This window comes from Hyla sarda, chromosome 5, assembly GCF_029499605.1.
Source record: "Hyla sarda isolate aHylSar1 chromosome 5, aHylSar1.hap1, whole genome shotgun sequence".
NCBI lineage: Eukaryota > Metazoa > Chordata > Amphibia > Anura > Hylidae > Hyla > Hyla sarda.
Window position 1 is genome coordinate 324,468,354 of NC_079193.1, and position 72,089 is coordinate 324,540,442.

Genomic DNA, 72,089 nt, shown 5'->3' on the forward strand with positions numbered 1-72,089 from the left:
TCCTGCCACGGGGCGGTGTGGTACCAGGGAGCAAGTCAATAGGACAATCGTAGGGCCTATGTGGTGGTAAGGCCTCTGCGTGTTTCTTGCAAAAGACGTCAGAAAAGTCCTGATAGGTCTTAGGAAGGCCGAGCAATGGAGAAGCGATGGAGACTTGGCAAGTAGGTACCGACTTAAGGCAGCGTGTGTGGCAGGAAGAGCCCAGGATTTAATGTCCCCAGTGGTCTAGTCGAGGGTAGGAGAGTGACGCTGGAGCCAGGGTAAGCCTAGAAGGATGTCAGAGGTGCAGTTTGGCAGAACAAAAAATTCAATAGTTTCTTGATGGAGAACCCCCACGGTCATGTGCACGGGTTCTGTGCGGTAGCGCACGGTGCAATTCAGTTTTTCTCCGTTAACCGAAGAAATGAAGAAGGGTTTAACGAGACGGATAACAGGGATGTTAAACCGGTTGATGAAGGAGGCTTTAATGAAGTTTCCTGCTGAACCAGAGTCCAAGAAAGCCTCCGCAGAGAAAGAAGCTTTAGTGGCAGGAGAAATCCGCACTGGAATAGTCAGGCGTGGAGAGGAAGAATTTACACCAAGTGATGCCTCTCCCACGTTCACTTGGTGAGAGCGTTTCCCGGATGCTGAGGACGAAGAGGACAGTCCTTTAGGAAATGTTGAGAGCTCGCACAGTATAAGCATAAGTTCTCGTTCCTCCGGTGAATCCTCTCTTGCTGGGTCAGGCGAGACCGGTCCACTTGCATGGCCTCCTCAGCTGGAGGCACAGTAACAGGCTGCAAAGGATGCTGGAAGAGAGGAGCCAGGCGTGGGTATCGCCTGGTGCGAACAAGATCTTTCTCCTGGCGGAGCTCCTGACGTCTTTCAATGTAGTGCATATCAATGCGGGTAGCCAAGTGGATAAGTTCAGTCAGAGTGGAGGGTATCTCTTGTGCGGCCAGACAATCCTTAATGTGGCTGGATAAACCTTTTTTAAAGGTCGCGCAGAGAGCCTCGTTGTTCCAGGCCAGCTCAGAGGCCAAAGTACGGAATTTTATGTTATATTCGCCCACTGTAGAATCTCCTTGGACAAGGTTCAGCAAGGCTGTTTCCGCGGATGAGGCACGGGCAGGTTCCTAAAGACACTGCGGACTTCAGAAAAGAAGGACAGGACGGAGGCAGTGGCAGGATCGTTGCGGTCCCAGAGCGGCGTGGCCCCGGCCAAGGCATTCCCAGATAGTAAACTGACCACGAACGCCACCTTAGAGCGTTCCGTGGGGAATTGGTCCAACAACATCTCCAGGTGCAGGGAACATTGGGACAGGAATCCCCGGCACTTCTTAGAGTCCCCGTCAAACTTATCCGGGAGAGACAAGCGGACTCTAGCAGTGGTAGCGGCAGCTCGGAGAGGAGGGGATGCAGGAGCTGGCGGAGGAGATGGTTGAGGCTGTGGAGGCATTGAATCATGGCGGTCAACTGCGACAGCTGTTGTCCTGGTTGGGCAATCTGTTGGGACTGCTGGGCGACCATGGAGGTGAGGTCAGCGAGGCTTGGCAGCGGTACCTCAGCGGGATCCATGGCCGCATCTACTGTCAGGGTACGGACTAGCGGCTGGAGGGGGATCCTCTGTCCCAGAGAGGCGATGACGCGGGTCGTACTGGGGAATCGGTTCTAAGCAGTTACTGGTGTTCACCAGAGCCCGCCGCAAAGCGGGATGGACTTGCTGCGGCGGTAGCTACCAGGTCGTGTTCCCCAGTAGCGGTAAACAAGGACTAGACAGAGGCGAGGTCAGACGTAGCAGAAGGTCAGGGCAGGCAGCGAGGTTCGTAGTCAGGGGCAACAGCAGAAGGTCTGGGTACACAGGCTTGGGAACACACTATAACGCTTTTGCAAGGCACAAGGCAACAAGATCTGGCAAGGAAGGGAAGGGGAAGTGTGTATTTATGTGTAGGGAGGGGATTGAACTAATTGGGCCAGGCACCAATTAGCGGTGCGCTGGCCCTTTAAATCTTAGAACATCAGCGAGCGCGCGCCCTAGGGAGCGGGGCCGCGCGCGCCGGGATGAGACAGCCACAGAAGGAGGAGGAGGGTGAGTAGAACGTGAATGGGTCTGACCCGCCACGCGGATCGCATCCCCGTCGGCATGATCACAGCGGTCAGAGACAGAGACCGGAGCGCTGCTGTTAGTATGACTCCGCGGGCGCTCCGGGGAAGCCACGGGACCCGGAGCGCTCGGCGTTACAAGTTGTAGTTAAGCAACAGCTAGCCTCCAGGCCTCACAGTCCTGAGACCCACTGCGATCCTTAAAGGAGATATCCAACAACATTTTTCCGTCCATTGTGTCCGGACGGCAAAAAACTAAATAACAAACTGTAACTCACCTTCCGTCACTCCCTTCGATGTGTCTTCTATCTTCTGGGCCCAGGCAGCAAGGAGAAGGAGAGGCCCGCTCCTGTCACATGACACTGCGCTCAACGTTTCACCAACCAAGGCGGGACATTGCTACAGCCGAATGATCGCAGTGTAATACATCAGGCTCCAAGATGCAGGAGAAGACCGAACCCAGAAGACAGAGGAGCAGCGGAAGGTAAGTTACAGTTTGTTATTTTATTTTTTGCAGCCTGGGCACAATGGATTAAAAAAAATTCGACCGCATATCTCCTTTAAAGGGGTACTCCGGCGCTAAAACATCTTATCCCCTATCCAAAGGATAGGGGATAAGATGCCTGATCGCGGGGGCCCTGCCGCTGGGGACCCCCGTGATCTTGCACGCAGCACCCCATTACAATCAGTCCCCGGGCGTGTCAGATCTTGGCCAGCGCCGATATCCCCCACCACTCCTTGGAAGTCCTCACCTGTTGAATATTGCCCAGGTCGGGGAGGCTGCAGACCAGATGTACTCTCTCATCCATCATCCATGCAGACCATTGTTGTGTGTGATTTTTACCACTTTAAATTGGACCCAGGAGTGGCGGTTTTATGCTTTGGAGCGCTCTTCTTTCTTGTTTTAGTTCCTGACACAGACAGAGGTGTCAGCAGAGAGCACAGTGGTCAGACTGGAAAGAGCTACACAATTTTCTCTGTAGTATGTAGCACCTGCTAAGTACTGGAAGGATTAAGATTTTGAAATAGAAGTAATTTACAAATCTGTTCAACTTTCTGGCACCAGTTGATTTGAAAACATTTGTTTTCCATGGGAGTACCCCTTTAACTACAACAATTTAGGATCACAATGACCCAACAAGAGTGTGCACATTGGTAATGACAGGTCACTATGACCGTATTTACTGTTGAAAAAAATTTAGTAACTTTAAACTTAAACTACCTTATTTATTAATGACGGATGCTGGATTTCAATCCTTATGTTCTTGAGAAGATAAGTTGTTGTCAGAGGAGTCTGGCAGCAGTTTTTTCCCCATTTAGAATACGTCTGTGTATGGGGGGTTTGGCAGATATAGGTGTCTTTTGTGTACGCTCAGCATAACTCAGGACAGTGACAGATTTTAGCTGAGATCTTCTCTGCAATTGGAATGGCAACCTCATAGGCTGCCAGCTGTTCCGTAAGGTGAGATCTACCCACATAGGGATTCTCCCTAGGGAAAGAACACGTGATGTCAGTCCGGGGAAGCTGTGTTAACTGGTAGAGACAACTGTGGGTTTGTTAGAGATGCCCGGCAGTGGACCTTTCACCCTGATAGCATAGGGAGCTATGTTATATAGTTATTGGCCAGATGGTCTAGGACATATTTTGTACTATCCATGTCAATTTTCCTGAATTCGAAGAATATAAAACTGGTAAATCCTGAGCTTTAAACTAAAACCTTTTGTTTGCACGCCTATCTAAGGCTGCATTCACACTTCGTTTTTACATTACGGGTGCCGGATCCAGCTAGGGGAGGGGCAGATCGGGCTCTCCCGTATCCCAGCCAAACCAGCGCTGAACTCCATTTACTTTAATGAGATGACCAGAGTCAAACGGTGACTCCGGTCGGCTCATTTTTGACCTGTATGCGCTTTCCTGACCGGACCTAAAACCGTAGTCTACTACATCAGGTTAGCTACAGAACCCTGCCATGTGACATCACCATCTTTATATCTACGAGACTACTACTCCCAGCTAGTCTGTACTAAAAAAAAAATCTTAATTTGCAGTGCAGTTCACTGTACAGGATCTAGTTTACAGTATAATCTTTTATACCGTATTTTTCGCCCTATAGGACGCACCGGCAATTTATAGGTGCAAAATTTAAAAAAATAAAGATTTTGAACCCAATAGTGGTCTTCAACCTGCGGACCTCCAGATGTTGCAAAACTACAACTCCCAGCATGCTGGGAGTTGTAGTTTTGCAACATCTGGAGGTCCGCAGGTTGAAGACCACTGCAGAGGATTTAATACTCACGTGTCCCCGCCGCTCCGGACCCGTCACCGCTGCCCTGGATGTCGCTTCATCGCTGTCCCCGTTGCTCCGGAACGTCTCTGCTGCCGGCCGGGTATCCTCGCTCTCTGTCGCCGTCATCATGTCGTTACGCACGCCGACGCACGTACGCGACGACGTGATGACAAGGAAGGAGAGCGCCAGCCATACAGGGGTTCCTGAACGGAGAAGACACCGAGGAGGCAGGTAAGGTCCCTCCCGGTGTTCTGTAAGCACTAACCCGGCTATTCAGTCGGGCTGTTCGGTGAAATCGCGGCGGTCCCGAACAGCCCGACTGAACAGCCAGGTTAGTGTCACTTTCCCTTCAGACGCGGCGGTCAGCTTTGATCGCCGCATCTGAAGGGTTAATACAGGGCATCACCGTGATCGGTGATGTCCTGTATTAGCCGCGGGTCCCGGCCGTTGATGGCCGCAGGGACCGCCGCGATGGGGGTGTATTCGCCGTATAAGACGCACCGACTTTTTCCCCCCAGTTTTGGGGAAGAAAAATTGCGTCTTATACGGCAAAAAATACGGTAACTCCATCAAAGTGGATGCACACTTGCACGCTCTTCATTGGTAGTGTATTTTAGTTGTCATCAGCTCATTCCCTGCTGACACTGACTTTGAACTCACATTTTGCTTTGCTATTGATGTTCTATTTGTTATCCTGGTCTAACCTGCGATTATAAGACTGCTAACGTGCTGTCACCTGGATCTGAATCTTGTTCTACAGATGTCCTTGACTTCGGCCTAGCTCTGCTTGCAGATCTGTATCTGCTGACTCAACCCACACGGCAGTATCACCCCACAGTACAAAATATCCCAACCTCTGCCCCGTCCATCTGCAACATAGTTTTTATTCATTGATAAATTACCTATTAAGTAACACTTTTCTGATGACAAGAACAGGACATAAGAGAACAGACTGTCAATCAGTAGAGGCTGTCAACTTAATAATATTATAATGTTCCAGTTAGGGATGTCCCGATACCATTTTTTTTAGACCTAGTACGAGTACCGATACTTTAATTCTAGTACTCGCCAATACCAATTAGGAGTACTTTTATTTTAAAGGGAATCTGACACAAGAGTAAGGCTGGGTTCACACCACGTTTTTGCAATACAGTTCCCGTATACGTTTTCAATTTGAAAACCGTACGGAACTGTATTGAAAACCATATGCATTGACCCTCCATTGAAAACCATTTGCCAAACAATGCATCAGGTTGTGTCTGATTTGCATCCTATACAGTTTTGTCAGTTTTTTTTCCCATACCCAAAACCATACACAAGCACAAGTGAAACTTTATTCATAATTGAATGAAAAGTTAAAAACATTTTTTTTCTTAAAAAACTTATTCAACAGGACATAATTTTTCATACCGTATACGGATTAACCCCTTAAGGACTCGTGACATACCGGTACGTCATGAGTCTGCTCCCGATCTATAAGGCGGGGCCACGGCGGGTCGGGCCCGGCCTCTAACAACGGCCGGGACTCGTGGCTAATAAGCTGCCGCGCGCTATTAACCCTTTCAAAGTTGAACGCCGTGTCTAAAGTGAAAGTGAAACCATGCCGGTTAACTCAGGGAGCTGTTTGGGATAGCCGCGGTGAAATCGCAGCATCCTGAACAGCTTACAGGACAGCCGGAGGGTCCCTACCTGCCTCCTCGCTGTCCGATCGCCGAATGACTTATCAGTGCCTGAGTTCCAGGCATGAGCAGTCAAGCGGCAGAATCATCGATCACTGGTTTCCTATGAGAAACCAGTGATCAATGTGAAAGATCAGTGTTTGCAGTGTTATAGGTCCCTATGGGAGCTATAACACTTTAAAAAAAAAAGTGGGGAAAAAAAAGTGAATAAAGATCATTTAACCCCTTCCCTATTAAAAGTTTGAATCACCCCCTTTTTCCCATAAAAAAACCTGTGTAAATAAAAATAAACATATGTGGTATTGCCGCGTGCGGAAATGTCCAAATTATAAAAATATATAGTTAACTAAACCGCACTGTCAATGGCGTGCGCGCAAAGAAATTCCAAAATAGTGCATTTTTGGTCACTTTTTATATAAAAAAATACGTATAATACGTATAAATTTTACTGCATGTAGTTATGATTTTTTCCAGAAGATGACAAAATCAAACCTATATAAGTAGGGTATCATTTTAATCGTATGGACCTACAGAATGAAGATAAGGTGTCATTTTTACCGAAAAATTTACTGTGTAGAAACGGAAGCCCCCAAAAATTACAAAATGGTGTTTTTTTTTCCAATTTTGTCTCACAATGATTTTCTTTTCCGTTTCTCCATAGATTTTTGGGTAAAATGACTGATGTAATTACAAAGTAGAATTGGTGGCACAAAAAATAAGCCAGCATATGGATTTTTAGGTACAAAATTGAAAGAGTTATGATTTTTTAAAGGTAAGGAGGAAAAAACGAAAATGCAAAAACCCCTTAAGGGGTTAAAATTTGTACACCCGTTTTGATACAGTTTAGTCAGGTTTTGATAAATCCATTTTTTTTAAATCACAAACCTCATATGGGAAAAACGTAGTGTGAGCCCAGCCTGACCCGGTTTCTGGCGCTGCTTACCATGCTGATGTTAGGTTTCCTGGAGGCGGCTGCTGTAGTACGAGCAAAGATTTCTCTCTTCAACATTGGGCAGAATAGGAAATTTGCATTGGTGGTGAGACCGATGTCTCCAGAGCGATTGCGCTGACGTTCACATGGTGAGCAGCGATAGAAACCAGGTCACCTGCACTATAAACCTATAAATTGAAGTTAGTGTAGGTGACTCTGCTGTAAGATTGTCTTTAAAAGTAGGTAGTATCACCTTGTAGGTAGTATAGATAGTTGCAAACATTAGCAGCAGCTCCCCTGCAGACATTAGTAGCAGCACTCCTGTAGATATTAGTAGCAGCCCTGTAGGCCGCAGCACCCCCCTTATAGACAGCGCCCCCCCCCCCTTTGTAGACAGCAGCCCCCCCCCCTTGTAGACAGCAGGCTCCACTTGTACACAGCAGCCCCCCCCCCCTTGTAGACAGCAGCCCCCCCTGTACACAACAGGCCACTCCCCCTTGTACACAGCAGCCCCCCCCCCGTGTACACAGACGGCTAACCCCCAAGACCCCCCCCCCCCACCCCACCCTCGGTAGTGCCACTGGTAGTTGCTCACCTGCGGCTGTCCTCTGTCGGGTGTTGCTGCTCTGCTTCCCCATTCTCCCATCCGCATCATGGCATCCTGAGGAGGAGCATGTGACATACACATCACTCACGCCATGATGCGGACGGGGGAACGGAGCATCGGAGCGGGCCATTAAGGAGAGAATAGCCGCACTGCAGCAGGTATCAGACATGGTATTGGGGACAATAAACGAGTCCCTGATATCATGCAAATGCCATGTATCAGCCCCGATAACGATACTAGTATTGGTATCGGGGCATCCCCAGTACCAGTTATTCATTTGGCTGGGTTCATATCTATTATGTTGTTCAGTATTTTTAGCCAAAACCATGAGTGGAACCAACAGAAATAAAAACTACATTGGAAAGATTTTTACCTTTTTTATGTTTACATGTTACATGTACTGACTGAAATATTTTAAAGGGGTACTCCACTGCCCCAGCGTTCGCAACATTTTGTTCCCAATGCTGGGTGTGGGCTGCAGGATCATCAAGTCATGATGCCCCACCCGCTCAATACAAGTCTATGGGAGGTGGTGTGGTGGCGAATCCAGATTTCTATTACCTTATGAATCAGAATTTGGCATAAGCCATATGAATCAATGAACCCTTAGTATGGTGATGATGACGTAAAGGTCTGGGGAATGTTGTCTCTGGATTCTTTGATACCTGTAGATAGACATTTAAACAGTAAGGCTTATCTAAGTATTGTGGCCAACCAAGGTAATCCCTTCATGGCAGCAGTTTACAACATGACAGAAAGGCATATTATGCAGTACAATGCACCATTCCACAAGGGTCATATACTGTATATACCATGACAATCAATATCCCTGAAGCTGCGCTAGTACCCTCACTCCAAAGTACACTCAAAGGTATAGATACTCCAAGGACTTTTATTGTCTTAAAAAAAAATAATCCTGCCCAGTCTGCTGGCATTAACCCCTTAAGGACCAATACAAATAAACCTGTATGCCCCTGAAAGACCAGGCCTGTTTTTTCAAATCGGGGATGTCTGTCTTTATTAGAGAATAACTCTGGTAACGTTTTGCCAATCACGATAATTCTGACAATGTTTTTTTGTCACAAGTTGTCCTTCATGTAGATAGTAAAAGTAAGCCGATATCATTTGTAGTTTTTTTTTACAATGCAAAAAATCATGACATTTTTACCAAAAATTAAGATTTTTTGCTATTTTAACACTAATAGATTGCATATATAACACTAATAGGTTGCATACTGACCAAATAGTTTATGAAACTTATACTTTCAGATGTCTACTTTATTTTGACGTCATTTTTTTGTTTTTAATTAACATTTTAAATTAGTTAGAAGCCTAACAATTTAACTTGAAATTTTGAAAATTTGAAAAGTACATATTTTTTTGTGTGCTATGCAAGGTTTGCAGAAATTAAAAGGTAGTAGAACATAGGAACACCCCCCCAAATGACCCCATTTTAAAAACTAGACTCCTCAAGGTATTCGCTAGGGGGTACAGTGAGTATTTTAACACCATAGTTTTTTGGCAGGAATTATTACAAAGTCAGTGTTAAAAATTCGAAATTTGCAATTTTTCACAAATGCATCATTTGGGGGGCATATTTTTTGCACATCACTTCTGATATTGGAAGAAGTGCACCCTATATTTTATTTAGCTGCTTGTCCCATGTTCGGAAATACCCCCGCTTTGGCCATATATGGTTCCTTGGCCGCGTGGTAGGACTCAGAAGGAGAGGAGCGCCATTTGGCTTTCAGGGCAGAACAGTACCCCCACCCCCACAAGTGACCCCATTTATATACCGCACCCCTACAAGTTATTGGCTGCACCAGGGACCACTCTGATTGGTCCTTGGTTGGCTGGCAGTATAACGCGTCTGTCTGTGACAGTTAAGGCTCCTGATGGATATATCCGCCATGTTGTGGGAATAAGCACCCGCTCATGGCGAATATATCCATCACTGCTGCGCCTGGGTAGCTCAGTGTGTCCGCTCATGACTGCTGGCGGGAAATCCGCCGCTATGAGTGGACACACAAAGCTACCCAGCCGCAGCAGGGAGCTCATTACCGTGACTGCTGCATAATGTGTAGGATCACATGGTGGACATCCGCAGCATATTACATGCTGCGGATGTCCGCCAATGCGATCCTACACATTATGCATTTTTTTTAAATTAGATTCATTTAATAAATGTATTTTTAATATATATATATATATATATTTTTTTTTTTTTTTTATATATTATTTTTTATTTATTTATTTATTTATTTATTTTACACTTTTATTACATTTTTATTTATTTTTACACTTTTATTTTATTTATTTATTTTTACACTTTTTAATGCTTTGGAATACTTAGTATTCCAAAGCATTGCAGTTATATGCTGCCTGCCAGTTTTCACTAGCAGGCAGCATATCTGGACGTGCCTCTGGCACGTCCTACAGGCAATGCCCAGGGCAGACCTGGGGGTCTTTGTAGGACCCCTGGCTGCCCAGGTATGCAGCAGCACCCCGCGATGCTCCGGGGTGCTGCAGGAGAGACAGAGGGAGCCCCGTCCCTCTGTCAGAACTCCTTACAGTGCGCGGTCACTTCTGACCGCGGCTGTAAGGGTTAAACTGTCGGGAGTGAAGTGAACTTCACTCCCGGCAGTGCGGCAGGCCCCGGCCAGCCGCGGCCACACACAGCACCCCGCGATCGCGATGCGGGGTGCTGCAGGAGTGACAGAGGGAGCTCCCTCCCTCTGTCATAACACTTACAGCCCGCGGTCACTTCCGACCGCGGCTGTAAGGGTTAAAACTGCCGGGACCGAAGTTTACTTCGGTCCCGGCAGTGCAGCAGGGTCCCGGCTGTGTGATACAGCCGAGTCCCTGCCGCTATCTCGTGGGTGCACTGGGCAGCACCCACGAGAATAATGGACGTCCAGGTGCGGGAACGGCCGCCAAACTGGACGTCTATACTCGTCGGTGGTCGTTATCGGGTTAAACAAAAAAATAAATAAACCAAAATATTAATCCCAAAGGGTAGAGGTGCTAGCTAAAATATAACTTTTAATCTGTACTTTACAATTAGAGATGGGCGAATCGAAGTTGACGAAATAGAACTTGTCCCGAATTTCATGAAAAATTAGAATCTGAACGAATCCGAATTTCCTCACGCTTCGTGGTAAGGAATTGCTTCATTCACTACATTTTGTGCGGGCCGGGGGGGGGGGGCTAAAATGGCGGGTAGGTGGGATCACCCTGAATTACATGGCGGCATGCAGCCTATCAGCAGCCAGCCAACCCTGTGATGTCACAGCCCTATATATTCGGCAGCCATTGCCGAAGACAGCATTTCCCGTTTTGCTGAGAGAGCAGAGGCTGTGTGTGCACTAATCAGCGTTACTGACAATACAGATCAGCACAGGGGAAATCCATTGACCTCAAGCCCGCATCACTGCAGTCAGGGACTGTTTAGAAGTTGTTTCATAGTCTGCCAATTGAGATTATCACAGGAAGCCCTCCCCATTCAAAGACTGCAAGCAACCATTGTGACACCATATGGTCTCCCGACCCTGATGCCACCTCCAGGCTCTGTCATTGTGCCGCTCTGCGGCAGTGATTCTCATAGCGATGCCTGTAATCTGCATGTCATACTGAATAACAGTATTTCACTAACCCAGCACACTCCCTATGCGTGTTTCTGCAAGGCAAAATGTTCTACACCCCTATTGAGGCTCTCTGTAGCCCGGAAATAGCCGTTTTTAATAGCGATTTGGTGCAAATATTTTCGTATCGAACCAAATTGTTTTGGAAAATTCTGCGAATCGGCCAAATAGAATTTTTGAAAAATTCACCCATCTCTATTTACCAGACAGCACATATATCATACAAAGGTGGATCCCCAAAAAATCTAAATATATACAGTTTAAAAAAAAAACACAGTCTGCCTAAACACCCTGCTCGCCACCACCAACGCAGAGTTTATGAGCCATAATATTGGTCACAGATGATATTAATATCCCTACTAGTCAAAGTCATGCATAAAAGTCCCCATACCAACGCTTTTCTGTAAACCTGTCTGTCAGGGTCCGGACTGGTATGCAGGGAGGACACGGGAGTGGATCCTCTGTGTCAATGAGGCGATGGCGTGGGCTGTACCAGGGGAACGGAATCTAAGGGGTTACTGGTATTCACCAGAGCCCGCCACAAAGCGGGATGGACTTGCTGCGGCAGGTTACCCAGAGGGCGTTCCACCCGATAGCAACTCAACCTCACTGACAGCTGAGACAGGCGCGGTACACAAGGGGAAGGCAAGGCGAGGTCAAACGTAGCAGAAGGTCAAGGCAGGCGGCAAGGATTCGTAGTCAGGGGCAACGGCAAAGGGTCTGGAAACACAGGTTAGGGAACACACAAAACGCTTTCTTAGGGCACTAGGGCAACAAGATCCAGCAAGGACAGGATGGGGAAGTTGTTTTTTATAGGTTTTTGGACTGATTGGGCCAGGCATTAATTAATGGCGCACTGGCCCTTTAAATCTCAGCAAGTTGGCACGTGCGCGCCCTAAGGAGCGGGGCCGCGCGCGCCAGGAGGAAGCAGCAGCGGGAGGACGGTGAGTGACTTGGGATGCGATCCGTGAGCGGGGACGTCCCGCCACGCGTATCGCATCCCCGCCACTGACAGGGGGACAGCGCTCATGGTCAGGAGCAGTGACCGGAGTGCTGTTAGAGGGAGGACGACGCGAGCACTCCGGGGAAGCAGCGGGACCTGGAGCGCTCGGCGTTACAGTACCCCCCCTTGGGTCTCCCCCTCTTTTTGGAACCCAGAAATTTATGAATTAGCTCCTTGTCAAGAATATTGGCCTCGGGTTCCCAAGACCTCTCTTCGGGGCCACAATTCTCCCAATCAATAAGAATTTTTTTTTTTACCTCGGACAACCTTGGAGGCGAGAATCTCTTTCACGGAGAAGACATCAGAGGACCCAGTGACAGGAGCAGGAACGGTGACCTTGGGGGAATAGCGGTTAAGTATGAGAGGTTTGAGAAGGGAGACATGAAAAGAGTTAGGAATACGAAGAGAAGGAGGAAGATGGAGCTTGTAGGAGACAGAATTGATTTGGTTTTTGATTTTAAATGGCCCGAGGTAACGAGGACCCAGCTTGTAGCTAGGGACACGAAACCGTATGTATTTGGCAGAGAGCCACACTTTGTCAGCAGGGGCAAAGACAGGAGGAATTCTTCTCTTCCTATCCGCATGTCTCTTCATGCAAGAAGAGGCCAGTAAGAGCGTCTTTTGAGTCTCCTTCCAAATAGAGGAGAAGTCCCGGGTTAATTCATCCACGACAGGCACTACAGATGAAGTGGGCATGGGGGGGGGGACAGTGGGTGACGGCCGTACACCACAAAAAATGGAGATTTGGAGGAATTGGCACAAGAGAAGCAGGAGCAGAAGAGATCAGACACTCTGGAGGTATGATGTGCTGAGGAAGAGTCTCAGCTTCTGAGGCATCGGTGGAACTCGGCTTCTGAGGCATCGGTGGAACGTGATAGAGCATCAACCCTGACATTCTTGTCTGCAGGATGAAAATGAATTTGAAAATTGAAGCGGACAAAAAACAACGACCATCTGGCCTGGCGAGGATTTAAACGCTGGGCGGATTGGAGATAAGACAGGTTTTTATGGTCAGTGTAAATAGTGATGAGGTGAAGGGATCCCTCCAGGAGATGTCTCCATTCCTCAAGTGCCAACTTGATGGCCAACAGTTCACGGTCTCCTATAGAACATTTTTTTTCAAGAGGAGAAAACGTTTTGGAGAAAAAAACGCAAGTAACGTTTTTTCCCTTGGTGGTTTTTTGGAGAAGGACAGCTCCAGCTCCCACTAAGGAGGCGTCAACCTCAAGGAAGAAAGGCTTCAGAGGATCTGGCCTGAACAAGACTGGTGCAGAGGCGAAAGCAGCCTTAAGATGACTAAAAGCTTCATCCGCTTGGGGAGGCCAGGACCTCAGATTCGCATTTTTCTTTGTCAGTGCCACAATAAGAGCAACTATGGTGGAGAAGTGGGGAATAAACTGACGATAGCAGTTGGCAAATCCGAGGAAGCGCTGGATAGCACGGAGTTCAGAGGGGTGTGGCCAATCCAAGACCGTGGAGAGCTTGTCAGGATCCATTTGAAGACCTTGTCCAGAGACCAGGTATCCCAGGAAAGGAAGACAGCTGCGTTCAAACAGGCATTTGTCAAATTTGGCGTAAAGATGATTTACATAGAGGTGCTGGAGCACTTGACGGATATGGAGCCGGTGTTCCTCTAGGTTTGAGGAAAAAATTAGAATGTCGTCTAAATAGACAACAACGCAGGTATACAGTAAGTCCCGAAAAATTTAATTGACAAAACCTTGAAATACTGCAGGGGCGTTGCAAAGTCCAAATGGCATGACGAGATACTCGAAGTGGCCATCTCTGGTGTTAAAAGCGGTTTTCCACTCATCTCCTTCTGATGAGGTTATAAGCGCCCCTGAGGTCGAGTTTAGTGAAATTTTTTGCTCCACGCAGACGGTCAAAAAGTTCCAAGATGAGATGCAGAGGGTAGCGTTTTTTTACTGTGATTTTATTGAGGCCACGATAGTCTATGCAGGGGCGTAGCGAACCATCCTTCTTGGCAACGAGGAAGAACCCTGCTCCGGCTGGAGAAGAACACTTCCTGATGAAACCTCTCTTTAGATTCTCCTGTATGTATTCAGACATAGCCTTAGTTTCTGGAGCGGAGAGAGGATAAATTCTGCCACGGGGCGGTGTGGTACCAGGGAGCAAATCAATGGGGCAGTCGTAGGTGGTGGTAAGACCTCCGCCTGCTTTTTACAGAAGACGTCAGAAAGAAATTATAAACGGGGATCAGGAAAAAGCAAATATATTAAACAAATTCTTCTCCACTGTGTTCACCGAGGAAAATGAAATGCCAGGTGAAATACAGTGTGATAAGGTAAAATCTCCGGTACAGGTCACCTGTCTAACCCAGGAAGAAGTACAGTGCCGCCTACAAAAAATCAAAACAGACAAATCCCCAGGTCCAGGTGGCATTCACCCCCGTGTTCTAAAGGAATTAAGTAATGTTATAGACAGACCCCTATTTTTAATCCCTTAAGGACCAGGGGGTATTCCGTTTTTGCACTTTCATTTTTTCCTCCTTACCTTTAAAAAATCAAAACCCTTTCAATTTTGCACCTAAAAATCCCTATTATGGCTCATTGTTTGTGCCACTAATTCTACTTTGCAGTGACATCAGTCATTTTACCCAAAAATCTACGGCGAAATGGAAAAAAAAATCAATTGTGAGACAAAATTGAAAAAAAAATTCAATTTTGTAACTTTTGGGGGCTTCTGTTTCTACGCAGTAAAGTTTTCGGTAAAAATGACACCTTATCTTTATTCTGTAAGTCCATACGATTAAAATGATATCCTACTTGTATAGGTTTGATTTTGTCGTACTTCTGAAAAAAATCATAACTACATGCAGGAAAATTTATACATTTAAAATTGTCATCTTCTGACCCCTATAACTTTTTATTTTACCGCATATGGGTCATTATGAGGGCTATTTTTTTGCGCCGTGTTCTAAGTTTTTAGCGGTACCTTTTTATATTGATTGGACTTGTTGATCGCTTTTTATTTATTTTTTCATGATATAAAAAGTGACCAAAAATACACTATTTTTGACTTTGGAATTTTTTTGCGCGTACACCATTGACCGTGCGGTTTAATTAATGATATATTTTTATAATTCGGACATTTCCGCACGTGGCGATACCACATATGTTTATTTTTATTTACACTAGTTTTTTTTTATGGGAAAAGGGGGGTGATTCAAACTTTTAATAGGGGAGGTGTTAAATGATCTTTATTCACTTTTTTTTTCCACTTTTTTTTTGCAGTGTAATAGCTCCCATAGGGACCTATAACACTGCACACACTGATCTTTTACATTGATCACTGGTTTCTCATAGGAAACCAGTGATCAATGATTCTGCCGCTTGACTGCTCTTGCCTGGATCTCAGGCACTGAGCAGTTATTCGGCGATCGGACACCAGGAGGCAAGGTAGGAGACCCTCCTCGTGTCTAATAGCTGTTTGGGACACCGCAATTTTGCCGCGGCGATCCCGAACAGCTCCCTGAGCTAACCGGCATGGTTTCATTTTCACTTTAGACGCAGCGCTCAACTTTGAACGCCGCATCTAAAGGGTTAATAATGCACGGCACCACGATGACTGCCACGCGCTATTAGCCACGGGTCCCGGCCGTTGTTAGAGGCCGGGCCCCACCCGTTATAGAAAGGTAAAGGACTCAGGACGTACCAGTACGTCCTTGGTCCTTAAGGAGTTAATATTCCGGGACTCTATAGCAACAGGGACTGTTCCCCTGGACTGGTGCATAGCAAATGTGGTACCAATATTTAAAAAGGGAACAAAAGGTGAGGAATTATAGACCTGTTAGTTTAACCTCTGTTGTATGTAAATTGTTTGAGGGTTTTCTAAGAGATGATATTTTGGAATATCTTGATACAAATAAATGTATGACTCCATATCAGCATGGCTTTATGAGGGATCGGTCCGGTCATACTAACCTGATCAGCTTTTATGAACAGGTGAGCTCCAGACTGAACCAGGGGGAATCTCTGGATGTCGTATATCTGGATTTTTCCAAAGCATTTGATACGGTGCCACATAAAAGGTTGGTGCATAAAATGAGAAGGAAGGATCGGGCTAGGGGACAATGTGTGTAAGTGGGTAAGTAACTGGCTCAGTGATAGGAAACAGAGGGGGGTTATTAATGGTACTTATTTTGATTGGGTGACTGTTACTAGTGGGGTACCACAGGGGTCAGTCTTGGGTCCTGTTCTATTTAATATATTCATTAATTACCTTGTAGAGGGGTTGAATAGTAAAGTAACAATCTTCGCAGATGATACTAAACTCTGTAAAGCGGTAAACACAATAGAGGACAGTGCACTGTTACAACTGGATCTGGATAGGTTAGAGGTTTGGGCTGGGAAGTGGCAAATGAGGTTCAACACTGATAAATGTAAGGTAATGCACATAGGGAGGAAAAATCCGGGCTGGGATTATGTATTAAATGGGAGAACACTTGGGATGACTGACATAGAAAAGGACTTGGGAGTCTTAGTTAATAGTAAACTTAGCTGTAGTGACCAGTGTCGGGCAGCTGCCGCCAAGGAAAATAAAATAATGGGGTGCATCAATAGGGGCATAGATGCCCACGACAAGGAAATAATTCTATCGCTGTACAAATCACTAGTCAGACCACACATGGAATACTGTATACAGTACTGGGCACCAGTGTACAAGAAAGATATAGTGGAGCTGGAGAGGGTTCAAAGACGGGCAACCAGGGTAATACGGGGAATGGGAGGACTATAGTACACAGAAAGATTATCAGAATTGGGGTTATTTAGTTTAAAAACATGAAAGCTTAGGGGTGACCTAATAACTAGGTATAAATATATCAGAGGACAGTACAGAGATCTCTCCCATGATCTATTTATACCCAGGACTGTATCTATAACAAGGGGGCATCCTCTACGTTTAGAGAAAAGAAGGTTTCTACACCAGCACAGACGGGGGTTCTTTACTGTAAGAGCAGTGAGACTGTGGAATTCTCTCCCGGAGGAGGTGGTCATGGTAAACTCTGTAGAAGAGTTCAAAACGGGTCTGGATGCATTTTTGGAGAGTAATAACATCGCTGGTTACGTATACTAGATTTATAGGGACAGAACGTTGATCCAGGGATTTATTCTGACTGCCATATTTGGAGTCGGGAATGAATTTTTACCTCTAAGATGAGGGTTTTTTGCCTTCCTCTGGATCAACTCAGTAGGGACTCAGTAGGGATATAGGTTGAACTTGATGGACTCTGGTCTTTTTTCAACCTCATGAACTATGTTACTATGTTACTATTCTACTGTTCTTAAAGGAGTACTCCACTGGCCTGCGTTCCGAAGTAAATGTTCCGAACGCTGTTTTTGCACTGCGGGCATTGGCCACACCCCTTGTGACATCACGGCCATGCCCCCTCAATGCAAGTTTATGGGAGGGGGCGTGACGGGCGTCACGACCCCTCCCATAGACTTGCATTGAGGGGGTATGGCTGGGATGTCACGTGAGGTGTGGCCGACTCCCGCAGCGCAAAAATAGCATCCTGAACATTTACTAAAGGCTAAAGGAGATCAAACGCACACTATGAGGTGTCTAATATTGTGATCATACAGTATATGTCTGGAGACTTTTCTTTTGTATATGATACCACACATAAGTGTCATAAACATGGTATAAACAGAGGTGTGTTACCTATGACTTGCTCCTTGCAACCTTATATAAAATACAATTGTTGTAAAGCAGTTTGTGTCTAGCAACCAGTTTGTTGTACATGACTGGCTGTGCCGTTCAAAGCTAGACTGGCATTGTGATGGCAGCAAAGAAGGCGAAAAAAACAGCTTGGAAATAGTCAATCCATGCATCCCATACCTCATACATACAGAATGGTGCCTTATCTTAAACAGAAAGCAGAGTCTAAATGTTGATTTGCATATGCAATGATTTTTAATGATATATAAGTATCTGCTTTTGTTTTAATTCTCATCATCAGTTTTCTCTGTTCATTTTTCTACTTCCGGTCTGTTACATTCCAAATGATCTCTTATTTCTGTGCTTGGAACCTGTGCCTGTGGCGGACAATATCTCCCGTTTACCTCCGGTGTATGTGAATGAGCAGTTCTGCTATTTCTATGCAGGCTACCTGCTTTCCGGCGTGTTCTCTACACAGTATGCAAATAATTATTATTTTATGGCAGTATGTAAAATCTAAAGATATAAATAGTTCTACTGCCTAGTAACATGGTAACATAGTTCATAAGATTGAAAAAAGACCAGAGTCCATCAAGTTCAACCTATATCCCTAATGAGTCCCTACTGAGTTGATCCAGAGGAAGGCAAAAAAAAAAAAAACTTATACTAGAGGTAAAAATTCCTTCCCGACTTCAAATATGGCATCAGAATAAATCCCTGGATCAACCTTCTGTCCCTATAAATCTAGTATTCATAACCAGCAATGTTCTTACTCTCCAAAAATGCATCCAGACCCCTTTTAAATTCTTTTACAGAGCTCACCATGACCACCTCCTCTGACAGAGAATTCCACAGTCTCACTGCTCTTACAGTAAAGAATCTCCGTCTGTGCTGATGTAGAAACCTTCTTTCCTCTAGATGTAGAGGATGCCCCCTTGTTATAGATACAGTCCTGGGTATAAATAGATCATGGGAGAGATCTCTGTACGGTCCCTGATATATTTATACATAGTTATTAGGTCTCCCCTAAGCCTTCTTTTTTCTAAACTAAATAACCGTAATACTGATAATCTAGAAGGCCTTTAATATGAAAAAGGACTTCACTGAAGATTAAATGTTCAAGGACAAATTCGTACAGTATCAGTCAGAAACTTGACTTTCTATGGTATTTTATAACATAAGAATATAGACTGTAAAAGAACAATAATAACAAAAGATAAAAAAAAAAGGCATAAAGAACATAAATTATTGTTTAACTCCCTAACCTTGAGCTCTGCACTGTTGATGGCCAAGGCTATAACCTCTGGCTTGATTGCAGGGGGCACTGTCTCTGCGCCACCACAAGCAAGCAGCAGAAGCCCAGCTTTAATATAGGGACCCTAGTGCAACTGCCCGGAACGGAGATGAAGCTGTTCCTGGGAGTTCAACTCTTTACATGCTGCGGTGAAAAGAGGCCGCTGCATGTAATGGGTCTGACAGCACCTGTGATCACAGATGCTGATTGTTGCCATGACAGCCCGGAGCCTAACGAACCTTCTCAGGACTGCCATGACTAGAATGTGTATTAGGCTGTGCCAGAGGCATAGGATAATACTGTACAGGCTTATAATGTACATAGTGTGATGTACATAGTATGATACTGACAAGAAATCATAATGCTCCAGCATACTGAGTATACCAAAGTATTATACAAGTAATTAAAAAACAAAATTGTAAAAACTAAGACATAAAAAGTAATAATAAAAAAGTTACAATAGCTTAAAAAATAACAAAACAAAAGAAATTCATACAAGATTTTTTTATTTAGTAAATTTTTTTTTTTTTTTTTAAAGGCCACACACATATATGGTATCGTCATGTTTTCAATGATCCAAGCAATACAGTAAATATGTTATTGAGATTGTATTGTGAATACAGTAAAGAAAACACAAAAAAATGATTGCGGCATTGCTTCTTTACCTTCTTTATAAGATATTTTATATACTTCAAAAAAGCACCATTAAAAATTACAGCTCATTTCCACACAAAAAAACAAGTAATCATGCTGCAATGTTAAAGGAAATGCAAGCATGGCTATTAGAATTAATATTTTTCATAAAAATCCTAAAATATTAAAACCTTATGCAAATTTCATATTATTCATACTGACCCAAAGAATAAAGGTAGATGTTATTTTTCTTCAAAGTAAAGTTGAGGGAAAAATGAAAAATAAAAAACTGAAGAATTGCAGCTTTTTTGGCATATTAAAAAAAAAAAATTATATATATATATATATATATATATATATATATATATATATATAATACAATACATGCAACTCTAAAATCTTGCAGTTTTCACTCTGAGCCTCACAATAGATGACTTTTGTTCTGTAGACAGGATTACAATAAAAGCTGACACCTTATTATAAAGCTGGAGATGGATAATGCAGGATTCTGGAACTAACAATAAGTCATTGATGATCTCCTCCTCTTCCCTGCACTCTGACCTTTGCACAGGTTTCAGAACGTGCCTTGAACACTCTTCAATAGAAGATATTAAGTCATCTGTTTACTACAGGTTCCTATGGTCCATGTGACAACTGTACAGCAGATCTTCAAAAGTTGCTTAAAGGGGTACTCCGCTGCTCAGCGTTTGAAACAAACTGTTCCGAACGCTGGAGCCGGGAGCTTGTGACGTCATAGCCCTGCCCTCTCATGATGTCACGCCCCGCCCTCTCAATGCAAGTCTATGGGAGGGGGCGTGACGGCTGTCACGCCCCCTCCCATAGACTTGCATTGAGGGGACGGGGCGTGACATAATGAGGGGGCGGGGCTATGACATCACGAGCTCCCAGCGCTGGCTCCAGCGTTCGGAACAGTTTGTTCCAAACGCTGAGCAGTGGAGTACCCCTTTAAGCAAATGGGTTCCATAAGTATTAAAAAATTTAGAATAGGAAAAAATCAGAATACAGTACAGCTTTAAAAAATATATGTAGGTTTGTATCCAATTTTTACAAATTCTTATTGGTAAAAAAATTTATAAATACTGTACAGGAGCAGAATAATGAGATGGTTAATCTAAGCCTATTGTGTTCTAAAAGTTATTTATAATAATTATGCTTCCATCAATAAACATTTTGTGTGTGGCGGGGGGGTTTCAAAATATATGGTGTCCCCGAAAGATGAATTTGTATGGTAAAGATTGTTTGATGCAATAGCCAGCAACATCGGGGAGGCCTGTTTTAACACTATCACCATATTAAAGGGGTATTCCAGGAAAATAACTTTTTTTTATGTATCAACTGGCTCCAGAAAGTTAAACAGATTTGTAAATTACTTCTATTAAAAAATCTTAATCCTTCCAATAATTATCAGCTGCTGAAGTTGACTTGTTCTCTTGTGTCTGGCAACAGTGCTCTCTGCTGACATCTCTGCTTGTCTCGGGAACTGCACAGAGTAGAAGAGGTTTGTTGTGGGAATTTGCTTCTACTCTGGACAGCTCCCGAGACACGTGTCATCACAGAGCACTTAGACAGAAAATAACAACTCAACTTCAGCAGCTCATAAGTACTGAAAGGATTAAGATTTTTTAATAGAAGTAATTTACAAATGATATATAAAAAAAGTTTTTTTCCCTGGATAACCCCTTTAATGTATGCTTCCCTATACTTAAAAGCTACTATCTATTTAATTTTTATTTTTAATGAATTACCTGATTGGGATTTAAAATTAATATTGAACCCTCATGAAAGCCCCTCCAACGTGTACTCTGTCTTTACAGTCATTGACTGACAGTCACTGGAACACATGGAACTTTTTATGGTCCGGTTCTTTTTGCACCATCTATAAAGGAAACTTCAGAAGCCGAGGATTATCAGAAGACTGAAAGACTATCCTCTACTTGGAAAAGGACAGGACAACTCTCCTGGCTTCAGAGCTTCTTTGCACAGCTATCATTGCAGCAGTCTACCTGCAAATGCAATGTAACCGGTTCAGACAATGGATCATTTTAGAATTTTGCACATAAACCTGGTTAGATCTGATGGCACGGTCCATGTCACATGTTTAAACTCTGTAGATGAGTAGGAATTGGTTTTATCTCACATTCAATAGTACCGTATATACTCGAGTATAAGCCGACTTGAATATAAGCCGAGGCCCCTAATTTCACCCCAAAAACCCAGGAAAAGTGATTGACTCGACTATAAGCCTAGGGTGGGAAATACATCATCCTCCCATGTTATCATCCAGACCCCCGTCATCATCCAGACCCCCCGTCATCATCCAGACCCCCCGTCATCATCCAGATCCCCGTCATCATCCCTCCCCCCTTCATCATCACCGCCTGTCAATCCCTTCATCAGTGGTCTTCAACCTGTGGACCTCCAGATATTGCAAAACTACAGCTCCCAGCATGCCTGGACAGCCATCGGCTGTCCGGGCATGCTGGGAGTTGGAGTTTTGAAACCTCTGGAGGTCCGCAGGTTGATGACCACTGCGGCCTTCGTTATCATCCAGACCCCCGTAATCATCCCCCCCCCCCTTCATCATCACCGCCTGTCAATCCCTACATCAGTGGTCTTCAACCGGCGGACCTCCAGATGTTGCAAAACTACAACTCCCAGCATGCCCAGACAGCCATCGGCCCGGACAGCTCACTCGAGTATAAGCCGAGGGGGGGCGTTTTCAGCACGAAAAATCGTGCTGAAAAACTCGGCTTATACTCGAGTATATACGGTATCCAGATTCCTAGAGTGGGTTCTTTTGGAGTCATCTACATTCCTAGCACAATATTACAGTTTCCTATCCATTTGAAGGCCGACAGAGCTGAAGCCTTTTTGTTATGCAATTTTCCACTTACAATGTTTGTCGACATTTTAGCACATTCTACACGAATGGCAAATAAAGGCACGCTTCCTCTCACCTCTGCTTGGCTGGTGCCACGCTCAGGTTAAGACTTAATCTCAACACTTACACAGCGTTTGGCAACATATCAGACACTGACAGACGCCTGAGCCTGTTTCGAAGTGACACTATGTCACAGCTCCTCAGCTGGCAAGGTATGTGTATCCGCTAAGGTTGGGTGAATTTTGTCACTTCAGTAAATTGATAGGACGGCAAATGCTTTAAAGTAACTGAGCACAACTGAAAGGCTTCAGAGGTTAAAAGGGAATGAAACTAAATCCAGGGACCAGGTGCAATAGTTTTCCAGCGCATTATATTTCTAAAGGGCCGACTGATACTGTAAAATAAAGTGTCTGCAAAGTTATGACAAAATAAAAGATACAACAAAATAGACCAACAATCGCTTGAGGTGGATCTTCGCTTTCAAGACTGAACACGGATTAGGTGGCAAGTAGCTTTGTGGATAGGGAGTGACTAAAGCACAATGTACTATGTATATGTCAAAAACCATGTAAAATAGCAGGTAACAAACAGAAATGATGGTAACTAAATCCAGTGACCAGGTGCGATAGCTTTCTTGTAAAACTATATTCCTAAAGGATTAATACTGATACTGTAAAATAAAGCTTCTGCGAAAGGACACGAGCGCTTCCCCTTCTCAAATGTCATTGGAACTTGCACGTTCAGGGGGATGAAGTTTCAAAATGTAAGGAATCTGAAAATGAAGAACAAGGCAACACAGTATAATATATACAGTCAGGGCTGCCGTCAGAAATTTTGGGGCCCCTTACACAGCTCAGGCCTGGGCCCCCTGGACACCCCTCACAGTACCGCCAATTGCACATATCGCGTTGCATGTCCTACGACGTATAACATGATACCAGTATCAGCATTACAAATTGGGCTGCTACCCCCATGCATTCTCCCACTTGATCAACCTCCTGTGCCATTTCAACCACTCCCCACTGTGCTATATCATTTGCCACCCCCCTGATCCTCCCTATGCCACTTTATTTCCACTCTCTGATCCCCTCTGCCACTTTATTCCCCCCCTCTGATCCCACCCCCTGCCACTTTATCCCCACCCTCTGATCCCCCCTGCCACTTTATCCCCCCTCTGATCCCCCTGCCACTTTATCCCCCCCTGCCACTTTATTCCCCCCCCCGATCCCCCCTGCCACTTTATCCCCCCCTGCCACTTTATTCCCCCCCCGATCCCCCTGCCACTTTATTCCCCCCCCCCCCGATCCCCCCTGCCACTTTATTCCCCCCCCATCCCCCTGCCACTTTATTCCCCCTCGATCCCCCCTGCCACTTTATCCCCCCTGCCACTTTATTCCCCCCCGATCCCCCTGCCACTTTATTCCCCCCCCGATCCCCCCCGCCACTTTATTACCCCCCCCCCGATCCCCCCTGCCACTTTATTCCCCCCCCCCCCCCCGATCCCCCCCCTGCCACTTTATTCCCCCCGACTGATCCCCCTCCCTGCCACTTTATTCAGAGATAATGAGGAAGAATTATCAGATCCTGTGCAGAGGGAAAGTGGAGCAGTTGTAGATCGCTTCTTTAATTTTTCAGATGCCTTTAAAAAAAAAAAAAAAAAGGAACAGTCTGGTTGCTATGGGCAACTGCTCCACTTTCCCTCTGCACAGGATTTGATAAATCTCCCCCATTATCTCTGAATTTCATGTGTGTTGTCGCCTCTGTGCTGACTTGTGGTTTTCTCCTGATGCCTCATATACATGTTTTTAATTTGGTTGGTGTTAACAAAATAAACTTCTAGCGATATGTGGACACTTTTTTTGTTTTGTGTAGGTACTTTGGGGGAGATTTATCTAAACTTGTGCAGAGGAAAATTTGACCAGTTGCCCATAGCAACCAATCAGATCGCTTCTTTCATTTTAACAAGGCCTCTGCAAAATGAAAGAAGAGATCTGATTGGTTGCTATGGGCAACTCAGCAACTTTTCCTCTGCACAGGTTTTGATATATCAACCCCTTTGTTTTGGAGTTTTACCCTTACAGTTACAGTCGCCGGCCGATCAGCCAGATATTGTGGCAGCAGTGGTGGCCGGTCACAGGGGGCTCAGTCATGATTGTGACGGCTGCGACCATGAGATTTATACCACTTGTGTATTACAGCCATAATACTTTTCATTTTCAACTTTCAAACCCATATGAGGCTTGTTGCTTTTTGTGCCACCAATTTTACATTGTAATGGCATCAATCATGCTACCATGAAATACACAGTAAAAAAAACTCCATTTTGCAACTTTTGGGGGCTTCTGTTTATACAAAAAGTAGTATACTTAAAATCATCCTCTTCTGACCCCTATAACTTTAGCATTTTCCCTATACTGGGATGTGTGAGGGCTCATCTTTTGCGCTTTGATCTGTAGTTTTTACTGGTATAATTTTTGTTTTGATGCGACTTTTCGATCTCTTTTTTTATTTATTTTTTATGGTATATGAAATTTTTTAACAATTATGCCATTGACCGTGTGGGATAATTAACGTTATATTGGAATAGTTTGGACATTTATTTATTGATTCTTAAATCAATAAATGTGGTGGGTGTGTTAAATGCAGTGTGTGGGAATTATATAGTGCAGTGTTTTCCAAACAATGTATCTCCAGCTGTTGCAAAACAACAACTCCCAGCATGCCCAGGCAGCTGTTGGCTTTCTGGGCATACTGGGAGTTGTAGTTTTGTAACAGCTGGAGGCACACTGTTTGGAAAACACAGACATAGTAATTTGTGTGTGAGTATGTAGTATAGGTTACCTTCACATGATACACATTCCCCTATACAGGAACTTCTTCCTGGGCCTCCAGCTGGGAGATGGGGCCCCTTACTGGAGTACTGGCTGTACCCCCCTGATGGCGGCCCTGTATACAGTGGTCCCTCAAATTACAATATTATTTGGTTCTGGGATGACCCTTGTATGTTGAAACCATTGTATGTTGAGACCAGAACTCTATGGAAACCTGGTAATTGGTTCTAAAGGCACCAAAATGTCATCCAAAAAATAAGAAAAAGTGAGAATTAAAGAAAAATAAGTAGATAACTAATAAAGATATAGCAAGTCCTTACATATAAAAGTAAGAAAGATCCGCTAGGAGCTGTAAATCACTGTCTATGTCAGTGTTTCCCAAGCAGGGAGCCTCCAGCTGTTGCAAAACTACAACTCCCAGAATGCCCGGACAGCCAAAGGCTGTCCGGGCATGCTGGGAGTTGTAGTTTTGCAACAGCTATGGGCACCCTGCTTGGGAAGCACTGGTCTATGTAGAGGACAGGAGCTTCTTTGGGGTCCTGTACAATGCACGCAATGTCATAAAAAAAAAGTAACATGGAGCCGCCCTCACCTGGTGTCCAAAGGAGCAGCTAACCCTGGTCCAAAGAGTAGTACAGAACATGTAGTACCACCCTGTACTGTAGGGGGCACTACCAGACACCAGTCAGTGCATACACTTCAGTAATACAGGAGTTTTACCAGTGAATGCCCATTCTGATTGGTCAGTTCATTGACAGGTTTCACAGATCTGGATTGTCCATAACATTGTATGTTGAGTCTGGTTTCAACTTACAATGGTCCAGAAAAGACCATTGTATGTTGAAACTATTGTAAGTTGAGGGATCACTGTACTGCAATAATTGGACAGCCTTTTCACGTTGATCCAAGCAATAAAGATAAAGTGGACCTATCTGTAAAAAAATATACAGACTCTATAAAAGATAAGTGGCAATATATCATAAAATATTCTATTAAGAGAAGGTGCATAGCTGGTACATAAGGTGCATAGTGAAGCGTAATAAAGGCAGGATAGAGATAAGGTGCATAAAAGACTGAAGATGCCTCAGAGGATCTAAATGAAAAGAACAGTCATATAAATAAAAAGTATATAGGCTAATATTATAGGTATGGGTATTATTAATTGGGTTATTCTAAACACATATTCACCTTACCATACACTATAGCCATACTTTTCCTATGTGCACACAAAAGAAAAAACTGGAGTCACTTGTTTTTTAAGAAATAGTACACTATTTTATCAATCATAACATATAATCACATTTAAAATAGGAGAATGTCCACCCAGGGGGGGAATAAGAATCAAACAAGGGTGTCACTCAGGTATCCTACAAAAAGTGCCTAGTGCATGGCATGTAACAAGGCTTAAGTGGAGCATATAGATAGCAGCAAACTATGTAAACAAGATTATAGTGCAAATAGTGCAAAAAGACATGATCACAAGCATATACTTAGCCATACATAGTAGATAAGCAGGCACAGGATACTAGAGCGACACCACACCAACGACGCGTTTCTGCAAACTTTTGTCGACAATGGTTTGCCGAAATGCCGCATTGGGGTGGTGTCGCTCTATTATCCTGTGCCTGCTTATCTACTATGTATGGCTAAGTATATGCTTGTGATCATGTCTTTTTGCACTATTTGCACTATAATCTTGTTTACAATTGTTTGCTGCTATGTATATGCTGCATGTTACTCTTGTTACATGCCATGCACTAGGCCCTTTTTGTAGGATACCTGAGTGACACCCTTGTTTGATTCTTATTCCCCCTGGGTGGACATTCTCCTATTCTAAATGTGATTATATGTTATGATTGATAAAATAGTGTACTATTTCTTATAAAACAACAAGTGACTCCAGTTTTTTCTTTTGTGTGCATATTATATATAGGAGGTCACGAAGCACAAGTTACATAGGGGGCCATTATGGTATATGATATATCTAAATAGCACCTACGTCTTACAAACTTTTGTTTGTTCCCCCCCCCCCCCCTTTTTTTTTGGTATCTGAAAACTAAGTGTATACTTTTCCTATAGCGTACCTGCCTTTTAATTAAATAACAGGAGGTTTAGTCCCAAGTTGTACAAAATTGTCCTCCTTTATACGTTATATCCGAAGCTCTGTATACCGTAACACTGGTGCTAGGAGCCGTTTTCAATTCAGTGGGCAGTGACATACAGTGTTTGTAAAAGAGTTGCGCTGTAAGTTCAAAGTATACAGATGCGAATCACAAGTTTTCCAGCAATGCGTGCGGTATCTGTAGTAATCTTAAGGTTTCCCGTGAGTTGTAATTACATTGTGTGGTATCCCGGTACAGGACATGGTCCTGTACCCTCCCTGAGTCCCCTCAGGAAGAGTCCCTGCAGTCCATAGGGCTCTCCTGCAGGGTTCACCCCTTTGCTCACCTTCTATTGTCACATATAAATGCATTGTATATATTCTGTATGCATTGTCAATATGTATAAAGTTTGTACAAATGTGTACAGAAGTGTTCGTCATGTGAACCACTGTCATGTGCCATGGGCACAGGAACCACAGGCTTTGCAACCAATGGACTTTAGTCCAGCCCCCTTAGTATATAAGGGGCTGTAGTCTCTAAACTCGCTCTCTTGATTCCTGGATTCATAAGAAAGCACAAGTCTTGTATGCTGCAAATTAATCTCATCTAGGCCAAAGCCTAAAGATCCTGCAGCCACTTCAAAACGTGAGTTATCAAGTTCTATCTACAATTCTAGTGACTACTACTCAACTCAAGAATAATATTAATAGCACAGTGGCCTACATAGATATTCTCAATACTACAAGTCCCAGCAAGCCTGCGAGGTATCCGGTGTCCCGGTTGCCTCTAGAGAAACTGTATAGCTGTAAAGACTGTTTCTTAAGAATTACAATTAAAAGTTACAGTTCTTGCATAATTCCTGCTGTGGACATTCCTTTATTGAAAACCGTTTTGGGTTGGTTGACGGTGGTTACCACACCTGAATAACCACATCCTGGCATCACAAATAATTAGGGGTTACCCCACAGGGTTAATACAACCGGACCCTGCTACACTATTGCAACACCCCAGCTCACGACAGTTGTCCTGCGGTCCGGTTGCGTTTCCAGTACCAGGGAAAGATCTGTGAGAAAGTGGAGAATGTGTAATCACGGGAGTGCGCCCCGGCCGGTGGTGTCTCACAGCAGTATGCAGTGACGTCACTATAGGGGTCAGAGAGGACCAAAAAGCAATCGAACGCGGTCTTCTTCATCAGGGATGTGAACTGGGTCCTCTTAGTTACCTTATATGGACTCATACGCCATTCTCCTTTCCTCACTGACTAGTGGTATTCTCCTTAGAGGTGCTTCCGTTGGGGCATATACTGTATCCAATTGGGTGCAATAAAGATTTTTGCATGTAACAGATGAATGTTTCAATTGGTATTTCTGTATGTCTGAATCAGTGTGTATGAGGCAGACTAATATACAAAGCCAAAAATCTCGAACTCTGCATTAAGTCCATGTGGAACCATTGTGTTTAAGATGAAGATCCATTTGGATTCAGCCTTGGACATTTAGCATATGAAGTTCCCTCCCCACCAGTGTGGGTTAATTTTCTCTATACCAAAAAATTGCCTTCCTGGGGTTTTGGGAATGTTTTTATTTATAATGAGTGGATAGTGGGTGGCCTTCATATCCTTTTTGTATATTATTTATATGTTCTCCCAATCGGACTTTCAAAGTTCTTTTGGTACGGCCCACATATATTCTCTCGCAGGAACAAAAGATAGCATAAATTACTCCACTTGTAGTACAATTTATGTGAGTTTTTATTTTATATTCTATTGTCCAGAACTCTCCAGAGTAGGAGAAAATCCCCATTGCAAACCTATTCCGGACAGTTCCTAAAATGGACAGAGGTGTCAGCAGAGAGCACTGTGGTCAGACAGAAAGTATATTAAAAAAAAAGAACTTCCTGTGGAGCATACAACAGCTGATAAGTACTGGAAGGATTAAGATTTTTTAATAGAAGTAATTTGCAAATCTGTTTAACTTTCTGACACTAGTTTATTTAAAAAAAAAATCCAGGGGAGTACCTGTGTAACGTTGCTTTCAAATGCATGCATGGATTCTGAGTATTCTTGATATTCGATGGGGGGGGGGGGGGGGGGGGAGAGTTTGCATGTTTTATCTTTTTTTTATGAAGTATTTTATTCAGAGTTAAGTTTCTCATGAATTTCTTTAGGTCTATGAAGGTTTCAAATGTATTTATGGAACACGATGGAGCAAATTTTAGGCCTTTTTGTATTACATTTTCTTATTTTTTTGTGAGCTGATAGTTGCTAAGATTGTAGATTTTCTGTTATTGTTGCTGGTCGCTATCATTATTTACCTTTCTGTGTTTATTCTTCTTTGTTTGTTACCTGAATCCGTGTTACTCCTCTTATCTAAATTTCTTTCTATTGTCTGTCTTCCTTCCGGGGTTTGTAATGGTGAGAACCTGTTTTCTAAGTGTACGTCATATTCTATCTGTATTGATTGCTCAGTGATTCTTTTTGTTTCTTCTTCCCTTGGGTTGTCTATTGTGCTTTTTCTCATCACAACAATGTTGGGAGATAAGGGTATATCTTGAATGTTATCATTTGGTTGGACTAGGGGATCAAGAATAGTTGATAGAGATAAATCTATATCATTACTATGTGATTTGGTGGTTATATCATGATCCTCGGTTATCTCATCAATGGTCTCTAGGTCTTTCATACCTGGGGAATTGATTTTTTGTTTTTGTATTGCATTGTATTGTATTGTTTGTGCAGTGTCTGGTGTAGGATGCCATTGTGGTACTTGTGGTCGTTTGCAGGCATCCTCCATTGTATGCATTTTATGCTGGTGATTGCCCATAGCAATGGACCACAAGTGCAGGCTCTGCCCCCCAGTATCTATGCCCATCTGCATTCAGGGGTTGAGTACCTTCGTACATCTGATACCACATCAATGTATTTGTTCAAAGCTGGGCCGTTTGAAGGAATTTGGGGGCCCCAAGCAAAATGGGTGTGGCTATGTGAAGGCGGAGCCAAAGGGGGAGAATAGTGTACCACAACTCCAGTGTCTGCCAGATCTTTTGATGCCTGATGAAGCTGCGCATGCGCAGCGAAACGCGTTGCATCTAATAAATCCATTGATTTTACTTGGCTGCCTGATGGTTCCTCTCTGCGCCAGACAAACTCCTGACTCCCTGGTCATTCGGTTTTGATTTTATTCTTACCCAGGAGGGCTGCAGTGGACCTTCTTCCATATCTTTTCTGCTCTTAACCTTGTTGTGTGTGGGCGCACAACCAACTTTGGTAAGCGGCTTGGGAATTACCGTCCCCTACCCCCACCTGCAAGATCTACTGATCCCGCACATGAGGCGCCTTCCTCCCTCTTTCTGGAGGGATTGTGCAGTCAAACGTGGGTTTTGAATTGTTTTTCTCCTGCGAGCTGTTCTGTCTGATATTTTTCTTGGTCTTCCAGATCTTGCTTTAACTTCCACTGTTCCTGATGACTGCCATTTATTAATTACATTCTGTCTGGGCATTTAAAACCTTTGAGATTGACATCACCTGGTCTTCCCAGATGATGATTGAGAACAATCCATGACACTGGCAGGTCTCAGCTTTGCAAACAGGGCAGTGCATGCTATAAATTCTGCAGGGTGCCCAAACTTGCAGATGTCATTTTTTTGTTTTCTGTTATATGGAAATAAAATCTGACTTTTGTTGACACATTATAAGAATGTCTAATCTGTAATTTGATGCCTTTTGGAGATTTTTCCATCTTTCCTTGGCTTCTTTATGCACATTAATACAAATATTTACCTGGGGTGCCCAAACTTTTGATCCCCACTGTTGACTGTACCTAATGTGTAAGTGCAGTACAGTTCCCCCACATTACGTGCAGTACAGTTCTCCCACATTAGGTGCCACCTAATGTGGGGGAACTGTACTGCACCTAATGTGGGGGGAACTGTACTGCCAACCTAATGTGGGGGAACTGTACTGCCAACCTAATGTGGGGGAACTATACTGCCAACCTAATGTGGGGGAACTATACTGACAACCTTATGGGCAGGGACTTATACTGCACCTATATGAGTGCAGGTCTGTTTATGTATGTGTGCATGCAAGCAAGAGTGTATTTTTGTGTGTGTATGTGTGTATGTGTATATATATATATATATATATATATATATACGCACGCGCGCGGCGTGAGTTTGTGCTTTAGGGTGCACACCCTAATGCAATAGGCTGTGCACGCCTATGTCTATGCGATTGGTAAATGATATGAATATGTCAACATAAATGTTACAAGCACATGTTGCACCAACATAAGCCAATGTAAAAGCATCAGGTAGGCAATAATACAGACCAATATCGGTAGCGTGACCTACTCTGGTGTTCCCCCACCTCACACTCCAACGCGTTTCGCCCCGCTTCGTCCGGGTGTGGACGAAGACATAAGGCTCGGATCTGTGAAGGTTGACTTTGTTGACTTTGCTGAGTTATCTTTGCCTTTCTTTTTTTCTTTGATACATATGTGTATTTGTAGCCTTATTCATGTAAGTTTTTGTTTAGACAGATGGAATAGTCTTTACAGCTCAGTTAGGCCCAAGGAGATGACCAGTGACTTAGGAGACTTGCAGACTCGCTTGGACTTGCGGTGGATTTGGGCTGAATTATGCAGACCCATGCTGACTTTAGCAGACTTGATTAACTTGATTATGACTGACTAGACTTCACTAGACTTCTCTGGTTGCTTACCAGGCTTTGACGTTTACCTGAAGGGGCACTTGGCTGCGTGGTTAGGCCTAGGTCTCCCTTAGGACACCAGACCCTCTCAGGTCTTAACTGTACTGCTCCTCAGAATGCATAGAACTGCTCTGCCTGAACTAGCTCCTCTCTTGGTTTATAAGGGAGCAATTTGGAGGGGTCCTATAGGTCACAACACAAGTCACCTGGTCACTGACACCTTCCCTGGTCACATGACTTGGTAACAACATTTAAAGGCATATGAACATTAGAAAGGCAATTCAATAGAGAACATAGGACACTGTTAACCATTTAACCCCTTAAGGACACATGACGTACTGGAACGTCATGTGTCCGCTCCCAATCTATAATGGCTAATAGCGCGCAGCATTTATCGCAGTGCCGTGCGCTATTAACCCTTTAGACACGGCACTCAAAGTTGAACATCGTGTCTAAAGTGAAAGTGTGCCGGTTAGCTCAGTGGGCTGTTTGGTATAGCCGCAGCAAAATCGCGGCATCCCGAACAGCTGACAGGACAGCTGGAGGGCCCCTACCTGCCTCCTCGCTGTCCGATCGCCGAATGACTGCTCAGTGCCTGAGATCCAGGCATGAGCAGTCAAGTGGCAGAATCAACGATCCCTGGTTTCTTATGAGAAACCAGTGATCAATGTGAAAGATCAGTGTGTGCAGTGTTATAGGTCCCTATGGGACCTATAACACTGAAAAAAAAAGTGAAAAAAAAAAGTGAATAAAGATCATTTAACCCCTTCCCTATTAAAAGTTTGAATCACCCCCCTTTTCCCATAAAAAAAAAACACAGTGTAAATAAAAATAAAAATAAACATATATGGTTACAATACAAGAATATGGGTGCACTACTGTGGTAGATGTAAACAATACATTGGCTATCCCTCAACACTGATGTTAAAATTGAGACATTCGCCAGTGTATCCTTATATGAAGGACACACCAGAGCCCGCACACCAACGCCAAGGTTTCTCAAATTGGTGCGAGACCTAACGCTAGTCCTACCTGTGCTTGATAAACAGAACAGGGGCCAGTGGGCAATTACGGCAGCATTCGGCTGACTCACAACTTCCTTCCAGATATCCTCCAGTGTTACTACGCACACATGCAATGGGAGGAGGGAGGCAAGCTGCAAGCCCCACCTGAGTTGGCTATTGTGGGTGCCTGGCCTCACAGGTGCTACCTTAATGCTGCCTGGTAGATATTCAAGGCGCATTAATGTTGGAGTTTACACACCTCCAAATTTAAAATTTAAACAAACAACAAAAAAACGTGGTCTCAAATGGCTGGAAGTGCTCAACCCCATATGCGGTTGTGCATTTATACTGGGGGAGCAGATCCTGCCCTTGTAGTCCGTTGCTAGGGGCGATCCCCAGCATAAAAATGCATACAATGGAGGATGCCTGCAGCGGACTACAAGTGCCACAATAGAATCCTACACCAGATAAACGGTGTGGATATGTAACAATTAGAATACAATACAAGAATATGGGTGCACTACTGTGGTAGATGTAAACAATACATTGGCTATCCCTCAACACTGATGTAGCAACGGACTACAAGGGCAGGATCTGCTCCCCCAGTATAAATGCACAACCGCATATGGGGTTGAGCACTTCCAGCCATTTGAGACCACGTTTTTTGTTGTTTGTTTAAATTTTAAATTTGGAGGTGTGTAAACTCCAACATTAATGCGCCTTGAATATCTACCAGGCAGCATTAAGGTAGCACCTGTGAGGCCAGGCACCCATAATAGCCAACTCAGGTGGGGCTTGCAGCTTGCCTCCCTCCTCCCATTGCATGTGTGCGTAGTAACACTGGAGGGTATCTGGAAGGAAGTTGTGAGTCAGCCGAATGCTGCCGTAATTGCCCACTGGCCCCTGTTCTGTTTATCAAGCACAGGTAGGACTAGCGTTAGGTCTCGCACCAATTTGAGAAACCTTGGCGTTGGTGTGCGGGCTCTGGTGTGTCCTTCATATAAGGATACACTGGCGAATGTCTCAATTTTAACATCAGTGTTGAGGGATAGCCAATGTATTGTTTACATCTACCACAGTAGTGCACCCATATTCTTGTATTGTATTCTAATTGTTACATATCCACACCGTTTATCTGGTGTAGGATTCTATTGTGGCACTTGTAGTCCGCTGCAGGCATCCTCCATTGTATGCATTTTTATGCTGGGGATCACCCCTAGCAACGGACTACAAGGGCAGGATCTGCTCCCCCAGTATAAATGCACAACCGCATATGGGGTTGAGCACTTTCAGCCATTTGAGACCACGTTTTTTGTTGTTTGTTTAAACATATATGGTATCGGCGCATGCGGAAATGTCCGAATTATAAAAATATATTGTTAATTAAACCGCTCGGTCAATGGCGTGCGCGCAAAAAAAATTCCAAAGTACAAAATAGTGCATTTTTGGTCACTTTTTATATCATGAAAAAAATGTATAAAAAGCGATCAATAAGTCCTATCAATGCAAAAATGGTACCGTTAAAAACTTAAGATCACGGCGCAAAAAATTAGCCCTCATACCTCCCCATACGCGGAAAAATAAAAAAGTTATAGGTGTCAGAAATGACAACTTTAAACATATTAATTTTCCTGCATGAAGTTATGATTTTTTCCAGAAGTATGATAAAACCAAACCTATATAAGTAGGATATCATTTTAACCGTATGAACCTACAGAATAAATATCATGTGTCATTTTTACCGAAAAATGTACTACGTAGAAACGGAAGCCCCCAAAACAACGTTTTTTTTTCAATTTTGTCTCACAATGATTTTTTTTTCCGTTTCACAGTTGATGTTTGGGCAAAATGACTGACGTCATTACAAAGTAGAATTGGTGGCGCAAAAAATAAGCCATCATATGGATTTTTAGGTGCAAAATTGAAAGAGTTATGATTTTTTAAAGGCAAGGAGCAAAAAACGAAAATGCAATAACGGAAAAAACCCCGGTCCTTAAGGGGTTAAGGTACACATAATGAAGGTGGATTCAAGGGACACTGCAATAGAGACTGCCACACAGGACAGAAAGGGTACAGGAGAGCAACTCCTGTACTGGGCCACCAAAGATTTAAAAAAGAACAGGTATGCCTGGAATAGAAATAGAAACATCTATGGTTCATGGTTTATCCAATGGCAAAAAATAATTAAAGAGGTTGACTCATTAGAGACAAACCATTCCACACCGCAACTGCTATATAGGTTGCTTTATATCTTCAACTTTGGTGGCTTATCAATAACAATAATGTCAGGCAGTAGAAATTCAAATGCTCAAACCTTCTCATCCTCAACATCTTGGAGGACTCTATATACTTTTGAGAATTGGCAGGTACCACCAAAGTTGGCGGGTCAGCTGACAATTTAATTGAATGTGACCTTACCTGTATAAGCTTATTGTCATTTGTGCAAGTTCTAGCACCTCTGGCAGACGACTGTGCCAAACAAAAGCTTTTGTGGCCAAGCATTTACCCTGCAATGGCCACAGATGAGTGGCCTTCCATAACTTACTGTCCAAAGGTCTGCTTTTACAAAGGAGGGGGGGGGGGGTGGATAAGGTCCAGTGTCATGGTAAGGGTTTTAGGGGGAAGCTGTGGAGGAAGCCAGGATACCAGTCTGATCTGTGTGATGGCTTCTCTACTTTTCTGTATATACCACTGACCGCTTGAACAATTGGCTGGTGCAGTTGGTTTATTTCTACACTTACATATCAATGAAAAAATAACGCTGTTGTTAATAGAACATTTTTTAAATGGTTTATTGATATAATAGGTTTAAACAATCTTACATTAAATATGACAGCAAATAACTTCATGAAAGCATATTGCTTCTATAATTCCCCATAACACTGAACACAGAGAGCATTGTTTTATTGAAATATGACAAATGTCTCTAATCTAGCTTCAAAGTCACCTTCTATAACTTGATAGTATAGTACTTCATACCTTTTATATTACAGAGGAATATTAGCATACAATATAGGAAAATCACTGTGCAGGTACTATCATATTCACAGGGAACCGCACACCTTTCTACATCAAATGTTCTTTGGAGATGAAGTTAATGATTAAAAGGGAATTATGGGAATTATGTTTTCAGTACATATTATGGTAATTAAATGCGGCGAGAAAAAGGTCTGCTCTAAATGCAGTGTGGATTTTACTTTCGCATATTTTATCATAGATCTGCAATTAGAACTTGTATTAGAAGTACAGCATATAAAGTTCTACTTCATTTTTTAAAGAGAACCTGACAGCTAGTTCACCCGCTCTAAACCAGTATAGTCTACTATAGTGCAGGTGAACAGCTGTAAAATAAAGGGTTACTCACTGAAATCCATAGGTTTATTTGCTGCCTTATGCTTGTAAATAGCTTTATTCCTAATGTGCCTCAGCGCACACTGGAGGCGGGAGCCGGCTGGCTGAGCTCCCCTGTCTCTTCCATATTTCCCAATTTCTTGGCCCCGCCCCTTCATTATTATGCTAATGAGGGGAATGGGTGAGCGCACACAGAGCAGAGTTGGGAAAATGGAGGAATAAGGAGAGCTCAGCCAGCCGCCTCCCCGCTTCCAATTGCACACTGGGGCACATTAGGAATAAAGCTGTTTACAAGCATAACGCAGCAGGTGATTTAGCTGTCAGATTCTCTTTAAAGTCATTTCAGAAGTCAGTAAACCAAACCAAAATCCAAATTTTCCTTGAAGATGATGGATTTCCATGAATGCAAAGATGACAAAGATTTCCAATGTTGACAAAAAAAAGTGGTTACTGAAATCTGCTCTCAAGAAGACCTCTTTAAAGGCCTTTTTAGGGTATAGTTACATGATGGAAAATTTCCGGGTGGACATTCCACAGGCAGCTAGGACCGCTCCCAAATGCGCCATCTCTAAAGAAAGCAGTGCATTTCTGTGCAGACTAAGGTCAGAATCTGAAAATTCCGCCATGGAAATTCTGCCGTTTGCATGGTGCAGAAGAATAATATCGAAAGCAATAGGATAATTTAATTATTTTCAGATTAGGTTTGTATATAAGTCAATGTTTGCTTTACAAGGAACTAATCTTTTCCATTGACAACAGTATCCTTCTGTCAGGAAAACACATGTGTGAACAAACCCTTTCTCTTGTAGCTGGACTCCAATAGGTCTAATTGTAATTGAGTTCTGTTATACAAGCAGAATACCGCATCTACTTTGTATAAACGATTCATTCTGGTAACTTGCTGTGTGTTCTGTTTTCCATAAATCAATATCATTTGCTGCTTCACTTGCTACACTAGTGTATTATATCATTATCGCTATTGTTCTCACTGTATCGTTTTGTATCCCGACCTTCACAATGAAATAGACCATAAAACAATGACACTGTGATTAGTTTCTTCTAAATGGAACTCAATAAATCAGTTCAAGAAAAAAGATGGAAAAAAGAGAATAGCAAATAGTAAAATACAAACACCAAGAAATCATAAATTATAGTGTGATATTCATATCTCAGCCTCGAATAGTATGGCTAATGTGTAAGTGGCATTAATCGTCCATATAATCTATACTTTTATATAAAATACATTGCTGTGATAATAGTATCAATTATTTATTGTCAAGATGGTGAAAAGGGTTCCTAATTTTTCAAAAAAAATGAAAAAATGCACAAAACCTACCAAAGGGGTATACACAATGACCCTGATTTACTAAGAGTGTTGTGTAGGTTTCTTTGTGGGTTTTAATTCCCTACAATTATTTTCCGCAGTATTTACTAAGGTTTCCCTACATTTTGCACTTTTCCCTACATTTTGCTTTGATCTGTAGGGTTTTCCTCAACTCAAATCCACCTCATTGGGGTTTATTTACTAACGTGATCCCGACTCTTTTTTCTGGGGTTTTGCGCCCAAATTGTGTCAAATCTGTGTTCCTTAAATAAATGCCATGATAATAATAACAATAATAAAGTGTTATAATACCATGAAGCACGGGGGATTGGATGAGCATAGGTTGGGGGGGCGTCGGTAGTAAGTCGGCCTCGACCTTGTTGGTGTCACTGCCTTGGACAGAAATGTAAAATGACACTTACCTTGCTATACTGTCTTCCAACAGGTGGTTTATCTGGGTGGCCCAGGTTTTTAATAAAGTCCAGCGAATGGGGACTTATCAGTTTTACTAGATTTACTAGATGTTTGATGGTTACAACATCTGAATACATAGAGGCACAGTCTTTTACAACAGCATAACAGTGCAGTGGCTGATGGCTTCTTCTGGCAGATGTTATAAGTCTGTACTCCTCCCCATTTACCTGCTTGGGCAGTCTTACTCACTAGTGTATCTGGTCTTATGTTTAGAATGCTGTCTAGGGATTTGTTGGCATAGAGCGATTCTGATTCATGTGGAGCTGTCCCTCTACCCTCTTGAACACAGCACTCCTCTTTCTAGGTACTCTACAGAAGTGCCAGACAACCTGCCCCTAAACTCTCACTAGACAACCTGTCCCTGAACTCTAACTAGACAACCTATTTCTAAACTCTTATTAGACAACCTGTCCCTAAACTGTCCCTAAAAAACCTGTCCCTAAACTGTTACTAGACAACCTGTCCCTAAACTCCTACTAGACAACCTGTCCCTTAACTTTCACTAGACAACCTGTCCCTTAACTTTCACTAGACAACCCGTCCCTAAACTCCGACTAGACAACCTGTCCCTTAACCCCCACTAGACAACCTGTTCCTGAACTCTCACTAGACAACCTATCTCTAACCTCCTATTAGACAACCCGTCCCTTAACACCCACTAGACCAGTGTTTCCCAACCCAGTCCTCAAGGCACACCAACAGTCCAGGATTTTAATTTTTCCCTGTTCTATTCCAATGGAGTAACTGAAAAAAAAACAGAATGTTGGTGTGCCTTGAGGACTGAGGGGAAACACTGCACTAGACAACCTGTCCCTGAACTGTTACTAGACAACCTGTCCCTAAACTCCTACTAGACAACCTGTCCCTTAACTTTGACTAGACAACCTGTCCCTTAACTTTCACTTGACAACCCGTCCCTAAACTCCGACTAGACAACCAGTCCCTTAACCCCCACTAGACAACCTCTCCCTGAACTCTCACTAGTCAACCTATCTCTAACCTCTTATTAGACAACCCGTCCCTTAACATCCACTAGACAACCTGTCCCTGAACTCTCACTAGACAACCTATCTCTCAACTCTTATTAGACAACCTGTCCCTAAACTCTCACTAAACAACCTGTCCCTAAACTCTTACTGCACAACCTATCCCTAAACTCTAACTAGACAACCTGTCCCTAAACTGTTACTAGACAAACTCCTACTAGACAACCTGTCCCTTAACTTTCCCTAGACAACCTGTCCCTGAACTCTCACTAGACAACCTGTCCCTAAACTCTCACTAGACAACCTGTCCTTTAACTCTCACTAGACAACCTGTCCCTGAACTCTCACTAGACATGTCGCTAAACTCATATTAGACAACCTGTCCCTAAATTCTTACTCCACAACCTATCCAAAAATGCTAACTAGACAACCTGTCCCTAAAATCTCACTAGACAAACTGTCCCTAAACCCTCACTAGACAAATTGTCCCTAAACTCTCACTAGACAAACTGTCCCTAAACTCTCTCTAGACAACCTGTCCATAGACTCTCACCCACTCTGCTGGCCCTATAGCCACATCCCCTGAATATTGGTGCAATTATATAAAACGTGGTACATGAGAATAAAGTATAATAAAAACCCAGTTAAACATTATTAAGTCATTTATGATCTGAAGTGTTCAGTCCACACTCCTATGTTGCGCCAACTTCAATTTGTGGGACACTACATTATTATTTACAGGACATGTCCAGGTCTCACTTCTTATTATTGTATCCGTATCTTATTGTATCCGCTCCAGGCTGCAAAATAAAAGAAAACAAACTTTCTCTTGCCTGCCTACGCTCCCCCGGTGCTCCAGTACAGGTGTTCGGTCCCCGGGCTGTATTCTTCTTATTTCCTGTTAGCCCGGCACGTCACACGGAGCTTCAGCCTATCACCGGCCGCAGCGATGTCCCGCCTCGGCCAGTGATAGGCTGAAGCTCCATGTGACGTTCCGGGCTAACAGGAAGTAAGAAGAATACAGCCCGGGGACCGAACACCTGTACTGGAGCACCGGGGGAGCGTAGGCAGGCAAGAGAAAGCTTATTTTCTATTTTTTTTGCAGCGCGGAATGGATACAATAAGAAAAGTGAGCACCGGACATGTCCTTTAAGTTCTCTTTGTTGAACATTACAGAATGCATTAAAGAGGTACTCCGAAGTGGAAAGAAACGTTTTCAAATCAACTGGTGACAGAAAGTTCAACAGATTTGTAAATTACTTCTTTAAGCCTTCCAGTTCTTATCAGCTGCTGTATACTGCAGAGATAGGTGTGTAGTTCTTTCCACTCTGACTACAGGTCTCTCTGCTGCCACCTCTGTCCGTGTCAGGAACTGTCCAGATTATGAGCAAATCCCCATAGCAATCCTCTCCTGCTCTGGACAGTTCGAGACACGGACAGAGGCAGGGGGTGGACTGACAACACTCGGGGCACCCGGACCAAAAAAAGGCAAGGGCCTCTGCTAGGCTCTGCAGCTCGTCAATCTTCTGCCACACCCCTATTCCATACAAATCCCACACACAATAAACTAACATTTATATATGTAAGAAACACTTTAACATAGGTAAATTTCCATGACCAATAATACTGGTATACAAGGAGTAAATATATACCACCACACAATAACTGGATAATACTGCCATACTGTACTGAATAATACCACTATACACAGACCAGTATAATATACAGGATCTGTATACAATATAAGTGATTATATACAGGACCATACGGCAGTAGATAACAGCTGTACACAGGATGTGTATACCATATAAGGGATTACAGTTACATTTTGGGACTGACAATTACGTCTTTTCTGATAAGCGGGTTCTCTTTCCTTTTCTTCTCCGTCCGGGTAAGAACACCATGTGGATCTCTTAACATCTGCAGGACAATCATGTCAGACTTTACATTTTTCATGTACCCACCCCTCCTCTACACAATCTTTCCATCTATAGGCCCACAAACTGTAATAATGCCCTCCTTGGTGTCCTGCACAGTAAAAGGGCAGGTAGGTAGGTAGCCAGGTAAATAGGTAACTAGATAGGTAGATCAGGAAGCCAGATATGTAGGTAGGTGACAAGACAGGTAGGTAGGGGGCTAGCTAGGTAGTTAGGCAGCCATGTATGAAGGCTAGTTATGTACATAGTTAGGTAGCTGGGTATGTAGGTAGTTAGATAGCCTGGTATGTAGGTAAGTAGTTAGGCATCCAGGTATAAAGTTAGGTACTCCCCCCTTCCCTGTAGTTATAGGCAGCAGAGTTACCCCCCCCCCCCTCCCTGTAGGTATAGACAGCAGAGTTAACCCCTCCCCTTCCCTGTAGGTATAGGCAGCAGAGTCAACCCCCTTCCCCAAAAGGTATAGGAAGCAGAGTTAGCCCCCCACCCTTCCCCATAGGTATAGGCAGAAGACTTAACCCCCCTTCCCATAGGTATAGGCAGCAGAGTTAAACCTCCTTCCCAATAGGTATAGGAACAGAGTTAACCCCCCTTTCTCCTTAGGTATAGACAGCAGAGTCCCACCCCCCACCCCCTTTCCCCATAGGTATAGGCAGAGTTAAACCCTCCATTCCTCATAGGTATTGGCAGAGTTAAACCCCCTTTTCCCCATAGGTATGGGCAGGGCCCCCCCTTTCCCCATAGGTATAGGCAGAGTTACCCCCCCTCCCCCCTCATTCCCATAGGTATATGCAGAGTTACACCCCCTCCCTCTTTCCCATAGGTATATTCAGAGTTACACCCCCCTCTTTCCCATAGGTATATGCAGAGTTACACTGCCCCCCCTTCCCATCCAACTCTTTCCCATAGGTATATGCAGAGTAAAGAAAAAAAACTATGCTCACCTGATGTCCCACGCAGAGGTGTCCTCAGCAGCAGGGGCCCGTATCTTCTCCCCACCACAGTACAGGCGCCAGTGAGTGATGTCATCGGCACCTGTACTGCGTGCTGTGTGGGGGAAGAGATCACGTCTCCTCTGTGTAAGCTGTAGATGCGGCTCAGACAGAGGGAAAACCTTTTCCTCTATGTGCGTGTATCGCGCATGCAGGAGAAGGCAGCACTTTCTGCTGGGGATCTGGGATGAGTGTCCCGGATCCTCAGTATTGGCTGCAGGCCCTTAAACCGGCCGTGCCCTCGGATGACGTCCAATCATATCGGCCGGTCAGTCCGCCCCTGGACAGAGGTGTCAGCCGAGAGCGCTGTGGTCAGTCTGGAAAGATCTACACAACTTCCCCTGGAGCATACAGCAGCTGATAAGTACTGGAAGGGGTAAGATTTTTAAATAGAAGTAATTTACAAATCTGTATAACTTTCTGGCACCCCTTTAATGGGCGGTCTCATACAAAAAAAAAAACCTCTTTTTGAAATGCGGTTGGACTAGTTATCAGCGGATTTGGCTACTGAAACTCCTGAGATCAGCTGTTATGACCTGGGGCAAGTTCAACTGGCTATGCAAATAGAATATGATATGGTGGCCATTATCATTGTGGTATTTTTCCTAAAACACTAGTAAAAAAAAAAAAAAATGTCACTGCACTAGTGCCTGGTTATGGTCTTAGACCATTATTTCTCAACCAGGGTGCCTCCAGCTGTTGCAAAACTTCAACTCCCAGCATGCCCAGACAGCCGAAGGCTGTCCGGGCATACTGGGAGTTGTAGTTTTGCAACAGCCGGAGGCTCCCTGATTGGAAAACACTGTCTTACACAGTGTTCACAACCATCACAAACTTGATCGATGACTTTGATCCTTTAAAATATCATTGCTTGTATAGAAGGTTTAAAGCCAAACATCCTGATATATAAAGCCTATGGGGGAGATTTATCAAAGTTGTCTATTTCCCACAACAACCTACAGAGTGTTAGGCTGGTCTATTGTGCGCTTAATTTATCAAAAGGTGCACGGCTCTTGATAAATTCTGTGCACAGACTTCGGGATCTATGCTTTAGACTGTATTTAAACCTGCTCCAGCATGGTCTGACATTTTAGCGTACTTTCGACCAATGTGACTTTTTGCAGAAAAGTCGCTATTGATAAATTCAGCACGAATGCATTTTTCTGTCTTAGGCTAAGTTTCCACTTGGTTTTTTTTCTGGCAGTTTTTGGAAATCTGCCACTGCAGTTTTTGAGCCAAAGATAGAAATGTATTCAAAAGGAATAAGACATATAAAGGAAGGACTTACACTGCTCCTCCCTTATGGATCCACTTCTGACTTTGGCTCAAAAACTACAGTGACAGATTTCCAAAAACCAAGTAGAAGCCTAAAATAGACTAGAATGCATCATGTTCTAAAAATCCTCTAAAGCAAAAGTCGCAAAAAAAGTCGCACATATTTAGACTGCGACTTTCTGTGCGACAAAATCAGTCTAAACCCTTTGATAAATCTCCCCCATTGTGTCTGTGTCCTTTTATTTGCACAGTTGCATGTTTTTCAAACTAACTTACTGCCACTCTTGCCAATGGAAACTGTAGACATCAACCAGTAGAAACCCTCATGAACGCTATTGTCAATGGAGACAGCTGCTGACATTTTATTCCTTTTTAAGCAGCTGTTCAGATAAATTAAGGTTCAGTAAATTATCGCAGCTGTTACATGGTGAGAAGAAGAAAGGCTTTTCTAGAAGAGAAGTTTAACAAAAATCTAGTAGGCTGCGTTCACACATTAGTAGTAAAAAGGTAGTAAAATAGGTATAAGAAACGGATATATATTTTTACCTAATAATGAGTTCTATTAAAGAGTACCTGTCACCAAATAAACTTTTCGAAACTAACAAACTATTCTAAAAAATTCCGAGCTTTAAAAAGCTGTGTATCTTACCTTTATTCTTGCTCATATAGTGCAATCTCCCAGGAGAAGAAAGTGGGCATTTCCCAGCAGGCATGACATTACTGAAGCCTGCTGGGAACCACTTCTGCCCTCATGTTGCAGTGCTGTGATGAATAGAAGACCTCAAGCTCTGTGCAGCAGCTTTCAGTGTGTGTATCTTTCAGTGAGGCTGTTTGCAGCTTTCAGTCTGTGCAGTTTTTAGTCTATGCAGCTTTCAGTGAGGCTCTTTGCCGCTTTCAGTGAGGCTATGTGCAGCTGTCAATCAAGCTCAGTAAAGAGAAACACTTCCTGAGTTTGGTCTCCTGCCATTAAAAGCAGGAGCCCAAAATCTGAGATTTTGACCAGGCCGAATGTGTTATGGCCAAGAAGGGAGACTCCTGGTATATAGCAGAAAAACTAACATAAAACTTTTTTTTTTTTTTTTTTTTTTTTAATGGAAGCCAATTACAAAATTATTTATGTGGCATAAGGAATCAAATATTAAAAATCATGTTTAATGGCAGTGCCCATTTAAAGTCTATGAAAAAGCACCCGTCAGTGCACAAACATTGGGGTTAATAACAAATGTGTTTCCTAGGGTGATAGACAGCTATGCATTTCCTTGCAGAATCTGCAGAAACAATAGACATGTCTGTTCTTTCTGAGGATGCCAGAATCGGAATATCCATGCAGAAACATCTGGCGCTATACATTCTGCTATGTGAACAGTTCAGCAGAATCCCATTGAAGTCAATGGTACTCTGCTGCTGTGTTATGTCTGCGAGGAATTCTTCTGCGAAATTTCGCACACAAATTCCATCGTGTGAACATGGCCTTAGAAACACGTTTTGGACAACTCCTTTCCACTCTTTAGGTGGTTTGCCTACCCAACAAAGAAAATTGCATTGAAAAACAACAACTTGATACAACTGGCATAAGGCTAAGGGCTCATTCACATTAACATCTGTCCTCGTTATTTAACCCCTTAAGGACTGAGCCATTTTTTGGAATTCTGACCACTTTCACTTTAAGCATTAATAACTCTGTGATGCTTTTACCGTTTATTCTGATTCCGAGATTGTTTTTTCGTGACATATTCTACTTTTCGTCATTACTTGCATCCTGTCTTGGAGAAAAATCCAAAAATGTCATGCTTGTAAGGAAAATGGATATTCCAAATAAATTATATCTTGATTCACATATACAATATGTCTACTTTATGTTTGCATCATAAAGTTGACATGTTTTTACTTTTGGAAACATCAGAGGGCTTCAAAGTATAGCAGCAATTTTCACATTTTTCACGAAAATTTCAAAATCGGAATTTTTCAGGGACTAGTTCAGTTTTGAAGTGGATTTGAGGGGCTTTTGTGTTAGAAATACCCCATAAATTACTCCATTATAAAAACTGCACCCCTCAAAGTATTTAAAATGACATTCAGAAAGTTTGTTAACCCTTTAGGTGTTTCAGAGGAATAGCAGCAAAGTGAAGGAAATAATTCAAAATCTTCATTTTTTACGCTCGCATGTTCTTGTAGAGCCATTTTGTGAATTTTTACAAGGAGTAAAAGGAGAGAAATCCCCACAAAATGTGTAACCCAATTTCTCTCGAGTAAGGAAATACCTCATATCTGGATGTAAAGTGCTCTGTGGGTGCAATAGAGGGCTCAGAAGGGAAGGAGCGACAATGGGATTTTAGAGAGTGAATTTTGCTGAAATGGTTTTGGGGGGGCATGTCGCCAGAACAGCAAAAAAAACAAAAAAAAACACATGGCATAGTATTTTGGAAACTACACCCCTCAAGGAACTTAAAAAGGGGAACAGTGAGCCTTAACACCCCACAGGTGTTAGACGACTTTTCATGGCGCTCTCATTCTTGAGCCTTGTTGTGCGTCCGCAGGGCATTTTATGCCCACATATGGGGTATTTCCGTACTCAGGAGAAATTGCATTACAAATTTTGGGGGTCTTTTTTTCCTTTTGCCTCTTGTGATAATTAAAAGTGTGGGGCAACACCAGCATGTTAGTGTTTTTTTGTGTTAGTTTTTGTTTTTTTACACTAACAGGCTGGTGTAGACCCCAACTTTTCCTTTTCATAAGGGGTAAAAGGAGAAAAAGCCCCCAAAATTAGTAGTGCAATTGCTCCCGAGTACGGAAATACCCCATATGTGGCCCTTAAACTGCTTCCATTAAATGCGACAGGGCTCTAAAATGAGAGAGCGCCATGCGCATTTGAGGACTAAATTAGGGATTGCATAGGGGTGAACATAGGGGTATTCTACGCCAGTGATTCCCAAACAGGGTGCCTCCAGCTGTTGCTAAACTCCCAGCATGCCCGGACAGTCAGTGGCTTTCTGGAAATGCTGGGAGTTGTGGTTTTGCAACAGCTGGAGGCTCCGTTTTGGAAACACTGCCGTACGATACATTCTTCATTTTTATTGGGGGGGGGGGACAGTGCAAGGGGGTGTATATGTAGTGTTTTACCCTTTATTTTGTGTAAGTGTAGTGTAGTGTAGTGTTTTTAGGGCACATTCGCACTGGCGGGGGTTTACGGTGAGTTTCCTGCTAGGAGTTTGAGGTGTGGCGGAAAATTTGCCGCATCTCAAACTTGAAGCAGGAAACTCACTGTAAACCCGCCCGTGTGAATGTACCCTGTACATTCACATGGGGGAGAATAACCTCCAGCTGTTTCAAAACTACAACTCCCAGCATGTACTGACAGACCGTGCATGCTGGGAGTGGTACTTCTGCAACAGCTGGAGGGACACTGGTTGGAAAACTGTCAGTTAGGTTCTGTTACCTAACTCAGTATTTTCCAACCAGTGTGCCTCCAGCTGTTGCAAAACTACAACTCCCAGCATGTACTGATCACCGAAGGGCATGCTGGGAGATGTAGTTATACCACAGCTGGAGGTACGCAACTACAACTCCCAGCATGGGGAGACAGCTGTTTGCTTTTCAGGCATGCTGGGAGTTGTAGTTTTGCATGATGTTTGTCAAACACCTTTGACAAAAATTTGTCAAACACCTGTGGGGTGTGAAGGCTCACTATACCCCTTGTTACATTCCGAGAGGGGTGTAGTTTCCAAAATGGGGTCACAAGTGGGTATTTATTGTTTTGCATTTATGTCAGAACCGCTGTAAAATCAGCCACCCCTGTGCAAATCACCAATTTAGGCCTCAAATGTACATAGTGCGCTCTCACTCCTGAGCCTTGATTTGCGTCCGCAGAGAATCTTACGCCCACATATGGGGTATTTCTGTGCCCCATAGTCTGGAGAAGGAGGACAGAGGAGTCTGGAGGAGGAAGACTGAGAGGTCTGAAGGAAGACAGTGTGTGACAGTTTTATTATTACAGGTACAGTGTGTGGCAGGGGGTAAAGTTTCTGGCAAGGTTATATTTAGGGGGCATGAGACTATATGCCGGTGGCACAGTTTCCGGAAGGATTATAATGCTTATTGTCTTTCTACAGAGGATGAGGATTCGCTGATAAATTAAGGAACCAATGACGTCCGGCTGTCAGACTCTGCAGAGTGCAAGATGTAGCTGGAAGAAGTCCTGGTGTCTGAACCAGATGAAGAAGAAAAGGAAAGCCAACAGAGCAGACATCACTAAGATCACTGATATCATTGTGTACTCTATAGACTGTCCTATCAGAGCTGTAGTCATTTGTAAATTCTGCAGTTATGATGGGTGACAATGTTCTCCAATCTGTGGGTCTCCAGCTGTTACAAAACTACAACTCCCATAATGCCTGAGGCTCTTCAGGCATGATGGGAGTTGTAGCTTCACAACAGCTGGAGAGCAACTTGAATTGATGTGATTGGTTGGCGTCCCAGCAGTCAGACCCCCGCCAAAAAAAAATGGGCTGCTTTTGCCAAAATGCCCACACCTGTTTTTGGTCCAAGTCCGGCCCTGCCACAGTCTAGGGGCGTGTTTTAGGGTGTGGTTAGGGGCGGGGTTGAGCTGTGGGCTCTAGCCCCTGGTCTTTTGCCCCTGCTGAGAGATCTTAGTAGGCCTGTTACATATCTACCTTTTTTGACATATTCACAGCACGTAGACACAGTGGATATAAAGTCTTAAATGTTCTTCAGTACACTTGGGCTCTAAAGCAAATCTGAAGATCAGTTTCATAGGAGACAATATGATTCAGATGACTGCGGCAGTAAATGCTTTTAATCCTCACATATAATACGAACAGAAAGAAAACCCAGATACGTTCTGTCAGAGGTAAAGACACAGATCTGTCTGACTGAAGGTAGGTACAAATACATAGAAAGCACACAATATATCAAATATTGTCTGCGTGCTGATCTAAAACAAAGAAGAACATTTTGTATTTATTTTTAAACAGTCGAGATAGGTGCATATAATGTCGTGTGTTACGCCGAGCGCTCCGGGTCCCCGCTCCTCCCCGGAGCGCTCGCTACACTCTCCTCACTGCAGCGCTCCGGTCAGTTCCACTGACCCGGGGCGCTGCGATACCGCCTCCAGCCGGGATGCGATTCGCGATGCGGGTAGCGCCCGCTCGCGATGCGCACCCCGGCTCCCGTACCTGACTCGCTCTCCGTCAGTCCTGTCCCGGCGCGCGCGGCCCCGCTCCCTAGGGCGCGCGCGCGCCGGGTCTTTGCGATTTAAAGGGCCACTGCGCCGCTGATTGGCGCAGTGGTTCCAATTAGTGTTAACACCTGTGCACTTCCCTATATCACCTCACTTCCCCTTCACTCCCTCGCCGGATCTTGTTGCCATCGTGCCAGTGAAAGCGTTTCCTTGTGTGTTCCTAGCCTGTGTTCCAGACCTCCTGCCGTTGCCCCTGACTACGATCCTTGCTGCCTGCCCCGACCTTCTGCTACGTCCGACCTTGCTTCTGTCTACTCCCTTGTACCGCGCCTATCTTCAGCAGCCAGAGAGGTTGAGCCGTTGCTAGTGGATACGACCTGGTCACTACCGCCGCAGCAAGACCATCCCGCTTTGCGGCGGGCTCTGGTGAAAACCAGTAGTGACTTAGAACCGATCCACTAGCACGGTCCACGCCAATCCCTCTCTGGCACAGAGGATCCACTACCTGCCAGCCGGCATCGTGACAGTAGATCCGGCCATGGATCCCGCTGAAGTTCCTCTGCCAGTTGTCGCTGACCTCACCACGGTGGTCGCCCAGCAGTCACAACAGATAGCGCAACAAGGCCAACAGCTGTCTCAACTGACTGTTATGCTACAACAGTTACTACCACAGCTCCAGCAATCATCTCCTCCGCCAGCTCCTGCACCTCCTCCGCAGCGAGTGGCCGCTTCTGGACTACGACTATCCTTGCCGGATAAATTTGATGGGGACTCTAAGTTTTGCCGTGGCTTTCTTTCCCAATGTTCATTGCACTTGGAGATGATGTCGGACCAGTTCCCCACTGAAAGGTCTAAGGTGGCTTTCGTAGTCAGCCTTCTGTCTGGAAAAGCCCTGTCTTGGGCCACACCGCTCTGGGACCGCAATGACCCCGTCACTGCCTCTGTACACTCCTTCTTCTCGGAAATTCGAAGTGTCTTTGAGGAACCTGCCCGAGCCTCTTCTGCTGAGACTGCCCTGTTGAACCTGGTCCAGGGTAATTCTTCCGTTGGCGAGTATGCCGTACAATTCCGTACTCTTGCTTCAGAATTATCCTGGAATAATGAGGCACTCTGCGCGACCTTTAAAAAAGGCCTATCCAGCAACATTAAAGATGTTCTGGCCGCACGAGAAATCCCTGCTAATCTACATGAACTCATTCACCTAGCCACTCGCATTGACATGCGTTTTTCCGAAAGGCGTCAGGAGCTCCGCCAGGATATGGACTCTGTTCGCACGAGGCGTTTCTTCTCCCCGGCTCCTCTCTCCTCTGGTCCCCTGCAATCTGTTCCTGTGCCTCCCGCCGTGGAGGCTATGCAGGTCGACCGGTCTCGCCTGACACCTCAAGAGAGGACACGACGCCGCATGGAGAATCTCTGCCTGTACTGTGCTAGTACCGAACACTTCCTGAAGGTTTGTCCTATCCGTCCTCCCCGCCTGGAAAGACGTACGCTGACTCCGTACAAAGGTGAGACAGTCCTTGATGTCTACTCTGCTTCTCCACGTCTTACTGTGCCTGTGCGGATGTCTGCCTCTGCCTTCTCCTTCTCTGCTGTGGCCTTCTTGGACTCCGGATCTGCAGGAAATTTTATTTTGGCCTCTCTCGTCAACAGGTTCAACATCCCGGTGACCAGTCTCGCCAGACCCCTCTACATCAATTGTGTAAACAATGAAAGATTGGACTGTACCATACGTTTCCGCACGGAGCCCCTTCTAATGTGCATCGGATCTCATCACGAGAGGATTGAACTTTTGGTCCTCCCCAATTGCACTTCTGAAATTCTCCTTGGACTTCCCTGGCTTCAACTCCATTCCCCAACCCTGGATTGGTCCACTGGGGAGATCAGGAGTTGGGGGCCCTCTTGTTCCAAGGACTGCCTAAAACCGGTTCCCAGTAACCCTTGCCGTGACTCTGTGGTTCCTCCTGTAACCGGTCTCCCTAAGGCCTATATGGACTTTGCGGACGTTTTTTGCAAAAAACAAGCTGAGACTCTACCTCCTCACAGGCCTTATGATTGTCCTATTGACCTCCTCCCGGGCACTACTCCACCCCGGGGCAGAATCTATCCTCTGTCCGTCCCAGAAACTCTTGCCATGTCTGAATACGTCCAGGAAAATTTAAAAAAGGGCTTTATCCGTAAATCCTCCTCTCCTGCCGGAGCCGGATTTTTCTTTGTGTCCAAAAAAGATGGCTCTCTACGTCCTTGCATTGACTACCGCGGTCTTAATAAAATCACGGTTAAGAACCGCTACCCCCTACCCCTCATCTCTGAACTCTTTGATCGCCTCCAAGGTGCCCACATTTTTACCAAACTGGACTTAAGAGGTGCTTATAATCTCATCCGCATCAGAGAGGGGGATGAATGGAAAACGGCATTTAACACCAGAGATGGACACTTTGAGTATCTGGTCATGCCCTTTGGCCTGTGCAACGCCCCTGCCGTCTTCCAAGACTTTGTTAATGAAATTTTTCGTGATCTCCTATACTCCTGTGTTGTTGTATATCTGGACGATATCCTGATTTTTTCTGCCAATCTAGAAGAACACCGCCAGCATGTCCGTATGGTTCTTCAGAGACTTCGTGACAATCAACTCTATGCCAAAATAGAGAAATGTCTGTTTGAATGCCAATCTCTTCCTTTCCTAGGATACTTGGTCTCTGGCCAGGGACTACAAATGGATCCAGACAAACTCTCTGCCGTCTTAGATTGGCCACGCCCCTCCGGACTCCGTGCCATCCAACGTTTTTTGGGGTTCGCCAATTATTACAGGCAATTTATTCCACATTTTTCTACCGTTGTGGCTCCTATTGTGGCTTTAACCAAAAAAAATGCCGATCCCAAGTCTTGGCCTCCTCAAGCGGAAGACGCCTTTAAACGGCTCAAGTCTGCCTTTTCTTCGGCTCCCGTGCTCTCCAGACCTGACCCATCTAAACCCTTCCTATTGGAGGTTGATGCCTCCTCAGTGGGAGCTGGAGCTGTCCTTCTACAAAAAAACTCTTCCGGGCATGCTGTTACTTGTGGTTTTTTTTCTAGGACCTTCTCTCCGGCGGAGAGGAACTACTCCATCGGGGATCGAGAGCTTCTAGCCATTAAATTAGCACTTGAGGAATGGAGGCATCTGCTGGAGGGATCAAGATTTCCAGTTATTATTTACACCGATCACAAGAACCTCTCCTACCTCCAGTCTGCCCAACGGCTGAATCCTCGTCAGGCCAGGTGGTCTCTGTTCTTTGCCCGATTTAATTTTGAAATTCACTTTCGGCCTGCCGATAAGAACATTAGGGCCGATGCTCTCTCTCGTTCCTCAGATGCTTCTGAAGTTGAACTCTCTCCTCAACACATCATTCCTCCTGACTGCCTGATTTCCACTTCTCCAGCCTCCATCAGGCAAACTCCTCCAGGAAAGACCTTTGTTTCTCCACGCCAACGCCTCGGAATCCTCAAATGGGGTCACTCCTCCCATCTCGCAGGTCATGCGGGCATCAAGAAATCTGTGCAACTCATCTCTCGCTTCTATTGGTGGCCGACTCTAGAGACTGATGTGGTGGACTTTGTGCGAGCCTGCACTATCTGTGCCCGGGATAAGACTCCTCGCCAGAAGCCCGCTGGTTTTCTTCATCCTCTGCCTGTCCCCGAACAGCCTTGGTCTCTGATTGGTATGGATTTTATTACTGACTTACCCCCATCCCATGGCAACACTGTTATTTGGGTGGTCGTTGATCGATTCTCCAAAATGGCACATTTCATCCCTCTTCCTGGTCTTCCTTCAGCGCCTCAGTTGGCTAAACAATTTTTTGTACACATTTTTCGTCTTCACGGGTTGCCTACGCAGATCGTCTCGGATAGAGGCGTCCAATTCGTGTCTAAATTCTGGAGGGCTCTCTGTAAACAACTCAAGATTAAATTAAATTTTTCTTCTGCATACCATCCTCAATCCAATGGACAAGTAGAAAGAATTAACCAGGTCTTGGGTGATTATTTACGACATTTTGTTTCCTCCCGCCAGGATGACTGGGCAGATCTTCTACCTTGGGCCGAATTCTCGTATAATTTCAGAGTCTCTGAATCTTCCTCCAAATCCCCATTTTTTGTGGTGTACGGCCGTCACCCTCTTCCTCCCCTCCCTACCCCCTTGCCCTCTGGTCTGCCCGCTGTGGATGAAATTTCTCGTGATCTTTCCATCATATGGAGAGAGACCCAAAATTCTCTCTTACAGGCTTCTTCACGCATGAAGAAATTCGCGGATAAGAAAAGAAGAGCTCCTCCCATTTTTTCCCCTGGAGACAAGGTATGGCTCTCCGCTAAATATGTCCGCTTCCGTGTCCCTAGCTATAAGTTGGGACCACGCTATCTTGGTCCTTTCAAAATTTTGCGCCAGATTAATCCTGTCTCTTACAAACTTCTTCTTCCTCCTTCTCTTCGTATTCCTAATGCCTTTCACGTTTCTCTTCTTAAACCACTTATCATTAACCGTTTCTCTCCCAAATCTGTTTCTCCCACTCCTGTCTCCGGCTCCTCGGACATCTTCTCCGTCAAAGAGATTTTAGCATCAAAAAAGGTCAGAGGGAAAACCTTCTTTTTAGTGGATTGGGAGGGTTGTGGTCCAGAAGAGAGGTCCTGGGAACCTGAGGACAATATCCTGGACAAAAGTCTGGTCCTCAGGTTCTCAGGCTCCAAGAAGAGGGGGAGACCCAAGGGGGGGGGTACTGTTACGCCGAGTGCTCCGGGTCCCCGCTCCTCCCCGGAGCGCTCGCTACACTCTCCTCACTGCAGCGCTCCGGTCAGTTCCACTGACCCGGGGCGCTGCGATACCGCCTCCAGCCGGGATGCGATTCGCGATGCGGGTAGCGCCCGCTCGCGATGCGCACCCCGGCTCCCGTACCTGACTCGCTCTCCGTCAGTCCTGTCCCGGCGCGCGCGGCCCCGCTCCCTAGGGCGCGCGCGCGCCGGGTCTTTGCGATTTAAAGGGCCACTGCGCCGCTGATTGGCGCAGTGGTTCCAATTAGTGTTAACACCTGTGCACTTCCCTATATCACCTCACTTCCCCTTCACTCCCTCGCCGGATCTTGTTGCCATCGTGCCAGTGAAAGCGTTTCCTTGTGTGTTCCTAGCCTGTGTTCCAGACCTCCTGCCGTTGCCCCTGACTACGATCCTTGCTGCCTGCCCCGACCTTCTGCTACGTCCGACCTTGCTTCTGTCTACTCCCTTGTACCGCGCCTATCTTCAGCAGCCAGAGAGGTTGAGCCGTTGCTAGTGGATACGACCTGGTCACTACCGCCGCAGCAAGACCATCCCGCTTTGCGGCGGGCTCTGGTGAAAACCAGTAGTGACTTAGAACCGATCCACTAGCACGGTCCACGCCAATCCCTCTCTGGCACAGAGGATCCACTACCTGCCAGCCGGCATCGTGACATCGTGATTTATAAATACTGTAACAGATTATGATGTGGCGGGGTCCTCTGATATTTCACTACTCATCTGTGTAACTTTATAAATTACAATATTTTGTGTATATCGGGAAAGGTGCAAGTCATGGCACGAAGACAAGAACACAAAGGACAGCTGCCCAGGACTCTTTGGGTGGTAAGAGAAAGATGGGGGTGGTCTGACTAGATTAAAAGGCCACCTATATTCAATATATGGCAGATCCAAGCAACATGCTATAAAGTACTATGGTGGTAAATCCCCCCCCCCCCCCCCCCAAAAAAAAAAGTACCTCTACAAATATATCTCTTACTCTTAATTTATCAGGAATGTGTCAACAGATAAGAACCATTTGGCCCATCTAATCGAGCACACTTCAGTCCGGATGTGCCGTAACAGTTGTGCTGTACATTTATGTATTTAATGGTAAAATGAATGGTGTCATTACAAAGTACAATTGGTGATGCAAAAAACAACAACCTCAAATGGGTCTGTGGATGGAAAAATAAAAGAGTTATGGCAAAAATCTAATTTAGCTGTGACCTCAATGGGTTAAAATCTTAAAGAAATACTCCAGGATCTGAAAACGTATCCCCTATACTAAGGATAGGCGATAAGTGTCAGATCGCTGGGATCCCCATGTACTCTGGCCTGGGGCCCCAGCAGTGCACAGAAAGGGGGCATGTCATCCACCGAACTAAGCGGCGTCCAACACACCCCCTCAATGCAGCTCTATGGATGAGACGGAGATTGACAAATGCAGCACTACAGTTTTCCCAAAGCATTTTATTGAGGGAGCGTATCAGTCACCACTTTGTGCTGTGATCGACTTGCGCCCTTTGTGCGGACTGCTGGGGTCCCAGCAGTCAGACCCCCAGCGATATGACTCTTATACTCTATCCTTAGGGAATGAGTTTTCTCATCCTGGAGTACTCCTCTAAATCCAACCCAGGCAATTAGCAAGACACCCCCAATAAAGGAGTGGTTCTAAAGGTGGCAACCACAGACCACTTCTCAGTTCCTATGCTTCCTGGCTGATGTTTTGGTCACTTTTGAATGCTGGTGGTGCTTTCACTCTATTGGTAGCATGAGACGGAGTCTACAACCCACACAAGTGGCTCAGGTAGTGCAGCTGATCCAGGATGGCACATCAATGCAAGCTGTGGCAAGAAGGTTTGCTGTGTGTTACATTATGTGCTCTGGCCGCACATGCTGGCCATGAGCGCATGGTCCCGTTACCTGCTGCTGCCGACGGGATGTACCCGCATGCGATCCCCAGTCCGTCACTCACTGGGTGTTTCTCCTGCCTCTGCCTCTCTGCTCCGGCACGCGTGTCCCCGTACACTAGGGCGCGCGCGCGCCGGAGCTTTAAGATTTAAAGGGCCAGTGTGCTCATTAGTGTAATTCACCTGTGGCTCATTGATAAATTCCTCCACCCTCCTCACTTCCCTGCCGGATCTTTGTTGCCTTGTGCCTTAGAGAAAGCATTCCTGAGTATTGTCTTACCGTGTATCTGATGCTTTGCTCTGTGACTTGACCTTGCTCCTCTGCCGCCTGCCTACTGACCTCCTGCTACGTCCTGACTACGCTACTGTGCCACCTGCCCTGACCTTCTGCTATCCTGACTACGAGCTGCCTTATCCCTCCTGTGCCTCGCATCTCCTCAGCCGCCTGTGTGGTCGAGCCGTGCCAGGGGTAGCGACCTGGGTGCCGCCTGCCGCAGCATGTCCATCCCGCTTTGCGGCAGGCTCTGGTGAAAATCAGCGGCACCTTAGACTCCGCTCCCTGGTATGGTCCGAGTCATCTGCCACGCAGGTCCAGCATATCCACCGGGGTTCCTGTCTTCTGAAACAAGAGTGTTACACTGTGTCTGTCAGCGTAGTGTCCAGAGAATGGAGGCGCTACCAGGAGACATGTCAGTACATTAGGAGATGTGGAGGAGGCTGTAGGAGGGCAACAACCCAGCAGCAGGACCGCTAACTCTGCTTTTGGGCAAGGAGTAGCAGTAGGAGCACTGCCAGAGCCCTGCAAAATGACCTCCAGCAGGCCACAAATGTGCATGTATCCACTAAAACTGTGAGAAACAGACTCCATGAGGGTGGTATGAGGACCCGGCGTCCACAGTTGGGGGTTGTGCTTACAGCCCAACACCATGCAGGACGTTTGGCATTTGCCAGAGAACACCAAGATTGGCAAATTCGCCTCTGGCACCCTTTGCTCTTCACAGATGAAAGCAGGTTTACACTGTGCACATGTGACAGGCGTGACAGAGTCTGGAGACGCCGTGGAGAATGTCCTGCTGCCTGAAACATCCTCTAGCATGATCGGATTGGTGGTAGGTCAGTAATAGTTTGGGGTGCCATTTCTTTGGGATGCTGCAAAGCCCTCCATGTGCTTGCCAGAGGTAGCCTGACTGCCATTAGGTACCGAGATGAGATCCTCAGACCCCTTGTGAGACCATATGCTGGTGCGGTTGGCCCCGGGTTCCTCCTAATGCAAGACAATGCTAGACCTCATATGGCTGGAGTATGTCAGCAGTTCCTGCAAGAGGAATGCATTGATGCTATGGACTGGCCGCCCGTTCCCCAGATCTGAATCCGATTGAGCACATCTGGGACATCATGTCTCACTCCATCCACCAAAACGATGTTGCACCACAGACTTTCACCTCTTCAGGAGCATGCCCAGGCATTGTAGGGAGGTCATACAGGCATGTGGAGGCCACACACACTACTGAGCCTCATTTTGACTTGTTTTAAGGACATTACATAAAGTTGGATCAGCCTGTAGTGTGGTTTTCCACTTTGATTTTGGGTGTGACTCCATATCCAGACCTCCATGGGTTGATAAATTTGATTTCCATTGATAATTTTTATGTGATTTTGTTGTCAGCACATTCAACTAAAAGTAAAGACGAAAGTATTTCATACGATTAGTTCTTTCATTCAGATCTAGGATGTGTTATCTTAGTGTTCCCTTTATTTTTTTGAGCAGTGTAGTTAGTCTGTTTGTACTGTCTATGGGCTCACTGCCCATTTCGCCATAATTTGTACAAAAACGCAGCAAAAACGCAGTGATTTTACCGCCATTTTGCACAAATTGCGGAAAAAAGCAGTAGTGTTAGTATGAACTATAGCTTTTCTGGGGACCACCTTTTGGATGGGAGCCCTGGGCAACTGCCCAGGTTGACCCCCCCCAACGCCAGCCCTGCTCATCCCCAGCCTCTGTGCGTGTGGGCTGATCATAGGGGACCTTCTGTCCATCCATAGTCAAGCCTTTTCGGGTACCAGAAAGCCAAGCAAGCCTTTTTAAAGGATGATTAAAAAAAAATGCCTTCAAATCACCCTCATTTGTTTCTGTTTATACCATTCTCCTGCCTTCCAGTGTTTCACTCAAAAATGTATCATATGTTCTATTTGTGTGAAAGCAAAAAAAAATTAAAAATAAACGCCTTAAAGGCACAGGCATTTGCCCTGTTGGTACACTTTTCCTGCATGCTGCTGTTTAACTAAAACACATATTATATTCTTCTACTTGTGTCATAGTAGAGAAGCAATTAACACCTTCTAGACACAAGCATCTGCTCTGTAAAGAGAGTATTTGTAATAAATATTATTGGCTTCATTAAACAAAATCTTTAACAACATTTAATGAAATATGTCTGGTGAAGGAATTGTTGGTCCTTGTTGCTCTGTTTCCTCATCTCTGTCTTTGGTTGAACCCCCTACTGCTACTGCACGAGGAGGAATTGTGTCACGGTCAGCCTTCGGAGTGATGGAGGTGGATACAGTGGCCGAGCATAGCACTAGTGGGACTGGTGGTGGTAGGCATGGTGGGTATACTGTAAGGCATCATGGTGGATCTGCAGAGGGGAAACAAGCAGGCCACGATCACACATCAAAAGTTCTTACTTACAGGAGTGGTGGGGAGGATGTCAGAGGGCCTTTAGGTCTGAGCAGCTCAGGAGCAAGTAATGGCGACACCGGTGCTGGTTGTGAAAGCTCGAGAAAAAAATATTTTAGGACAGGGGCAAAGTCAGGTGGTGATGTACCTAGCTATTTACGGTATCCTGCAGTGTGGAAATTCTTTACTGTGTTACCAGATGCAGGAAAGCAGGCAGAGTTGCCATATTTGCAGAGAGAAAATAAGGCACATGGAGGGTCTCAATTTGGGTATTTGGCCTCTACCTCAGCACATGGAGAGGCATCACAAAGCCTGGCTAGAAGTATATCTAGTCCACCAATGCCTGCTGTCTGGTGACTACAGCTAACTGTACCTCTCCACTGCCTGCTATCCACTGGCTACAGTTACCATTAGTCCCCGCTGCGCACAATCATGTGGCACAGAGGGTAGGGTACTCCATGCAGTTGTCTGTGTGCAGCACAGTGCATGCAGTGCAAATTTTGACAAACCTAACATCTTAAAACTCCTGCTATCTACTACCAGTCGTGTAGTTCGTCATCACCAGGGCCAGATTAAGGCTGCCTGGAAGACGGAGCACTTCCCCCTTCCCTTCCACTGAGTGGAACAGGTGTCAGGCCCCCGTTAAATAAAATGGGCTGCATGGTCTAAAATCACTTCAGTTCAAGTCACTATTTCCAGCTGTTGCAAAGCTACAACACCCATTATGTCTGGAGAGCTTCAGGAATTATAGGAGTTGTAGTTTTGTAATAGCTGGAGCCTCAAATTGGGGAACAGTTTCACCCATTATTACTGCAAAACTTAGAAGTGACGAGAGATCTAATGGGACAGTCAGGAGAATACACAAACATAAAATCACTCACAGGAGACGTCTTCTCTGTTGTCTTTCCTTTTCTTCTTCACCTAATCCAGACGCCAGGTCTCCTTCCAGCTCCATCTTCCTCTGTAAAGTTTAACGCCTTGACATCATTGGTTCCTCACTCTGCCAGCCGATCCTCATCCTCTGTATAAAGACAACAATCATTATAACCCTAAAAGAGACTGTGCTTCCTAAATATAATACTGCCAAACCCTGTGTACCCTGTATATTATACTGCCAAACCCTGTGTACCCTGTATATTATACTGCCAAACCCTGTGTACCCTGTATATTATACTGTCAAACCCTGTGCACCCTGTATATTATACTGCCAAACACTGTGTACTCTGTATATTATACTGTCAAACCCTGTGTACCCTGTATATTATACTGCCAAACCCTGTGTACCCTGTATATTATACTGCCAAACCCTGTGTACCCTGTATATTATACTGTCAAACCCTGTGCACCCTGTATATTATACTGCCAAACACTGTGTACTCTGTATATTATACTGTCAAACCCTGTGTACCCTGTATATTATACTGCCAAAAATCATGCCCTCTAAAAATAATACTACCACACACTGTGTCTTCCGTAGTGTGCACAGAGCAGCAGCATCCCATTGAAACACGCAAAATTCTGCTGGCGGAAGTTCGTAGTGTGGACGAGCCCTAATTCCCCCAGACCCCTCTGCCCCCCAGACCCCTAAGTCCTCCTCCAGACTCCTGCTTCCAGAGACCCCTAAGGCTAGGTTTCCCCCTTTTTTACCTGAAAAAACACAGAAAAACTGCTACTGCTTTTTCCTGTGTTATGGTAATTTTTTGGCATTTTTTTCTTGTGCTTTTGCCTTCTCTGGAAACTTAGCCTTAGTCCTCCCCTTGTCCTTAAAGGGGTACTCCACCCTAGACATTTTATCCTGGGGGTCCCGCCGCTGGGGACCCCCGCAATATAGCGTGCAGCACCCACCTGTATCTGCTTCCGGCAGCGCTGGAGGTTCTGGCTCCCGACCACGGGAACGGAAGATTGTGATGTCATGACTCCACCCCCGTGTGACGCCCTGCCCCCTTAATGCAAGTCTATGGGAGGGGGCGTGACAGTTCCCCCACAGTAGGTTGCAGTTCCCCCGCTTTAGGTTGTAGTCCCCCCACATTACGTTGGCAGTGTCCCCCACAGACATACAGCATCATGTCATATGCAGTGTATGGCTGAAGACTGTATGTCTGTTTACTGCCCCACTTCAGTGCTCCGACCACCGCTCCTCTGGTCCAGGGTCATGATAAACTGCTAAGGCCTAGGGGCCATAGCAGTAAGTCCTGGGACCGGAGGAGCGGTGATCAGAGCACTGAAAATGACATGTAGGTAACTTACCATGCGTGCATCCTCGTTGCTCCGCTCCTAAGGGCGCACGCACGGGACGTCAGTGATGTCCCTGCGTGCGCCACCTCCTGGTGGCCCCTGCGTTTTTAAAGTTAACGCGGGGGCCACAGAAAGGTAACAAGGACATCCTTGTGTCCCGAAAAGATCTTTCAGGACACAGGGATGTCCTGCTGAATGTGGAGGAGGGAGGGGAAATGACAGTATTTATCTGCGTTTAACACGCACTGGCATATAACACATACCCTCATTTTCACAGGAAAATTTGAGGGGAAAAAAATTAATGTAAAATAAGGGACTTGGAAGCTCTGAACTACATGCCTCATCATCCCCCCAACTTTGATTCCCTTGATCCACAGTTTGCCCCCCCCCTCCTTCCTCCCCCTTTTGTCAGCCCCTGTGCCATATTTACCCCCCCCCCCCCGCCTCCTTTCCCGTGTTTTCCCCTGCTCATCATTCCCCCCCCCCTCCTGCTCATCATCCCCCCTACTCATCATTCCCCCCCTGCTCATCATTCCCCCCCTGCTCATCATCCCCCCCTGCTCATCATCCCCCCTGCTCATCATTCCCCCCCCTGCTCATCATTCCACCCCCCTGCTCATCATTCCACCCCCCTGCTCATCATTCCACCCCCCTGCTCATCATTCCACCCCCTGCTCATCATTCCATCCCCCTGCTCATCATTTCCCCCCTGCTCATCATTCCCCCCCTGCTCATCATTACCCCCCTGCTCATCATTACCTCCCCTGCTCATCATTACCCCCCTGCTCATCATTACCACCCTCCACTCATCATTACCCCCTGCTCATCATTACCCCCCCCCCCTGCTCATCATGACCCCCCTGCTCATCATTACCCCCCCACCCGCTCATCATTCTGATTCCCCCCCTGCTCATCGTTCCCCCCCTGCTCGTCCTCACCCCCCCCCCCAGCTCGTCATTACCCCCCTCTGCCTCATCATCCTTTACCACTCATAATCCTCCCCTGCTCATTGCTCCCCCCTCCTCCTGCTTTTTCTATTTTTCATATTTCCTTATCTGGCCTCGCTCGGCAGGCTCAGGTAATGAGTCAGGTCTTGTGGGCTGTGACGAGTGAAGTCTCCTGCGGCACCTCGGCACCGCGTCAGGGACGGCCCTGGTCATCACCCATGGTAATGCTACTTCCAACCAGACCGGGATCGCAATCTGCAAAAAGAAAAAGAAAAAAAACCAATTGTTAACCTCCTGCTGTATGTAGGCTACTATACCTTCCTCCAGTAAACCACTATGCTGTCATGGTGGTTGCTAGTGCTGGCTGGCAAAATTGTCAAGAAATCTTTTTTAAACCTGTTACTTCCAGCCAGGCACCACCATCCCTGCTTTATGCTAGTTACTACCAGTAACACCAGTCCGCCACCTCCTGCTGTCCGCTGACTTATGCTGGTGCCACCAGTCCACCAACTCGTGCTGTACGCTGGCTAATGACAGTCCGCCAATTCTGTAGCTACTCCCAAAAATTTATCATTTTTTAAATATCTGGAGAAATCCATGCCATCTTCTTTGCTAAACAGATTAAAAAGCTTTTGCAACTCCCAAAAAATAATGATTTTTGGAACAGCTGGAGAAAGGCACCACGTCTTCCGTTACCTCCGTGTGCATTTTAGAACTGGCAGGCATCTAACATCAACCAGGGATTCTTTATGCTGCTTTATTTTAGTATGAATAAGCCTAAAAAAAATGCCAGCGCATTAATGAAGGTTTTTGTTACCACTAGTTACCGCATGTCACCATAAAACCACTGGAATAACAGTGTCAGACCATGTTAGACATTCCTAGCAGTGTTAGGGCATTAGAGTTGTTAGGTAGTGTTAGAAACGTGTTTGGGGCCTATTTAATTGCCGGCTCGTGTTGAACCAAGCCAAATCGAACCAACAATTTTAAAAAAGTTCTGCGAAATCGGCAAGTCGAACTTTTCTAAATTTCTCTCATCTTTAGTCAACCCCCATAACTCTAAAACTTGTTTACATATTTCAGTCTGCCCACCACTGCAAACTGCACTGTAAAGGGGTAATTATTATAATGTTAACAGATTTGTAAGTTACTTCTATTAAAAAATCTTAATCCTTCCAGTACTTATCAGCTTATCAGAGGAAGTTCATTTATTTTTGAATTTCTTTTCTGTCTGACCCCAGTGCTCTATGCTGACACCTCAGTTCATGTCAGAGCAGGAGCAAATCCCCATAGCAAACCTATCCTGCTCTGGACAGTTCCAGACATGGACAGATGTGTCAGCAGAGAGCACTGTGGTCAGACAGAAAAGAAATTGAAAAAGATAAGAACTTCCTGTGGAGCATACAGCAGCTGATTAGTACTAGAAGGATTAAGATTTTTTAATAGAGGTCATTTACAAATCTGTTTAACTTTTCTGGCACCAGTTGAATAAAAACATATGGTTTCCACCAGAGTACCCCTTTAAAGGGGTATTCCAGGAATTTTTTGTTATTTGACTATGCTACAGGGGTTGTAATGTTAGTGTAGTTCATAATATAGTGTCTGTACCTGTGTGTGATGGTTTTCTCACAATTCTTCTGTGATTTTCACCCGAATATTTATTTTTAACAGCATACAAAATGACTGTTGTCTCGGATTTTTCCCAGCTTGCAATGCGGCCGAGACCTGACTCACTAGTCAGCTGATGACAGGGAGCCTGTCTGCTTCAGTGGGAGTGAGATCAATCTACAACTAATGAAACAGCTGTAGGCATCCTGATTGAAAACTACAGGTCTTTTGTTTCAATGGGTGGGGTGGCTGATGTGTGGAAGGGAGGAAAATGGAATTGCGGGATTTGTAGTCAAAAAAAGTAAAGTCAAACAGGAAACACAAGTTCACAAACAGCTAGCCACAGTGTTATGGTAATCTCACAACATAGCCATTTAGCCTCAAGACAAGCGCAGATCCTTCCTAAGCATGTCCATTACTGTCTGCCAGGTACATACTAAAATCACCTTATGGTGGAGAACCCCTTTAAGTGTATTGTGTTACTGCAAAGAAAAAGTAAATATTCTTCTGTTTTTTAACCAATAAAGTCTGTGGCTGTTCTTTTACACGCAACCAGAGGCAAATATTTACCATGTGATAGAAAAAGTGGGTGAGACCGGTTCTATAACATGTCTACTGCATTTCATGTATTCTCTGCAGTCTGGTAGCAGCATAGCAACATTAACTGTAAAAATACAGCCACACTGGCGTAGCTATTGATGACATCTTCCTGACATGCTTCCAGGCTAGACTAGTTTTACTATTTACTATTTGTGTACATTGTGTAACTCCAGGCAGTAAGTGAATGATCTTCCTGCATGTAGTAGGAACTAACTGGTAAGCACAGTGCATATACTATATTTTTCCATATTACCCATAACAAGGTAGAAACTAGTAATATATTCACGCTGTACATTAAGGTTATATGGAAGATTTTCCAGCAACATAATGAAAATACAAAAATATACATAATTTCCATAATTGCATTTACATAATTTCCACATAATACCTATAATCCGTCACGTTCTTACATCATTCGGCTCCAGCACTATTTCTCCATGCTGACTTCACATCTCGGCAGCTCTTCCCCACTATTAACCTTCCATTACTAACAAAACAAAACTTAAAGGAGTTATCCACTATAAGGTGATTTTAGTACGTACCTGGCAGACAGTAATGGACATGCTTAGGAAGGATCTGCGCTTGTCATAAATGGCTATGTCATGAGATTACCATAACACTGTGGCTAGCTTTTTGTGAACTTGCATTTCCTGTTTGACTTATGTTTTTTTGACTACAAATCCCATAATTCCATTTTCCTCCCTCTCACACATCAGCCACCCCACCCATTGAAACAAAAGACCTGTGGTTTTCAATCAGGGTGCCTACAGCTGTTGCATTAGTTGCAGATTGATCTCTCTCCCACCAAGCGATCGCTCCACCCATTGAAGCAGACAGGCTCCCTGACATCAGCTGACTAGTGAGTCCGGTCTCGGCCACATTGAAAGCTGGGAAAAATCCGAGACAACAGTCATTTTGTATCCTGGTAAAAATAAATATTGGGGCGAAAATCACAGAAGAATTGTGAGAAAATCGTCACACACAGGTACAGACACTATGTTATGAAGTACACTAACTTTACAGCCCCTGTAGCATAGTCAAATAAAAAAAAATTCCTGGAATACCCCTTTAAGTTTTTATGCATATGCTTATTATAATTTATATTATATATCACTGAATGAATGGACTATCCTATCCACAGAATAGGGAATAAGTAACTGATCTGACAGTAATTTTTAGCTCTCATGATTTGCAACAGCTGGAGGCACCCTGGTTGGGAAACACTGCTCTAAATGCATAAATAGGCAGTGCACTTCCCTGCAGGACTCAGTACTTCAGAGCATGTACAAAAAAAGCAAACCAAAGTCTTTTTTTTTATATAATGACAAATATACATTAACCCCAAGGGAATACGCAATGAACATGCATGTTGCAGTGGGTTTATTGAGCTGCGCTCGCTTGATTGTCTGCAGGTGGCACTGATGTCCGCCATTATGCCTTGAGATGTTGTCATCAATACTGATAACGGCATCGAAAGTATTAGGGGGCTTTGAGAAACTCATCAGACCACCTGCAGCATGATTGCAGGGGTCCAATAAATCAAGGTGGGAGACTGAGATTTCCTTACCTCCTTCAGAGCACCATTCCTGGATCTAGTTGCATGGTCAGCCTATTGAATATGTAGTCAAATCTAAAAATACATACCAAAACAAACTACTTTCAGATTAAAGGGTACCTTTAATAAAAAAATTTTTTGCTATATTATAGATTAATGTATGCAGAATAACTTTCCATTAGCATGTTATTAAAAAATATGCTTCTTTCTATTTAATTTTCCGCTTTGAAAAAATGACCACTAGGGGTCTCCCTACCAGTCCTGGCCACAACCCTTTTTTTAAAATAAATTTTAGACTCATACAGGTCTCAGATTGCAGCTGGGACAACTGGCAGGGAGCAGTGCTGAGCTTGTCTGTGTCCTTGCTGCAGTCTGAGATTTAGGACTCCAGCATGAGTCTGAAAAAAAATAAAAAATGCTGGCGGCCAGGACTGATAAAGAGACCCCTATTGGTCATTTGTTCAAAGTGGAAAATTAAATAGAAAGAAGCATTTTTTTTTTTATATATATATATATATTTCTTTATTCAAATTTTCAGTTTACAACAATGCCGTGGGGCATACCCCACTTCGGGCAAGAGCATAACTCCAAGTGACTGAGAGTTGTATAGCTCAAAAAATAACGGTCAAACAAAAGTCACCCAATGATATAACACACCCCCCCCCCCCCCACCTCCCCAACAGTTCCCCATTAGATCACAAGAGATACATCAAGTCCGAAGTGATTCAGTGAGGTGAATACCAAGAGGTTACAATATGTGAATAGCTCACAGGTAAGTACTTCCAGAAAGGCCTAACAATAGAGGCTGCAGGTCCCACCACAAGCTTGAGCAAACATTTAGGGTGAAGTGGAACAGCGATCTAGGGGGATACCTCAGTGCCTGACCGGTGAAGGAACTCGTAGACGCCCCAATGAATCCGCTACACACCTGGTCAAGTACCACGGCCATCATAACGGCCATTTCGCCATCATCCAAAAACGCTAGGAGGAACTTCTTCCATTTTTTGAAAAAACCCTTTGCCGACCGCTCCTTGGTTCTCAAGATTTCACGATGATCCATGTACATGTATTTTTTAACCTGTCCAACCACCTCCCCCACTGAGGGCATCGTGCTCTCCAACCAGTGTGCGTGCAGACAGCGTTTAGCTACAAGGAAGAAGGTATGATGCAATAACGTCACTTGGGAGTCATCTGCCGCAATGTGGAGAATAATCAGTTCAGGAGAAATAGGCAAAGTCACCCCCAGCTTGTCCGTCAAAAGTCGAAAGAGGTCGGTCCAGAAAGCTGTAGATCTGTCACAGTTCAGTAGGCCGTGGAGCAAGTCTGTCCGTAAGTCCCCCCAGTTAGGGCAATGATCAATTTTGTCAGGACGGTCCGGCGTCTTGGGAAGTGAAAAACCATAGGTGGAGTGGTGGAGTATTCTAAACTGCGTCTCCCTCCAGCCCTCATTTATAATGGCCCTTCGCACCCTCATCCATCCCTCTAATGCAGGGACCGTAAGGTCTGAAAGGCCCAATTTCGACTCCCAATACTTCAGAATATCCCCTGCCACTCTCTCGCTCCCTTTCCTAATGAGGTATCTATAGAGGGAAGACAAAGAGTGATACGGCGTAGAGGAAGCAATATAACTATCAAAAGAGGTAGCTACCCCCTCCCTGGAAAGATCTTTTAGTCTGCCTGAAAGGAAGGCAATCAGTTGTCTGTATTGGAGAAACTGACCTCCGGCTAATCCATAGGTATTACAAACCTCCTCAAAAGTGAGGTATCTGCGCTCTACCAGGTGGAATAAGTGTCCAGCCTTAAGTATACCGGCTTCCTGCCATCGGCTATTAGAGTGCCCCTGGGTGAACTCCGGGTGTGACCACAACGGCATGTGTTTAGACATGGCATAGGGGAGGCGCATTAAATCCCTGCAATGGTTCCACGCCACTATGGTGTCGCTTTTCTTAATTTTGGTGGGGATGCCGGAAAACTTAGAGTGAAGAAGGCCCCCCAAGGACCATGGGTGAGCCATGGCGGATTCCAAAGCTATGTTGGAAAACCCGGCATCTCCCCTAAGCCAGTCAATGCAATGTCTAAACAAACAGGAGAGATTATAATGTCGGATATCCGGGAACCCCACCCCATCTTTCTCCCGGGGGAGCATCAGCTTGCCCAAGGCTATTCTTGGCCGCTTATTGGCCCAAATTAATCTACTAAAGGCTGTGTTTATAGTTTGGAGGTCTGACCGCCTCAGAAGCACCGGGATGGTCTGAAGAGGGTACAAGAGTTGAGCAAAGCTCAGCATCTTCACCAGATGACATCTGGCCAAGAGCGACAGCGGCAAGGAGCACCACCTCCGAAGCTCATCCATGATTTTCCTGAAAAGCGGTGGGAAGTTCAAGTCGTACAACGAGGTGGGAGACTGCCCTATTAGGATGCCTAGGTACTTGAATGAATCGTGTAAAGAGAGGTCCAGTAAAACGCTCTTCTCCCTGTTTACCCTGAACCCCGATACCCTCCCAAAATCATTCAGGCAGTCGAACAATCCGCCGAGGTCCCTTGCCGGATTGCCCAGGAAAAGAAGCAGATCATCAGCGAAAAGCGCGTGTGAGAGACATTGGTCCCCTACCATAATGCCCTCACCATGCCCACATGTGCTCAGTCTCCTCGATAATGGCTCAATGGCAAGGTTGAAAAGGAGAGGGGACAACGGGCAACCTTGACGAGTGCCCCTGTGTAGAGAGAATGGGGAGGAAAGGAAACCCGGGATATGAATCCTAGCTATTGGGTTGGCATACAGATTGAGCAGATAATTTAAGAACGGACCCCTGAATCCCATGAACCGTAAGACCGCCCACAGCCACTCCCAGCCAACATGGTCAAACGCTTTTTCTGCATCGATAGAGAGCATGGCAGCTGAAGGGTGGCCGCGGGCGTCCTGGTGAACAGAGTCCAGGATCGCCAACACCGTCCTGAGATGAGTAACCGCCGAGCGACCCGTGACAAAGCCCACTTGTGTCAGGGAAATTATACGAGGAAGTATCCTAGCTAGTCTATTGGCCTTCATTTTAGAAAGTATCTTCAGGTCAACGTTGATTAACGAAATTGGCCTGTAACCATTGGGAGATAGATAGCAAGTCCTTCCCCGGCTTAGGAAGAACTTTGATGTAAGCTGTGTTTGAGTCGGAAGAAATATGTGTCCCGTCTAGATACAGGTTATACAAGGACAGCAGTGTAGGGGAGACCTCTCCCTTGAGTATTTTAAAAAAGTCGCCAGAAAATCCATCCGGACCAGGCGCCTTGTCAGGCTGCAATCCCCTTATCACCTGCTCTAGTTTGGCTCCCTGTATCGGTGCATTAAGGAAATAGTTGTCCTCAGTGGTCAGTGTGGGTATGCCCCCCCCCCCCCCCCCCCCCCGCAGAGCGATCCACTTCTGAGGTAGCCGGAGGTCTTACCTCTCCTTCCGGGCTGCCTGCTGCACTGTGAATGATTAAGCCTGGCAGTACCATGCTTTATTAATAGAGAGCAGAGCACACTGATCAATATGGTTCTATGAAACCACGTTGATCTGTAAGAGGAATGATTCCTCCTAAAAGTCCCCTATGGGGACTAAAAGTGTAAAAAAAAAAAAAATTTTAAAGTTTAAAAACACATACATTAACCCCTTCTTTATTAAAAGTTTAAATCACCCCCCTTTTCCCAAATTCCATATAAAAAAAATATGTAATCATAATAAAAATAAACATATGTGGTATCGCTGCAAGCGTAAATGTCCGAACAATAAAAATATGTCATTAATTAAACTGCACGGTCAATTGCGTACGCGCAAAAAAATAACCAAAGTCCAAAATAGTGTATTTTTGGTCACTTTTATATCATGAAAAAAATTAATGAAAAGAGGTCAAAAAGTCTGATCAATACAAAAATTTTGTTTTTTCTTAAATTTTGTCGCACAATGATTATTTTTTTTGGGCTTTTGCCATAGATTTTGGCTTTTGCCATCATATGGATTTTTAGGTGCAAAATTGAAAGGCTTAAGATTTTTAAAATTAAGGAGGAAAAAATGAAAGTGTAAAAACAGAAAAACCCTGCGTCCTTAAGGGGTTAAATTGGGGATTGCTCAAAGTTACAGGGTAAAGACAGGGCAGTGTATCCAACCATACAATGGCCCTGATTTACTATTGTAAACTTGACATGTTTTGTCGGGTTGTGCACCAGATTCTGGCGCATTGCACCAGAAATTCTGTCTACGCCAGAATTTGTGCCAGAATTGATAAAAAAAAAAAAAAAACTTAACTTTCCATTTTACTAAGGAAATCCAAAAAAGGGTGTCTGTCGGGAAAAGTGGGTGTGGTTACTGAAAAGTGGGCGTGTCCCAGAAATTTTGACCAAAATCCAACACATCTACGAACGTTTCCACAGAAAATGTGATGGATTTGAGCTGAGGGAAACCCCACAGGTCATGAAAACTGCATTTTGCATATATGTGACTTATCTTTGTGTAATATTAACATTTGATTGATGATCTGAAACCTTAAAGTATAACAAATGTGCAAAAAAATTAATAAAAAGGGAAATCACAAAGGGACAAATACTTTTTCACAGCACTGTACACTTATAATAAAGTCACTGTGACAGTCTATTGTACTGCGTAGCCACATACTTAAAGGGGTACTCCACCCTTAGACATTTTATCCCCTATCCAAAGGGACCCCCGCGATCTCCCTGCTGCACCCGGCGTTCGTTTAGAGCGTCAGGTGCAGTGCCAGAGGCTCATGATGTCACGACCACGCCACGCTTGTGACGTCACGGTCACTCCCCCTCAATGCAAGTCTATGGGAGAGGGCATGACCAATACATCACGAGCCTCCGCCCCGCATTGCCGCAGCAGGAGATATCCACGATCGGGTGGGACCCCCGCGTTCAGACATCTTATCCCAGGAGTACCTCTTTAAGAACTCAAGTACCCCAGGCACATCTTCTATAGATGTTTAACTTCTACAATTGGAGTTTCATGGGGGGTCTTCTTCACTTAGCGGACCGCCCACTTTTGCAGCCACTGTACTTCTTATCACACACTAGTGGCAGCAGTACCACCTCCTGAAAAAGGGAACAAAACTATGGCACCCTCCTAGGCATGTAACCACACATTTACAGGACCACCCTGTATAAACAGCTATCAAGGCTAACAACTCCAGATCACAGGTTCTGGTAGCAAAACAATATAACAATGTCATGCATAAATTCTATACATAATAACTCAATATATACAGTATTCAATATATGGCTATACAGTTGGGATCAAAAGTTTGGGCACCCCAGGTAAAAAAATTTGTATTAATGTGCATAAAGAAGGCAAGGAAAGATGGAAAAATCTCCAAAAGGCATCAAATTACAGATTAGACATTCTTATAATATGTCAACAAAAGTTAGATTTTATTTCCATCATTTACACTTTCAAAATAACAAAAAACAAAAAAAATGGGCACCCTGCCGAGTTAATATCTTGTACTGCCCCCTTTTGGCAAGTATCACAGATTATAAACGCTTTTTGTAGCCAGCCAAGAGTCTTTCAATTCTTGTTTGAGGTATCTTTGCCCATTCTTCCTTACAAAAGTCTTCCAGTTCTTTGAGATTTCTGGGCTGTCTGTCACACACTGCTCTTTTAAGGTCTATCCATAGATTTTCAATTATGTTGAGGTCAGGAGATTGTGAAGGCCATGGCAAAACCTTCAGTTTACGCCTCTTGATGTAATGCCCCATGGATTTTGAGGTGTGTTTAGGATCATTATCCATTTGTAGAAGCCATCCTCTCTTTAACTTCAGCTTTTTCACAGATGGCATCAAGTTAGCTTCCAAAATTTGAGATTTTATTGAATCCATTTTTCCTTCTACTCGTGAGATGTTCCCTGTGCCATTGGCTGCAATACAACCCCAAAGCATGATTGATCCACCCCCATGCTTAACAGTTGGACAGAGGTTCTTTTCATTAAATTCTGTTCCTCTTCTTCTCCAAATGTACCTTTGCTCATTCCGGCCAAAAAGCTCAATTTTAACCTCATCGGTCCACAGAACTTGTTTCCAAAATGCTTCAGGCTTGTCTATATGTTCATTTGCAAAGTTCAAACAATGATTTTTGTGGTGAGGATGTAGAAGAGGTTTTCTTCTGATTCAAAAGCTGATTTGTGGTGAGGACGTAGAAGAGGTTTTCTTCTGATGACTCTTCCATGAAGACCATATTTGTACAAGTATCTCTTTATAGTGGAATAGTGTACCACAACTCCAGTGTCTGCCAGATCTTTCTGGAGGGATTGTGCAGTCAAACGTGGGTTTTGAATTGTTTTTCTCACAATCCTGGAAGCTGTTCTGTCTGATATTTTTCTTGGTCTTCCAGATCTTGTTTTAACTTTCATTGATCCTGATGACTGCCATTTCTTAATTACATTCTGAACAGATGATATTGACATCTGAAAACATTTTGCTATCTACTTATAGCCTTCTCGGGATTTGTGAGCGTCATCTATTTTCAGGTTCAGATTTCTAGACAACTGCTTAGAAGAACACATGGTGCTGATTGTTGGGGCAAGGTCTGATGAGTCTGGGCATTTAAAACCTTTGAGATTGACATCACCTGATCTTCCCAGATGATTGAGAACAATCCATGACACTGGCAGGTCTCAGCTTTGCAAAGGGGGCAGTGCATGCTATAAATTTTGCAGGGTGCCCAAACTTTTGCAGATGCCATTTTTTTGTTTTTTGTTATTTCGAAAGTGTAAATGATGGAAATAAAATCTAACTTTTGTTGACATATTATAAGAATGTCTAATCTGTAATTTGATGCCTTTTGGAGATTTTTCCATCTTTCCTTGGCTTCT

At 44.6% G+C, this 72,089-nt stretch overlaps 1 long non-coding RNA gene across 1 annotated transcript; it reads left to right on the forward strand.

Annotated features, from left to right (window-relative positions):
• Positions 1–22,813: 22,813 nt before the first annotated feature.
• LOC130272732 (uncharacterized) lies at positions 22,814–47,984 on the forward strand. The gene is made up of 3 exons (XR_008843707.1): positions 22,814–22,954; positions 47,591–47,717; positions 47,833–47,984. It is a non-coding gene; the product is annotated as an uncharacterized LOC130272732 (long non-coding RNA).
• The last annotated feature ends 24,105 nt before the right edge of the window (positions 47,985–72,089 follow it).